Source organism: Adiantum capillus-veneris, chromosome 19 (genome assembly GCF_014529385.1).
Source record: "Adiantum capillus-veneris isolate H3 chromosome 19, ASM1452938v2, whole genome shotgun sequence".
NCBI classification, from domain to species: Eukaryota; Viridiplantae; Streptophyta; class Polypodiopsida; order Polypodiales; family Pteridaceae; genus Adiantum; species Adiantum capillus-veneris.
The window spans coordinates 66,956,761-67,028,849 of NC_140949.1; the positions used below are offsets into that span (position 1 = coordinate 66,956,761).

The 72,089-nt window shown below is 39.9% G+C and overlaps 1 protein-coding gene and 1 pseudogene across 1 annotated transcript; both read left to right on the forward strand.

Moving 5' to 3' along the window:
• Window positions 1-7,829: 7,829 nt before the first annotated feature.
• Window positions 7,830-26,630, forward strand: LOC147434177 (uncharacterized; annotated as a pseudogene).
• On the forward strand, window positions 16,357-17,079 carry LOC147434178 (uncharacterized). Its single transcript, XM_086490646.1, has one exon. The coding sequence runs from the start codon at window positions 16,372-16,374 to the stop codon at window positions 17,077-17,079; it is 708 nt and encodes a 235-aa protein (XP_086346772.1). The 5' UTR covers window positions 16,357-16,371.
• Window positions 26,631-72,089: the final 45,459 nt, after the last annotated feature.

Below are 72,089 nucleotides of genomic sequence, written 5' to 3' on the forward strand. Positions count from 1 at the left end.
TTGGGATGCAACATGGATGACATCCTTCCAATTGTCGACGTAAACATAAAAGGAAAGAGGGTTGGAAACACCTACATTGATGGAGGTGCACAAATCTATGTAATGAGCGAAGCTATGATGCTTCGATTATGGCTTGAGGTTGACAAGCCTTCTCCATGCAAGGCAAAGATGGAAAACAACGCAAAAGTAAAGTGTGTGGGTGTGGTAAGTGCCGTGAAAATCAAAGCTTTCAACATTGAGGTAGAGGTAGATGTTTTTGTAATGCTTACTAAGGGGGAGGGCTATCCACTAATTTTGGGAAGGCCATGGTTAATGGCCATGAAGGCAAAACAGGACTGGGGTACTGGCCTTCTACGCATGACCGGTAAGAAAGGGGAGACAATCTACTATGACATGAGGATTGGCAAGCAAAAGCAAATGAATCTGGAAACATCGGCAGATAAAACCACTAGCGAATCTTCCAGTTCTGAGGAGGAGACCACATCCACCAATGAAAGTGACAGTTCCATTGATGTGATGGGTATCATTATGAAGGATCCACAAAGGGTAAGCATAACTGGTGATCCATCACCAAAAGGGAAACCCAATGAAGAGGAGAGAAAATCACCTGGCCTAGGAGGAAGTAGGTTGAAGGGTATGTTGTCTACGGAATTAACACTTGAGGAGAAAGATAGTTTTTTGCAAATGTTGATGGGATTTCCTAACCTGTTCATTGACAACTATGTAAGAATCACAGGAATTACAGTGGTGGAACATCATATTAAGCTGAAGGAAGGGTTAAAACCAGCTGTGAAAAAGCTACGACGACTGGGGGTCATACAAGAAAAGGCACTCTTGGCCGAGGTAAGGAAACTGCTGGAGGCGGGATTCATCTATCCTGTAGAAAACTCAGAATGGGTGTCACCCGTAGTGGTGACGCCTAAAAAGAATGGTAAGTGGAGGGTCTGTGTTGACTACAAACCACTAAATGCAGCTACAAAGAGAGACCACTTTCCTCTCCCTTTCTTGGATGAAATTCTGAATGAAGTAGCCGGTTTTGAATGCTATACCGTCTGTGATGGTTATTCGGGATACTTTCAAATACGCATAGCCTTGGAAGATCAGCTGAAAACCACTTTTATCACGCCATGGGGTTGTTTTGCATACAGGGTTATGCCATTTGGTCTCACAAATGCACCTGCCACATTCCAAAGATATGTCACATATGTTTTTCAACCGTTCTTTGGAACATCCATAAGAGTGTTCATTGATGATTTTTGTATATATAGCTCCCGTATTTCACATTTAGAAAAGGGAACTGAAGGTTTGGCCAGGTTGCAGAGCCTAGGTGGGCAACTTAATGTGGATAAATGTCACATTGGGGAGAGTAAAGTCATTCTACTAGGCCATGAAATTTCAGCAAGAGATATCAACGTAGACCCAAGTAAGGTGTCCGCACTCATAGCCCTACCTTCACCAATGACCGCACGTCAACTGGTCTCTTTTCTACAGAAGGTGAGGTACTTAAGTAGATTCATACATCTACTATCACAACTTGTTCTACCACTGCAACAACTCACTCAAAGATCAACTTTCACTTGGGACGAGGAAAGCGAACATCACTACAACAAGGTAAAGGAGGTCTTAGCCACTCTGCCAACTATCTCACCACCTAAGTGGGATGAAAAATTCTATGTCACCTCAAGTGTTGGTGATGACTCATTGGGGGCTGTGCCACTCCAAAAGGATACAACGACATCTTTCATGAGGCCAATCTACATCTCTAGTCGAATGATGACAGCAGGAGAGAAAGGTTTCACCCATGTGGAACACTTAGTCCTAGCTCTTAGATTTGCAACTACAAAGTTTAGGTCATATTTGCTGCCTAAGCAATTTGTGATTCTAACCATGGATGAAATATTTCCCTATGTTGTACAACACATGGATGTGTTTGCTAGAATTACTAAATGGCTAGTTCGTCTGCAAGAGTTTGACTACACGGTACAGGTAGAAAGCACGACAAGGGCAAGTTTGGGGGGACTCATGACCTACCAAGTCTTTGAAGGGAAGGAGAAGCAATCTTTGGAAGGAGAAGTCCGATTACCTCCAGTACCACCGATGGTACTTTGATGGAGCCTACAAGCGAGCATCCGACAAAGCAGTTGCAGGCATAGTGGTCTTTAATGACAAAGGGACAAAGGTATTTTCGTTGGGCCAATTGTTAGATTCACATTCTAACAATGAAGCTGAGTATGCAGCACTAACCAAGGGTCTACAATGGTGTGTCTCGCAAGGTGTACAACGCCTTAATGTATTTGGGGATGCTCTACTTCTGGTAAGGCAAGTAAATGGAGCATGGACATGCAAGACTCCTAGTTTAAGGACTCACTTAAGTGGTGTAAAAACCTTGTTGGGTAAGTTTGAAGAAGTTCAAATACACCATATCCCAAGGGCTCAAAACCAAGAAGTAGATGCCCTAGCAAGTGAAAGACTACAGGAAGTGGTGGTTGGAGCAATAAAACTAAAGCTCCCTCTATTTCAAGGAAGTGATGCCTTGCCTGACATCATGCATTTTTTGGAAACAGGGGAATGCCCATCAGATTTAACAAAGGGACAGAAGCAATGGCTGACGCGGAAGGCCACAAGGTATCGACTCATCAATGACGGTTTGTACTATAAGGGTAAGGACCAAATACTCAGGAAGGTCCCTCTCTCTCAGGAAATCACGGGAGTAATTGCTAGTTGTCACGACGGGGTTTGTGGTGGTCACTTTTCCCTAGACATAACAAGTAGGAAAATCTTGCAGGCAGGCTTCATATGGCCTAGCCTCAACAGTGATGTACACCACTGGTGCAAAACGTGTAAGTTGTGTCGAAAGGCCGGCACTAGGTCACTTATGCCTAAACCACAGACACCTATTCTCTCATATGGCCCATTTGAAAAATGGGGTATCGATGCCATTGAGCCATTACCTAGGGCCAACTCAGGAAAATTCTACATTATCATGGGGGTTGACTACATGACTAGATGGGCAGAGGCTACAACCACCACTAGAATCACAATGGTAGAGGTAGCTAAATTTATCTACGAGTACATATGCTGTAGGTTTGGCACACCTTTAGAGATCATATCTGATAGAGGGCCAGGTTTCAGAGAAGACTTGGTAGGAGAATTAATGCTGAAACTAGGCATTACAAGGAGGCACTCTTCACCATATTACCCTCAATGTAATGGCCTAGTTGAAAAGGTAAATGGAATGGTTTCTAAAATTATTACCAAGCAGGTAAACAATCATCCTGGAGACTGGGATAAGTATCTACTACCAGCTTTATGGGCCTACAAAACTTCATTTCGTACATCCTTGGGATTCACACCGTATCATCTAGTATTTGGTAAGGAAGCAATCTTGCTCATTGAAGTGCAACTACAAAGTCTCAGAGTAATGGCAAGCCAGCTTCAACAGCCCAACATGCATTTGAGAGATCACATCATCAACTTGGAAAGACTGCAGCTGGACAGAGAAGAAGCAATAAATTATTATGCAGCACAAGGAGAGCATAGACGGCTTAGCTTTAACGAGCATCTCCGAAAAAAAGAATTGAAGAAAGGAATGTTGGTGCTCCGCTACGACAATCGCTTTGACACGCGCAAGGATAAGAAACTTCTACTCCGATGGAAAGTTCCTTTCATCGTCAGGAAAAAGTATGCCAATGGAAGCTACCAGCTTATGGAGGCTGATGGAAAACTTCATAAAACCAGGGTAAATGGTTGGCAACTTAAACCTTATTTTCTTCGATTTGACCAGGCTCCACCAATTTACGTTCTAGATGAGGACACACCATCAACCGCCACCTCCAATGATAATGATCAAACAGATGAGCTAGAGACATGAATGCCTCTAGCCAAAAGGGGAGGGCTAATGATGGGGGCTTTTCACAAGCCAAGCTCCCATACCCCTCTTCTCTTGTCCCCACCCCATGAAAACCCCCTCTTAGGGAGGGAGTGATAAAAGGCATTAGAAAAAGTAAGAAAAAAATAAAGTATGATTATGTAAATATATAAGAAAGGTAAAATAGGCCACATCATGCCTGCGGGGTAGCCCATCCCCACCTTGCCTCCTTTTTCTTCACTGTTGCCCCGCCGTGTGTCCCTTTTCCTCTCCTCCACTCAAAAGGTCAACCCCCTCTCTCTTCCCCTTGTCCTTTCTCCTTTCTCTCTCCCCTCAAGCTACCCCACCTCTCACCAATAATGCATTATAACTCACCAATAATGCACCCTAACTCACATGCAACTTACCCTATCTTCCAAAATAGTATACCCCACCCCCTCTTTCTCTCTCCTATCATATCCCATGACCCAAATACCCCCCTCTCTCTCTAAAGGGCGCCATATCTCTTGTATTGTAGCTAAATAACCTTACCCACACTCACACACACTCAGTTTCACTGAAAAAGGTGCCCACAGACCCATCCCCACCCAGTGGTTACCTGATTTTTCTTGTGTTCACACACATCTGCACACAGATTCACCTCTGAACACACTCCCCTCTCTCCCCTCTTGTAATTACTTTATTCTCCATGTCACCTCTCACTTTTTTTCATCAACCCATCTCTCTCTCTTAGTCTCTCTCATGAGACTACTGTTCTGGCACATATACACACAGCCAGACAAGTGGGGCCCACAGTCACATGGCCTATGTAGATAATGATTTCTTCATTCTAAATTCTATAATTCCTCCCCCCTCCTCCCCTATATAAAGAGGGGTCACCATCACACTAACTACACACACAACATCACCAAAGAACACACTATGCATTGTGTGTGCCTAGTGCACACACAAACACCCACACCATCACCATCACCGCAATCACCATGCTTGTCTTGAGCATGACCTCTACACCCTTGGCTATGGAAGATGAAGGGAAACTAAATGAAGGATGATGGCCATAACCCTCATGCGAGTCTTCGCCATCAACTCCCACCTATCCGCCATGTGCTCTACCACTCTCTCCCTTCTCATTCCCCTACCCTATGCTCCCCATTTCATCGCCTTATTCTCTAAATAAAGCTTGAGGTTTTGTGAGTATGTTTTCTTGCAATGTTTTGCCCATGTGAGGTGTGCGGAATCGCCACCTAGTCTTGTGTTTGGAGTGAGCTTGTGTATGTGTGAAGGGTGTGCGGATTCACCATCCTTTTCTGCTGCCTAAGTACTAAGCCGCTATACCCCCTCCCTCGCACTCTCTCTCTCTCTCTCTCTCTCTCTCTCTCTCTCTCTCTCACTTGATCTCATTCCCTTTCCTCTTCATCATTACTCCCAAGCATCCATCTCTCTTGGATGAAAAATTTGTTATGGTGGTGTGTTGTTTGCGTCCTAGCCGCTGAAGCTAGGTGGTGCCCCTGTTTGCTTTACTATGACAGGCTCGAGGCGCTCCATTCGGTCCCCGGTGTTTTAGAGGCCATCGGGGGTTCGGGGTTCGCTTTGCTCCCGTCAACTTGTTCAAGTACAAGTGCTGCTAAACAACATTAACAGATGGTTGTTTATGCATATGGGTTATAGCATGAAAAGGTGATGCAAAAAGTAGTGTCCTTGACACTTCTTGTGTGGCACTTATGGATGGTGCTTTAGCACACTTTTTCTAGGTTCTTGTGAAGACTAATAATTTTAAGTTTTTTAAAACTTTTCCGCCAACGACTTTAACGATTTCTTGGCTTTTGTCTGTCCGTCTGTCTTTCACACGTGCTGCTGTAGCTGAGCGGATCTCTCTGGAGTCTGAGCTCTCTTTCTCTCTCCCTAGAGTCTGAGCTCTCTTTCTCTATCTCTGCTTACATGCCATGCAACAATCTGCAACAATCTGCCTCCATAATCTGCCTCCCTCTCTCAGGATCCTTCTCTTGAAGCAAGCAAGCATGGCTTGTGTAGCCCTCTGCCTCATTAATGTCTACCTGGCTTGATGTAAGCCATATTACAGTTCACAGGTAATGGTGTGGCTGGAGAGAATCGTGGCTGGAGAGAATCTGTAGCAGCAGGGTATTGGTGTGGTTGATCAGATGTGGTAGCTAGAATTTGAACGACAGCAGCCTTCTCTCTACTCTCAATGTGGATGGCAGCCCATGAATAGATGCATCAGCAGGTTGGGAGAGGAAATTCAGCACCAACATGTTTGTGAGAGTGAGAATAGCTTGGAAGAGGAGGGGATGTTGTACCGGAGGCACTGGAAAACCCACACGAATACACGCACCGATAGGTTGGGAGAAGGAATTCAGCACCAGCCCATGTGTAGGTGTGAACAGTTTGGAAGAGGGGAGTGTGCACTAGAATCATTATCTACACAATTTGCAACTTGCAATGCATCCCACATCTATGGAGGAAGCAATTGGACACCAACAACATCCAAATGTGGATCACATTGGATGGAATCCCATGATTGCAGACAATGAGTTTGGTTGCAATGAGCAAGCTTTAAATCCAATGGAGTGGTCTCACTCATCTGAAGATCATGTAGAAGACAATCCAATACATGATGGGTCGCCCCCTCATGGCCGCACCGAGTACTCAACTTCAATTCGTCAAAAAGCCACATGCAGGATGCAACAGTATTGAGCCATGACAAAATGAGAGAGCCGTCAAAGGAAAAGAGAACGTGATGCATCGTGCTTGTCAACGCCGGAAGATATGAGTACATTTTGCACAACAATGGTGCTTTGCTGGCAAGAAGCTACAAAAGGCATGAATTGTGAAGCTAAGAAAGCGACCTTTCAATTGCTTTTAGAGAAGCCAGCTTTTCGACGGTTACACCATGGAGTAGAGAATCTATACTCTCCAACATACAGGGTATAGTCACCAAAGTCAAAGCATCATTGTCTAAACAGGAGCTGAAACTTAAAAGGGATTTATGCATGATGTTGGTGAATAGCGAAGGGGATCCATCAAGGTCTATAAGCAATTCGGAGATGGCGAGGTTCACAGGGCTGCATCGACAAAATTTTGCAGCAGCTAATGAACGATTAAAACAGGCTGAGGAGGGAGCATTTCCATTATGCCGACGCCAATAGCCTCAAATCCATTGCATCACACAAGAGATAAGAGACAATGTTTTTTCTTTTTGGAAAACGGAGACGCGAGTGTCGCCAACAAAAAGCATGTGTGCCGAAAATGTCTCAGACGAAAATCTTACATTAAGCATCCAATACCTTTGCTTGACGAGTCAGAGGTATGCTCTAAAAATGCTTGAATTATTTTTTTCTCTTGTATGCAATAGTATAGGTACCATGCATACATAGGTAGTAACTACATATAGGTAGTATTACATCAAGTATGATGTTGTCTCTATCAAGCCCAAGAGGTGTGTAGGCTCCAAAAGGTAATCTTTTGGTACTTCTGAAAGACTAGCATTCATGAGGGGGGTCATGTACCTCAAGTCTACATAAAAGAAATCAAAGGTTCTTTGGGGCAAGTTGCATAGACTCTTCAATACTACCAAATTCTCTATATGCTACTTTGTAGGTGTACATTAGCTTGAAAAGGTGATTTGGCAGAGGCTTAGGTACTTTGCAGAAATTGATACTTCTTAAAGTACCATTTATAGTGTCTAAGGTAATTTAGTACCTAATGAAAGGTCTAGGAAAGTACCATGTTAGGTAGCAAATTCAAGTTACAATGACTTTGACCTTGTTTTGACTACAGGTTTTGATGAGATTGACTTTTCATTGGAAAGGTGGAGCTCTATAGGAGATTCCAAATGCAGTATTCACACATCAAGATCTCTCTTAGGTGTTTTGAAGGATTGAAGCCTTGGTTTGTTGGCAAGTTGAAGGATAGGTACACTTGCTGCTGTATTACTCACATACAGATGATATACATCAAGGAAGCATTCAACCACATGAGACAAAACAAGACAGGAGTGCACAATGAAGGGTGTGGCTGCAGTTGTGATATATGCTTCACAAAAGAGGTCCTAGGAAAGTGTGGAGCTACTGCGTACACGCACAGTAGCATCAACAGCTTGGCTGAGATGGTATTATGTCCAAAGCCAGATGAGTCTACGTTTCATAAACTGTCTTGCTTGAAGGGAGAATGTGATCAATGTGGATCAAAGCGGTTAGTGCTCTGTCCAAGAGAAAAATCTGAAAATGCATTCTAGATTTCAGTAAATGTGTTTGAAGACGTTGCTTCATCCCATCAAGAAGGCCAGAAACACAAGGATCTATTGGTCAAGGAGATGGAATGCAAGGACTTTAAATCCTTCCTTGAAAATCATCTAACCATCTACATCAAACACAATTTTATTGCCAGGTGGCAATCTCAACAATTCAAAGACTGCATTCAAAGGTTTCCTAGAGATGTGGTAGTCTCTGTTATAGACTTTGCTGAAAATTACTCTTTCAAGGAGAAAAATGAAATCCAATCAATGCATTGGTACTCTTCACAAGTCACCATCTTGGTACACATCACTTATGTTCGGGACGAGGTTGACAGGGTCTTAAAATATATACATTTCTACATATCTAATGACAAAGAGCATGACACATTGTTTGTACAGCATTGTATGCAAGTTCACAGTGTGTGGCTATAGGAGCAAGGTTTCAAACTCTTGAAGCGGCACTGGGTTTGGTCAGACGGATGTGCTGCTCAATTCAAGGCATTTAGACCATTTTTCTTTGTGTCAAGGTATTCTAGCTTCCTTTGACTCTTAAACAAGTGTGTGAGTTTTGTGTTATTGCCTAGTCTTTGAGGCGTGTGATTGATCTAGGTACTACTCTTTGACTGGCATTGAGATGCTATGGAGTTTCTTTGCATTGGGCCATGGCTAAGGAGAGTGTGATGGGGCTGGTGCTATCGTCAAAAGAGCTCTGACACATGATCAATTGAAACCTGACGCTTGGCATATGGAGTGTGCCAAGGATGTGATCAATTTCTTGAAACATAAATTTCATGATGAAAACACCCAGTCAGAGGTGACTCAAATTTTTAAAGATGTCGAAGCGGCTGATGTACCTAGGGAGAGGAAATGGAATTGCAAGCGAGTGGAAGGGTCACGCTCATTGCATTGTGTGAATGGACACTCTAGGAATGACAAGTGTGCACTGCACTACAAAGCTCTCTCATGTTTTTGTTACCCTTGTATGTCACAACGCTAGAGGTGATGCGTTAACAACGCACATATCGAGTACTGGAAGTACATCAGCATTGAACCCTTGGATGGCAGTGATGGAGAAAGCGATCAAGCAAGTGATGACGAAGGATCAGATTTGCCTATGTATGGTGGACATCACGATGTAATCAGTGACGCTCTGCGTGTAGGTGACAACTTTGCCATGAATGCGCATGAAGATGGAGCAAACTTCTACCTCTTGAGGTGCTCAAAGGAGAAATAAAAAACAGCACGAGCGCTAAGAGATTCTTAGGACGATTGCATTTTTCCAAATTCATATCTGGTTGAGGGATACTACGATGAGCTAGTTGATGGTACCGAGGATGTTTATTACATCCCTCTTGAATAGCCAAAAGTGTTGTTGGCATCGCACTTGGTTCGATCCATCAAGATACCCTTGGAACCCTTACATGGTGAGCCACATAAGTTCAGATTATCTGCAGAAGTTTATGAAAATGTGTTAAATAGCATGCCAATGGTCTCGTAGGTATTTCTATATGGGTGCTTTTTTTGCGAGCTTTCCATTTCGAGCTTTTTCATGAAATGTAAAACTATTTTGAGCTTTTTGCTTTATTTAAAGCATTTTTCCATTTTGTTTCAACATCTTTTACATTCTTGCAATTCACCTAGAAATATTGAATAGGACAACATCACCTCACATTGAATAATTAAACGCCTCAAACTTACTCTCTTTAAATATGCTAGTCTAGAGAGAGAGAGAGAGAGAGAGAGGGAGAGAGAGAGAGAGAGAGAGAGAGAGAGCATTCAAAGAAATCTGTATTCAAAACAAATCTTAACAAGGTGTCTGCATTAGTTTTTGATATGGATGTTAGAAAGAGTAGATAGTTCACAAAAGAAATGCAATTAAAATCACTTCAAGAACATGCACAATAAAACCCTAGATGTCCTATGTCAACATTCTTGAAACAAAAAATAGAGAGTGTGTTCAATAATTGTTTCAAAAAACTATGGATGTGATACTAAACTCTCTTTTCCACATATGGACCACAAACCACCTTTTTGAGACACTCCTCATAGACTATGTCATCCCCCTCCAAGCACAAACAATATCGATAAACCTCACCACATGCCTTGCCAAGACCTCCACATCCTGAAAACACATCTAGTACATAATCTGAGTCATCCGTGAAGGTTGCCAGGAGCCATCTACACATGAAAATTTAAAATATGTAAGTCATTTTTCAACTATAAATTAAAGCTCAATTTACATTAAAATGATTATCTTCTCACCTGTAGAAGTTGGGTGACCTCTCTGCTCCACCTCTGCTAGGTATATCAAGAACAATGGTGCGTTCCTGATGCTCCTTCACTAAAAATCTTCGTGATGCAGGAAACATGCGAGGAGAGACTTTCTCTCCTGCCTCCCTATTGTATGTGGGTATAGCAACATCCGCTCGACAAAAAACTCCCACCATGAGATCAATTACCTACATATAAGCATACATTGTACACACTTGAATCAAAATCAAGTTAATAATGCAATCTTTCACAACAACATGGTATTTTGATTCACCTCCTCTAGGGTATCTGGGAGTCTATATCCCCCATAACACATGAGAGTCCATGTGCGATGAAGTCGTAACCTAGCCTTTATAGCATGGGTAATAATCTCTCCAATATGTTGTGAAAGACATAGAGTCATGAAAAAGCCTTCATTTGCCAAGAAAGATTCTGCTACATCCATCACACCTTGCACTAGAGAAGGCAAAAATATATTCCATTGTGGAATTTTTTTGCTTAATCCACCTTTGAAAAGATGTTTAGAATGAGTTTTTCAAGTGACATGGATTAAAAAAAAGGCATAAACAAAAACTTTGAGTAACCTGCTCGAATTGGGCCTAAACCATCCACCAACAAAGAAGTAGGGAAATCCGCAAAGATAAGACGAAACACCTCACGACAAGGTGCTCCACAATGGTGATACAAGCCAAGACTTTGAGTGCTCAAAATTTTTCTAATTCTACACAAAAAACGTTTGTTGCTTAGTACACCATCCACCTTGAACATTCTATTGATGTTGATAACACAAGCCACAAAACCTTTCTTTTACCTTTGAATGGCAAAATCATCAACATTAGCCATATCAACTGGAAGAGCATCTACCACAGTCAAAAATTGAAAGCCTACAGTTTTTCATTAAAAAATATCTTAATTACAAGTAGTATATAATTTTTTTGCACTATCAAAAAATAAATATTTAACAAGTAGAAACTTACCGGTATTCCATGAGGTTGGTCGCCTTGATGAAGTTGGTCGCTCCATGAATGACTCAACCACTATTGAAACGCTTTTTTCACTGCTTTCTGTAGGCATGTTAATCTTTATCCCTCCTAATGGATAGGTTGTTTTGTTGTGGTCACCCATGTTTGAGCCACTCGCATGATTATGGTGCTCTCTTTGAAGAGGTAGTGAGTGATTTCTTTCTTGTGTTCTTTGTGAGCCCCCATCCATGGCCAAGTCATGATTGTGATCCATGTCTTCTAAGTGCTCTAAAGAAGTAGATTGGTTTTTATCTTTGTCTTTATTCTCTTCCAAAAACTCTACCACAAGAAAATTTTAATGATATAATGAAAATTAATTTAGCATTTACAAACTCAAGTCATTTATAAAAAACTAGAACATGCTTTCTTGTGCATTTTTTCATGCATGAGAGAGAGAGAGAGAGAGAGAGAGAGAGAGAGAGAGAGAGAGAGAGAGAGAGAGATCAAATGCTAACGAGTTCAAGAATGGTGGACTTGAATGATATTAGGAAAATTGAATATGTTATAATATAAGAATGTAATAATATGAGAATTAACTTGATGTAAAAAGAAAAAGTGTTACACTTACTTGCATGTAAGTCTAGTTCTTGCTTTGGGATCACCCCCAAAGGGTAGTCCAACCACCATGGGCAAATTCTACACTCCCACATAGAAATACTCTTCTCTACCATAGAACCGGGATACATAGTATTTTCATCCTCTAGCTTTGACCAATCTTCAGTAACCATAGGCATAGTAGCAAGTGTACCGTTTAACACTAGAATGGTAACAGGACACTTTTATGTCCTTGGACACTTTTGTGTCCTGTTAAGTGACCATTTTGCTTGAATTATTTGAAGAGTATGAAAATGAATTTCTAGGTGCTATATATCCACAAAGTTGCCTTATGAGCTGAAAAAAACTTAGCATTTTTTTTTTAGTATCGATCTCACCATTAACCTTACTTTTGCACAACATTTTTGAACCTAAACTGTGTGAAAAAACGGGTCCTGTTTTTGGATTTAAAAAAAAAAAACTTTTGGCAACTACACCACTCTAAACTTCATGTTTGTGAGGTTTAGATGGCTAGAGGTTAGGCCTTCATAGTTCTCAACATGTTTTGATGCTTGTAGGGAGAGCTAAGTGTTAAAATTGAAAGCTAAGACCAATTTACAAGAATTGCATAATCCTGTTTTTTGGCCAAAATTAGCACTTTTATGATTTTTTTGGTGGCTTTCTTGATATCCAAATTCAATTTTGATTGTGTAAGAGTAATGTATAGCATAAAGCTAATCTTCCTTGAGTTTTGGGGGACCTAATATGCTATATAGCATAGTATATGATGATGGTTGAGTTTTTTGATTGCGGAAGAATACGATACATTTTAGAGTAGCAAGTATAACTTTCTCAATATTGCTAGTTTCTTAGGCCAATTGTGTGTATTTTGTAGGTAGTGACCATATCTAATCATAGACTACAAACTTGGCTAGATATTGAGTAGTTTCTGTGTGTTTCTAGAGGTCATAATGTTTAACCCAGTTTTTTCATGTTTGTTGTATTTAGCACTTTATCATTGCCCCCAAGGTTCCAATTGTAAGAGATCCATTATCCTTTTGACATGCTCCATGGCTCCTTTTGAATCGAGAGGCCCAAAGGGAACTAAGAAAACATGTATATAGTATCTGTATTGAGCATGACTATAGAAACTTTGATGATAGGTCCGCAGAATGGCAAAAATGCAACTTTTTTGTACCTATTTTTTTTGCCCAAGAAAAAATTAGTGAGGTAAAAGCAACAATATGTTTTGGTCACCAACCCATTGAAGTTAACAGGGAATTTTATCTCATGTCCTACAAAAATCCCCACTCTTATTTATATGCAATCAACCGTAAGAAATTGCTGTTTTGGGCAAAATGCACTGGTCCATCAACTTTGGAGGCTTGTAGTGGCCAACGGATGAGAAAAATTATAGGTTTCTCATTTTTCCCATATGTAGTAGTTATTGAACTATATGATCATGAAAGGATTTTTCAAAATGAGTGGATCTACTATGGTTTTGGAAATTTTTCCCAAAACCTTGAAAGAACACTTTTATGTCCTGTTAGGTTACCATTCTAGTGTTAAAACACATTCACAACATTTAATCTCTTGTTCAATAAGAGCCAAAGACATTGTTGGTTCATGAAATTTCACCTATATAAAATCCTTTTACAAGACTCTTGTAGCTCAGGCATTTTGGAAGAGTCCCCTGCACTTTTAATATCTCCTAAAAGTTGAGGAAAATCTTGCAAGCCATGATATATTAATTGCACCTATGGTAGTCATTCAAATCATAAAACACTGCAATAAAATCCATAGTTATTAGAAAAAAGTGACCAGTTTAGAAAACAACCTTGAAAAAAGCTTCAAATCCATCTGGCAATTTGAACTCTTCAAACTCCAACCTTCTTATTATCAACAAAGCTTCATCATGGATGTGAGCCCAATAAAATTCTTTTCTAATGTAAGCCCTAAAGTGCTTCACATCACCAAAGTGGGAAAAGACTGGATCTTTGGACTTTGTAAGACTCATCACCTCCAATATATATTTTTTCCTTCATTAAAGACCAAAATATATCAAAAACTTAAACACCATCTTATATAAGTATATTCATATACCATTCATATAGAAATTGTTCGCTTTGAGAAATTTAACTCTCTTTTAATGTCACTATTTTTATTAGAATTTAAAAACATAAACAAGAAACTAGTAAAAAAGTATTGAAAAGTGTGATACCTTTCAGAAGGTAGTTTTGAGGAGCACAAATTATTTAACTTGTCTCGTGTAATTTTTACCATGGATGGATCATCCCACTTCACATCAAAGAGAAACTCAAAAAATTCCTCTCCATGAAGTGGATTGGCAATTGTCAAAAACTTATAACCTCTATCCTTCAATCGAGCTTCTTCTTGTTTAATTGCCTTTTGCAATCGCCTTTCAAACTCCACCTTATCTAATCCAAGAGCTTTCAATTTTGCAGTTTCCTTTGAAATAAATGCATTAAAATCATCCTACATAACCACAACTACATTCAATGAATGAATCGTAAACAATCTTAAAAAATGTATATAGTTAATACTCAATTCAACAATTCACCTTCCAAACTAGTTGAGAAATCAACACACAAGGAGAATTATACCAAGGAGGAACTCTTTGATATAATCTACTCTCAACTGCCATCTCTATCTCAGCCCATTTTCTGTCCTCTTGAGTGAGACGTGCAAGAATGCTCTCTCTATTGGCGATACCAAATTTTTGGAACATGTATATCTCATGCCCAAGATTTGGTTTCACTATTGATCGTGAAATGCTACAATAAATATATAAACAAATGAAAAATAATAGTTTAAAACGAGATTAATTTAGAAATACAAAAAGACCACAAATTTATAACTTACACATTAGTGGTGTCAAGAGCAAGTAATAATTCGGCCTCTTTTTTTTCTACTTCCAAAAATTGGCATCTCACACTCACATGATATTCCTCATTATCATGCCATACTTGACAAAAGAACACCAAATTAGCCAAAAAAGAAGGTACAGGTAAATCTAACAAACAATTAGTGCATCCATGTTAATTCTTACCTTCTTTTATGCGTCACATCCATGTGTTCAGCCGATGGTTTCCATCCCATACCAAAAACAAACGCCCTCGAAGGTCTTGCCACTCCTTATTGAGCTGATTATCAAATGAAACACTCTTAGCTTGCCAAATAGGATCCCAACTACCTTCCACAAGAGGAGTGACAAGCATGTAAGAGCCGCAGGAATCTTTCATCGCCGACACCAAAAAAGATCCCATTGTATCCAAGTAAGCAACATTGTTAAAACTAGGAATCAACCAAGATGCAGAATCTGTAGCCACTCGAACAGCTTCATGAGCAACCAAACGACATAAAGGTATAAGTGGAGGATTGCTTCTTCGTTTTAAGTAAAATTGACTTAACACATCCTTCATAATCCCCAACGGGATTTTTTTTCCCAAGTGTCGAGAATGTTGGGCCACATCATGCTCACCTATCCCATCAGACTTTGTTAAATCTTCATCTTCAACATCCTCACCTGTTTCAACCTCCACTGTTGGCTCTCGAGACTCATCTCCTTTTACATCATCCCCACTCTCCAAATGGTTAGAACCTTCCTCCACGGAAGCTTCATCATCAACAAAGATGCATTTTCTACGTCTCTTTCCCCCTCGCTTGAAACGAGGACTACGAGTAGCAACTGCATGAGAAGATGCCTCTTGATCGATTGGATGCCTTCTCTTGGAAGGACGAGATCTCAAGGTCATGCATGGAGAATCAAACGTTCTCTTGATTGACTTGCTGCCTCGTCTTTTGGGAGCCATAAATGTCTACATCAATAAAGATTTGATAAAGCATCTTACATCATCATCATTCAAACAATGGCTACAATTTGCACCACTTGTTAATGCCGCTACATTTCATGCCAAACACCATAATAACATTCATTTAAGTGAACTTCCATTGCATTTGAAAAGCTCCGGCTTAAATTTGTGTGAACTTGATAGAGTGTACCAAATTTGCTACCCGCTTGTCGGATTTGTCCTCTACATTGCTCAATGTTGTATCCTCTAGCTGCAACCGCAAGTGAGGATGCTCCGGCTATGAATCAAGTCCAAATTGCTAATGTTATTACACAAAAAACCAACCACGTCGTACATGAACAACAACGAAGAAGGAGAAAGAAATAATCAAGAAAACAAGCCTTCAAACTGCTAATGTCATAACTGTGATAACACTAGCCTTACTAGGTTTGGATGCTCAGATGCTTATTTTAATGAGAGGGTTCATGGTAAAGTGATTTGCAGGTTGCCATGCAAGATAGGGAGTTGATGAAGGCAGGAATCTTAGGTGCAAATGAACAGGATGTAAAGAAACTAGGAGGAAGCCCAAGATTCATCAGACCTCAGAATAATATGAACACAGATAACACAAACAACACTAGCTTAATCAACAATCCTTCCAACAACAACAACAATAACAACAGCAATACCAATACAAACAGCACCAATACTAATCCCAATAACAATCAACCCCTTGCATTCAGGTGTCCGAGGTGCGACTCCGCAAACACGAAGTTCTGCTACTACAATAATTACAGCTTGTTGCAGCGGCGGTACTTCTGCAAGAGCTGTCGGAGATATTGGACAAAGGGGGGCGCGTTGAGGAATGTGACGGTCGGTGGGGGATGCAGGAAAAACAAGAGGATTACAAGCAGGCAAAGAGTAGGGGGTCCATCAGATTTGATAACCTCTTCCTCTTCTACTAGCTTTCTTTCTCATCCCCACCTTGATCACCACCCTTCTCCCTTATCTCCTTTTGGTGATCATGCCCTTAATACAAGGCCCCCTCCTCCCTTGAGCCTTCTGCAGAATCATCGTCATGATCATCACCCTCCTCCCCATAACCTTCTCTATTTTAACCTACCCCCCAATAACCCCCTCCTTAACCAGTCCCTTCTCCCCCCTCCTTCCATGCGTCATGGCCATCACGAGCTTCACCCCCATCCCCATGGAGCTGCTGCAAATTTGTTAAAGAGAGAGAGCCCACATTATGACTACCTTAGTCTAACCCTGCACCTCCAGGTACTGAGCATCTTGCGCGTTGTCCATGCTGTTCCCTAGTCTCCCCCTGATGAGCCCCGCGGCCCTGCGGCCTTGCTCACTCATGAGCTCGAACTTGCTGCCTCGCCACTAGGTCGAACGGGGGCGTTAACAGCCCATGTCTGCCGTAGATGAACCCCGCGGCCCTGCTCAATCACGAGTAGGAGCCTGTTGCCGAGCGTGCAGGATATGCATGCATGTCAAATGCTTGTCAAATGCCTCCTGTGCTGAGCGTAAATCTGCCCGCTGCATAAAAAATTGACACCATAACTCAGAAGAATAAAAAACTGAAGCTCCTCAACCCATCAGCACGCGCGCTTACGATCGGGTAGCTCACGCAGAATAGTTTGCATTAATTTGGTTTTCCTCCTCCTCCCCCGCACCCATGCTCCCACAGCTCGATAACCGTCAGCGCGCACGCTGACGATTACCGAGCTGTGGGAGCATGGGTGCGGGGGAGAGGAGGAGAGTGTACCTTGCTTCACGGCTTCACGCAGGAGATGCAGCAAGTCCACCGAGTAGGAGAGCCAAGCAAAGCAGGGCAAACAAAAGTTGCCCTAGGTAAAAATTACATCAATTATCCGGGCTAGAAACATACAAACATACAAACATACAAAAATCCCAATATGAACCGGTAATTTTACATTACTAGCCAATGTTTTTGCAAAATTACACTATTTTCCATGTATTTCAAGTGGAACTTTCTCCTTCTTGCACTCCCCTCAAGGCTAAGCTGAGGCACACTTTTCCCGAACACTGCACCTAATCGGTGAAAATCTACATTTTCGGTGTTCAAAATCCATGGGCAAATCATCGACATTTTAAAATCTAAAATTTTCGGCGTTCAAAATCCAAGGGAGATTTTTACAATTTCATACGCTTAAAATACAATGTCTTTTCACCTACTCACAGTGTTCGGGAAAAATCATTTTCACAAACATACAAAAATCTGAACCGGTAATATTACATCACTAGCCAGTAATATTACATTATTTTCCATGTAATCTGAACCAATAATATTACACTATTTTCCATGTATTTCAAGCGGAATTTTCTCCTTCTTGCACTCCCCTCAACCGGCTACTTTGATTTTGCAACCCGCTCAAGGCTAATATGAGGCACACTTTTCCCGAACACTGCCTACTCATAAGAAGATGAACTCATTAACTAAAAAACTTGAGATTTGTGCCAAATATTATAAAAAATTGTGGTTTCTTTATACACCACTCATAAGGAGGTGAGCTCTGTAACCACCCACATATAAAAGGAGCTTACTTAAAAACCATTCGTCCACGTCCCTCTCCATATATTGACCTCCTTACTAACTGCTTATTTCTCTCTGTCTTCTCCACCTTGTTAGCATGGATGAAAGAGCATCCATCATCACCTAGAAAATAGGTAATCAAGAACTTGAACAAGAGGTTCAACTTAGAGATGGAAAGCTCCTCATTAGTGCATATTTCTTGCAAAGTTTACTACCACCTCACAAACAATTTCAAACATTGAATGCACTAATACGGTTTGGATCTGAAGTCACCCTTGTTGAAACACCATCTCACTTTGATATGGAGGGCCATCAACATTTAATTCTTGATACTTCTTTATCAAAAAGATATTCTATGGTGCATACAGAGAAGGAAACCAATGAAGTGGAAGACTCAGAGGATACAAACTTACTGAATACAAGCACTCTCTATGCTGAAGCTATCAAGCTACCAACCCAAGGAGACTTGCACACAAATTTGCAAAAACAGCAGGAGAATTATATTGTCCTTGATAGCAGCAGCGGTGATGAGAAACTGTCAAAAAAGGTAAAAAGTGTGGTGGATTGGATATTATCCTTTTCAACATCTCACCGATTGAAAGACCTAACGAAACAATCTCATGGGCCTGTGAAAGTGGAAGAACTACCTAGAGAATACAACGGGAATCTTGTGTTTGAACTTCCATCAACTTTTGGGAAATGTAAGTCAATGAGTGGCATGGAGCAGAAATTTGATGGACATACATGGACGCGCCCCCAAACAACCAACATGTCCATTGGGTGTCCAGTTCGGATGAGTTATTGTTTGGGCTCCTTGGAATGTCATAGAAATGTTTGTCAGTACTATTTAAACAATAAATAATTCAATAATGCATATTTAGATAAACCAATAGGAAAAGGTTACCTTGCTCAGGAAGACAGGACAAAGATTACATGTCATTATTGCAGCAAGGTTGTCACTTGTCAAGCTATATGTCCATGTATAATTTACTACGTTTTTCCAGGGGATTGCAACATGTCAAGATTGGTAGTGCAAGTAGGCCACCATGAGCATGATATGCAGAAAGGTACATCTCGTGCTGCCATAGAAAAAATCCAAGGATTAGTCCAAACAGTGTTGAAAATTGATAGATCTAGTGGTCCTCAAAAAATTCAAATGCTTGTGGCTCGTCAAGTTCTGATGGATTCACTCATTCTTGACAAGGGACATTCTATGGGAGATGAAGAACTTCAAAACTTTCTAGAAGAGATGATGCCACTTGTGCAAAACCAAAGGTAAGGATACATTATTTTTGTTAATATTTATCAGTATAGTACTTAATTTTTTTTTTCTAATGTATAACAGATTAAAGAGTATCATTGCTTCAGAAAAACAACAAGGGTCAGTGGTAGTGGGAGATGGATTTGACAATATTCTCTTACTAAAGAAAAAATGTTTGTTCCCATTTTTTCATGGGAGTCGTTTTCCTGGCCAAGGAGGACTTCATGATAAATGTTTTGTTTTTAAGATGTCCACCAAAGGTCCTGGTTCAGGAGTTTATTTAATAAGACGCATGGATCGTCCTGGTCAAGGAGATCTGCATAATGATTGGGTCCATTTTGACTATATGCATCGTGTTGAAGGATGGTCAACCATGTCATGCTCAGTTTATGACCCAAGGTGATAAATTTCTAGATGTATATAAAAGTGATAATCTAATCATTGACTAATACGTCTTACCATGCATACTTTTTTCCTCAGCATGAAGATCTTGATGGTTATTGCAATATGTGAGACCAAGGAGGAAGATACACAGTCACAAATATTATTTTGGAAAAGTCTCAATTCTGTTATGGTTGAGAATGGATATTCAATTGCAAATTTCACTGGGTTTATGATAGATTAGGCAGGTGCCAATTGGAATGCTATTCGAGCAGTCTACAATGGAGGAGCAGACAATGTAATGGACGGTCGTGAAAGATCATGCTTGTTCCATCGGGAGCAAAGTCTCCAAAAGAAAACAAGGGCACTCATTCCAAATGAAAAACAAATGGAGCATATTTCTTTGTGTGAAAAATGGCGAACAAGTAACACTTTGTTGGAAGCACAAATGCAAGCTAGGTCAATAAAGAGATGGTGGTATGAGAATGGTGTTCCAATAGAGAATATGGTGCCTTTGAAAAATTGGTTCTCCTGGTGTGAAGATAGAATCTCACATTGGGGGGGACATTTCCATAAATGTGAGTTTTTTTTTTGGTATAAATCTCACAATTATGTAGTAAATATTGTGAGCTAATGTTGTGAACTAATGTTGTGAACTAATGTTTCTAATCTTTTAGGATGAGTTGAGCCCATGGGATCGTGCTGCTATCCCTACTACAAACTTATCAGAGAGTATACATGCAAGTTGGCTTTCTGGAGAGGGAGGAAAAAAAAAGATCACATTGTATGATGCTTGTGTTATAGATGTCATCAACTCCTATCTTCAATGTGCAAAGCAGTTGGGATACTTGACTGGACGATACATAGGTACCAGACCAGACATACAATCTCTCTTGAATAGAGCACAATAAAGGTTGACTCCAACCCCGGCTACGGTGACTCATGTGCTGCATAGAATGAATGATAACGAAACTAACTTCCAAGATGCAATTTTACACGGTGACAAAGAATCGGTGCAAAGAAAGAAGAGGTCAAACCTTGGCAATAACTCACACAGACCAAGGTATATCATGGAGTCACGAGATCGCTGCCAACGCGGACGACCACGAAAAATTAACTTCACAAATATGAACAATGTGACTGTGGATAACTCAGCTAGATTGCAGGAAACTTTTATCGAAGAAGAAGGAACAACTTACAATGAAAGTACAAAATATCATAGCATTGGTAATAAAGATGGTGATGGTGGTGGTGTGGACAGTGCAACTCAAATTTTGGAACAGGATATACACAGGTCAATGTGGGCCCTTAGGCGCATGCCAATTCATTGTCGTAGAAAATTCTTGGAAGAGAAAAAGGAAAAAAATGTATGAATGTAATTGAGAGTCGAAGTCCTGGGTTGGTCACACCATCATTTTGGTCAGAGCGCACATACGATGGAAAAACATTTGCTCAATGGATGTGGTTTTGTAACCACAATGTTCAACACACTTGGAATGTTGACAAACAAGTCAATCACAAGCTAGATACACCTACAACATGGCCAATTCAACTTGGTACCATGATTTCAAAGGAGGAGTATGCAGGCCTTTCAAAGGCAGGTTTTCAACTACGGTGTGTAATAGTGCCAAGAGAGGGTGAATGTATAACCACTCCTTCATCATGTAAGAGGAGTAAAAAATGGAGGCATGGAATCTCAAAAGAAGCTGAAAAGCGCTTAGCTACAGTAACTGAGAGTCTAAGTGCAACATTGATAGAGGAAAAAGAAATGGTGGCACACAATCATGTGGTTTTTCGTCTTCTTACTGGTGAATGCTATGATGTCCATATACGAGAAGATCCTACATGCACTTGTTTAGATTTTTAAAAGAGGGAGAAAGATAAGACGGCAGTTCTAGCCTGTAAGCATATTTACTATGTTTATATATACGTCCTGGGTTTGGAGCACACTCAACACATGGCAATGCATCAACCACTGCTCTCTAAGCAAGATTTAGCCTTCATACTTGCTCAGCCTCGTCTTCTAAGTCCAGTTTCAAGATAGTGAATAACTATGCGATCTCAAACAGATGCTCAAAGTTATCCATCGAAAAGTATTTTGGCAACTTGGATTCCCCTACTAATTACCAAACTGCATTGTAAATTCTATTTTGTTGTAACTTTTTTGTGAAAACCATTATGGTATCCTGTGAAAATTTAACAAGAAAGATTATTTTGAGCTCTATCTTTCTAGGAGAAATGAAGTATTAAATTAAGGTACCGTGTCCACATTAGTAGATCCATGTGTTGGGCACATGGTTTAGTGGTGGTTTATTTCACTACAAAGTGTTTTGGCATTTTAGTTTGTCTCTACTAATTATCGGATCACATTTATAAAGCATATTTTAATGTTATTACTAATTAAAATAATTTTAATAAATGTATTGAAGGATTCTTTGTATTTGTGGGCTTACTAGCAACAATGTTTCTATCTTGAGCCATTAATGTTGGGTATTATATCCATATTTTGTGGTTAGTGTTTTTAAAAATAGCTTACACTAAGTGGTGAAAAGCTCATTATATATGATGAAATATGCAAAAGCTCTAACTAGGAATTATAAGGCTCAAAATCAAAAGCTCACAAGTTTATAACTTCCTTTCTATATTGGAGCCTGATAAGCAGTTGTTTTGCTGCAATTACTGTTCATTGTATTTGAGTCCTCCAAAAACACATAATCACAAATGTAGCCTCCTCATTCTTACTTTTATCTTTTTGCAACATATCATTAAATTTGGTACTTTAAGAACTATAGTTCAAGTTTTAAGAACTTTATTGCTTGTTCAGGTACTTATAGGGGGTATCTAGGTAGTCTTAAAGTACCAATCACAGGTTCTAAGTGCATGTTCTTCATTGTAGAAGTGTGCAAATTAGGTACCTTAAGTATCATGAATGCACCATATCTGTAAATTTGGTACTCTAAGTACCATTGCTGGTAGTCTCCCAGCATTGTCACATGTATTTGTCTGAAGATAGTGTACCATTGTGGGTGGTTACATAGTCCCTTTTTAAAATACCTGTTTGCACATAGGGTACACCAAGTACCATGGTTGGTACTTGTAGTGCTACTTTCGAGTGGTAGAATGCTAAAATAGCATGATTGTAATGACAAGAGGTCTCCAATCTTGAAACATAGCATGGTAGTATAAGCCTTCATTTGCCTCTCTCACACACCATCCACAGCCACAACCAAGCACACACTACCCACAAAATAGATTGAGTCAAAAAATGACAATGGTGACATAATGGAATAATTATAAATTCAATTTTCGTGTTGCCGACTAGTTACATGCTAGGCAGTCAGTAAAGAGGCATTCTGAATGTTTCCAGAAAAAACATCCCTCATGGGAAGTAGGCATATACATGGCTTTGTGTAGAGTGTTAGCTTACAAATAGGTAGCTGTAATGACAAGTCTGCTTATACAAGGGGTTGCTACAAAACTTGGCTTCACAAAATTACATAAGTTCTTTACAAATACACAACTACATAACAATGTAGAGACACTAGCGCTTAAAGAGCATTGTCATCAATTGTGGCCCTTTCAAGTATTGTTCATAACTGGTCATCTCTCCACCACGCCAAAGTGCAGCTTTAACATAGTCTTCCTCCGATGTAGGCTTCACATTATTGAAGGTGACAACTTTGGCTGACCGATCTGTAGAATCATGCCATTTCACAAGAGCCTTCTTCATGTCCCTGGACAAGAAGTCACTACACCGCTCCTCTAGGCTAGGTACAATGATGTAGGAACCGGGAGGATTATAATGGAATTTATAGAAATCATTGTCAATCAATAGCACATTGCTCGCATCATATCATCGAACCACCTTCAGAAAATTTTTCAAATTTTTGAAAAAAACTCGTTTTTCACCTGCCATGTAGAATGTGGCTACATCACATAGTTGTTGTCCTGACCATCCGCTGAAGTAGTCACAAATCCCCTTAAAACCTGTTGAGACTATTCTATCCACTCTTTCCAGCATTGCCGAACTCCAGATGTAAATATTTGCCCAGCACACAGCCTAAGCTAAGAACTGTTTTGCATCCTTGGGAACGAAGAGGTACCTGAAAACTACAACAATTATCGCTCGGCGAGCATGCATAAATCATACATGTAGCAAAATTTTTGAAAAAGGCTCAATCAACCTGTCCCTCGCCTCTTGGATGAGTTCAAATGCAGTAGTTTCCAGATCATGAGGGTTAGATTTAAACCATGAAGCGCAGAGAACACCAGATCAAACACTAATGCTGGTTGTGTACGGTTATCGAATGGCAACGATGTGATTGTTCTTGGAACATAGGGCGGTGGATCTCTGATGATTATTATTTCCTCGATGGGAAGTTTGAGAGTCCTCTTTTCTTTTGGTATCTCTGTAAAAGACATGGTTGCAAATTGAAAAGGAATAGACTAAGCACCTTTAGAACATTGTACAAACATGACCGTTGCAATAAAGCAGAAAAGACAAATGGAGGCCAACATAAATTTCTCATTTGTATTCCAAAATCAAGAATCAAAGATTCTTGACATTACAAGAGAGTGAAGACACTAAGTGAAAAATTGTCACAGTTTCTTGCAAACACGAGGCTTTGGGGGGTGGGAAATATTACTGGGATGTCAGATGGGAGTACTTTTCATGGGGGACTTCTTCGGGGGAGGCAGTGACTCCGGAACTTCCTTGCTTGTCGTTTTTCCGTCTCCACCTAAAACCAAGACCCACTCAACTTACATGCAGTTGAGCATGAACATAAGTTATAGAAATGACACTATCAATGAGCTTGAACCTACAAACTTCCTCTATGTGCTAAGATGCTTTTCCTGAACAATTCATGCGTAAAGGAGGTCTCACCATCACTCTCATCCTCTACTTTGTTAGATTCCTGCTGTGAATGGGTGATTTCTGCTGCTCGCAACTTTTTGGACTCTCCAGCTGCACCATAAAGGGGGGACAATAAAAATCATTCCATGCCTATAGGGATCCAAGTCCTGTGGCCAAAACAACTTACCATCATCGTGTTTATTTCGCTTCTTTGAGATCTTCACCATATCACTAAGGAGACAGGGGAATCTGGATTTGCATCACCGTGAATCATTTTATGCACGGCTTCCACTCCCTCTTGCGCTACAGCATCCATCAAAGTAACATCAACATTTTCCATTGTTTCAGTTACCTTTTGTTTTGGTTCAGCTTCTGTCTGTTTAGAGGGCTCCACCATAATAGTTGGGGTCTTGTCACCTGCCACATGCGAGCCTTCCTTGCCAGCCAGAGTTTTGTCACCTGCCAAGGATGAGCCTTCCATACAAGCTGGAGTTGACTGATCAACACACTGCATGTCTATGTCCACAGTGGGAGGGTCGGGAGTTGCATCAACATTCCGTATTGGCACCTCAGCTGGTAATGTTGCTGCATAAGGCATATGATTGGAACCTACCAGTGCACCACAAAAGTGTGCAAAATAAGTTAAAAGCATTCTTAACAAACTCTAGTAATCAAGGTACACATGAGAATAAAAAACCAACCATTATGCACAAGCATTGACTTTGCCGATTCCGGAACACTCTACTTACAGGAGGGGTTGGCACATACTTTCTCGGACGTAGCCCATCCAGCAAAACACAAAGCATGGTATGTATCACCACATGCTAGTGTATACACACACACGACGTCGTAACCCACAAAACCTAAAACACATGCAGCACAAGCTCCTCGTACAGTCACTTTGTCCTACAATTGACTCCCATGCTCGCCAACTGTGGGACATAGCAACATTGAATCACCTCTCTTCACTTTCACTAGCAAGATCTCACAAAATTTGACTTGAGTAGTACATGTAGCTTCTGATGCTACCAGGTCAACCAGTTCTTTCTGCACCACAAAGGGGAAGTAAATATTAGTCCATCTTCCCAAGATTAAATGAACTATCATGATTACTTATACATATAGTACCAAGGGATAGCAAGGGTATGTTGAAACCACCAATTGCAAGTATTGTTAAAAAAGTAGCAAGGATACACTGTAGGGACTTATGACAGTACCAAGGATAGGCTCAGAGTACCAATCAAAAGAACTCACCATTGAAGGTACTTTGCAAAAAAGTAATATGTACTTTCACAATGTACAAACGCATGCATGGTGCTTTGCAAAAAAGGTAAATATGTACTTTTACAATGTACAAACACATGCATGGTACTTTGGAAAAAAGGCATATGTACTTTCACAATGTACAAAAACATGCATGGTACTTTGGAAAACGGCATATGTACTTTCACAATGTACAACCACATGCATGGTACTTTGGAAACAAGAAATATGTACTTTGAAAGATAAATGCATATGATTTATCAATTAAAACTATGACAAGTACTTTAAAATCTACCAAGTAATACAACATTATGTACAAAGAACCTATGTGGAACTCATGGAACTTGCAAAAAAGGAATAGGTACTTTGACAGTGTACAAACACATGCATGGTGCTTTGCAATAAGGCATATATGTACTTTCACAATGTACAGACACATGGATGGTACTTTGAAAAAAGGCATATGTAATTTCACAATGTACAAACACATGCATGGTACTTTGAAAAAGAGGCATATGTACTTTGGGCCCAAGAAATATGTACTTTGAAAGATAAATGCATATGATTTCTTAAGTAAACCTATGACAGGTACTGTAAATTCTACCGAGTAATACAACAATATGTACAAGTGCCTATGTGGTACTCATGGTTGCACCTTCAATTTGAACTACCATACAAAAATCTTCCGTATTAATTAGCTCCAAAAAGTACCTTAAGTTATAGTCACATATATGGATTTTGACCAGTATCCCTCATCTTTGTGAAGCAGTGGACAATAAACTTCCATTGGTGCATACAAAAAGTACCATGATCTATTCAATCATTGTGAAATGGTATATTTTCAGAGCATGACCTATTTGCTACCGCATCTAATCTCTACAAAGCACCAATAATGTCTCATTGGGTACTAAAAAAATTACCATGGTGTATATTATCGCATTCACGTGGTGAAATTTGACAGTTCTACCTCGTTTCTACCATCCCTAAGCTTGAGTGAAACATCTATAAGGATCCATTGGTACTTATATAAATTACCATGGCATATTTAACCCTTGTTGAATGGTGGAGTTTAAATAGTTCTATCTACTTACAGTGCCTTGTTAAGTACCAATAAGACTCCATTGGCACTTGCAGAAAGTACCAGGTGAAACACAATCCCAGTCAAGTGGTGAATATTGAGATTTGATCTTGTCAACATGGTACTTACACTACCATTTAAAATACCTATGGTGCTTAGACATAATGTAAAACCTAAATACAAGGTTTACTTTTAATACACAATGTATTAGTCTTGACGTGTACCTCTATACGATCAACATCGGGTCCAATCTGGGAGTGGCTTGCATCAGCCCCAAGCGCGGTCAATGCACTTGAGAGAACAACGATCTTTGCATCAATCACCAAAACTTCAGAATCAGAGTTACCACCTGCTCCCTTCATGCCGGCCTATAGTGTTTGCAGCTCATAAATTAGACCACCAAAATATTCTTATTTTATGGTAGACTTATAATGAGAGAGATTTATTTTGACCCCTTTATATTTTTTCCACCATATTATTTATATTTGACATGTACATATTTTTTTAGACCCCTCAATATTTGATTTGCTTAGTTGTACTATTCACTTATATCATGATCTCAATAATATCTTCAATTATAGACCTACCAAATAAGGTCAAGGGTATGTGGCATGCATGCATGCACTATGGGGGGCTCACTCTTGGAAGTATTCAAAAGAATCATCCAAAGAAGGACCTCACAAGGACTTTGTGCAGCGTAAAAAAACAGTCGGTTTTGCTGAATTTTTAAAGATCACATGCTCTCTGCACCTCTCTCACCACTCCTCTCTGCACCCTACTCACCTTCTTCTCAACCTTGAAGAATAAGAGAAACCATGGTGAACTCATGTCTCCTACACACACTTCGATTCCAAAATTGACCACCTAGTCTCATTTTTCCTCTTCCATATTACCCATATCTATCAAGAAAACCACAAAATTCAGCCTCTTCTCTTGAAAGACAGCATCATGGTGATTGATTACTCATGTTCACTTACCTTGGCTCTCAAGGAAGGTCAAGAGTGGAGAAAAAACGTACCGTCAAAGCTAGTGGACCGTCAACAAGCGTCAAAATTGACCCTACTCAAGACACTTGGAGCATCAACATTGTAAGAAATCCATATTTTCTTACCTATTAAGAGTTTTTTCTTCCTTATTTGTATCCTATATGGATACTTCCATTGTAAATATCCAATTCCATTTGTAAATTAATAAAAATACTAACTCTACTAATTTACTAACACTAACCTACTATGAAAAGTCCTATCACCTCCACTTCTCTCCTCTCTCTCTTCTTCATCTATCCCCACCAACTTCTTGAAAATTCCCAGCAAAAGAAATTAGATAAGTGTTGAAAATCTAACCCAACCATGGTTAGAGGAGTAACCCTAGCCCTCAAAATTTGCTATAAAAAGAGGGTGTAGCTAGCACAAAAAGGGAGCCATAAGCAAGAGCACTATGCTATAGCTTGAGAAGCCAAGCTCAACCTCTCTAGAAGGAGCTCTTGAGTGGAAGCTCATTGTCTTATGCATATGCATGTGTTGTATTAGGGGTGATTAGCAAGGGAACTTTATGCCATTGTAAGAGAGAGTGATCATTCAATTGAGAGTAGGAAATCTATCATTTCTCCTACTAGTGTAAGCCCAACATTTGTTGAATCAAGGAGGGTGGATTTGGACTAAGCTTGGATACTTTGTCTCTCTTCCAATGTGAAGTAATGGACAACAATGATGTGTAAGCGTCTTGGTGTTTTTTAAATTCTTGATAGCTTGTCTCTGGGTGTTTTCATCAATTTAGCCATAAATTCCACATACTGTAAGAGGGAAACAGGGTGGAGAGGACTCCCCTGGCCTTAAGACAATGATTGGGGTGGCTTTTCTTGTGATGTGTTGTGGTGTAATTTACTCAAGCTATGCTGAACAAATACTAATCTCACATTGATTGGTCGTGACAGATTTGTAAGAAGGTATTAATGCAACAAGCATCCCCTCCCCCTTCTCTCTCTTTCTTACATATATAATTGTGTTTGCTTGATCACGGCCGATACATTTCAAAGCAGCCCGAGCACTCTCTCTCTCTGTCTCTCTCTCTCTCTCTCTCTCTCTCTCTCTCTCTTTATGCGTTCTAGTTCGCATCCAAAACTAGGTGGTGCCCCAAATTTGTGTAGGGTTAGGTTGCGGGTTTGTGTGTGTGTTTGTTGTTTTTTCCAACCCCAACCCAATTGAGCAGCACGAGATCCTAGAAAGGGTGCTTAGAGGCCACTCTTCTTGTGCCCGCCCCGGACCGCCTCAGTAGGTTGGACTTGGGCTGCACTTATTGTGCTTTTCGCACACTCTAGTTCTGTCTTTCTTGCAGCCAACATCTGCTCCACTTCTGCCAAAATTTGGAGGTTAACAAAGCTGCAATTCAGATTAGACTGGGGGCCCAAACTGCAAGAAATAGAGCCTTTCCCTTTCATCCTCCCATGGTCAACGCGAGACATGGGAGTGAACTTTGTTGTGTGAGTCACCTGCTCACTACCCTCATTGCAATCAATCCAATTCTTGAGCTTTTTTTCCATCCCACCCGGGAGCTTCTTGCAATGTTCTAGGACTTGCTCACCAAAAACAGCCCATGCAACCTTCCGATGACCCTTTGGACTCTGCATGGCAGCTGGACATCTCTCATATACAAAAAGGGTTGAAACTTGTGCGTGATTTCTTTGTTGGTTGGCATGGCTTGATACACTTTGTGAAACAATAACCTGCATTCTTGTGCATATTCTGGCCACACTTGATGCAAGAAGAGCCTGCCACCTTTCTCCTTTTTCTTTGTGAAGATTGACAACCAATCCTCATATGTCACATCCTCATCAGACAAATGCTGGTATAGCTTGCCTTCCAACCTCAAACCGTACTCCTCATGTAGGTCATGTCGTGTAAAGCAGAATCTGGTCTGCTTGGGACATTGTGCCTTCCGAGATGCTACCATTGGATTAGAAAAACAACAAACTTGCATGTAAAACAACTAGGCACAAATTTTACCACAAAGTACTATCATGACAGGGTAAGCCAGTTATGAGAAGGAAACGGGTGATTACCATTGCTCTTATCAGAGACAGGAAAGGTGTCCTTTGATGACATACTTGCCCCACTCTTGGGCTTGCTGCTGCTAGAATGCAAGCTGGCGCGGATGACACCTCAGCGGCGGGCGATTTCTTTAGTAAGGTGCACTTTCGTGGGGGAGTCTTCATTTCCCGTGTACCCATTAAAAAACATCAAATCTTCACAAATTTATGGAACACCATGAGAGAGAGAGAGAGAGAGAGAGAGAGAGAGAGAGAGAGAGAGAGAGAGAGAGAGCATAATTTGCAAAGACATGATGCATCATTGTTGCAGCTGACAAAAAGCAGCATCTCTCTCTCTCTCTCTCAAACACACACACACACACACACACACACACACACACACACACAGGGAGGGAGAGAGGCACGTGCATAGAAACCTGGGCAGCCATCAAGCAACATTTCACACAGAGAAATATGGCCCAGCATTGGACAGTTGACAAGAAACATCTCTCTCTCTCTCTCTCTCTCTCTCTCTCTCTCTCTTTCTCTCTCTCTCTCACACACACACACACACACACACACACACACAAGGACTAGGGAGAGAGGCATGCACAAAGAAACCTGGGCAGCCATCAAGAAGAATCTTTCTCTCTCTCTCTCTCTCTCTCTCTCTCTCTCTCTCACACACACACACACACACACACACACACACACACACACACACACACACACACACACACTTCTGACCACCCTTGAGTAGTAAATGGCTTGCATGTTGGATGAAGGAGATCGTGGAAATGTCGTACAGTAGAGAGTAGCGTTGAATTTGCCCAACAAGTCATATGAAGCTCACGGGCCTCTTTGCATGGAAGGCTCCTCGACAGTCACACTGGACTTCCCAAGTGCCAGTATGCTTGCATTTCAAAAAATGATGTATTCTTGAAATGAACCTCCTAAATCTTGGTACACTTAATCAAGTTAATTTAGACCCTCACCCAACGTGAAAGTACCAAAGTGATCCACAATTTTTTCTCAAAAACTGACCACCTTTTTATGCTATCACCCATATAGCAAGGATAAGTGTTGTTAATGAAAAATTTTATTGTCTGTACCAGGGATTTCAAAATGATGTGATCACACTATAATTTCAGGTTAATAACAACTGAAATGCAAAATAAAAAATATTATGTTAATTGACATTCATCTCTTTTGACCTCCAGGGAGACCTAGAGACCGGCTCGTAGCCCGCCGGGCTACGATCCGGGCTAATTAGTTGGCCCGCCGGGTAAAGCTACATTCCCGCCGGGCCCGCCGTGGCTATATAAAGGCGACGCCGATGCTTGTCTTTTTCACAAAAGAGGTACATTGAAAAGTCTTCACAAAACTTTCTGGCAGCTTTCCACATTCTCAAAGCAGTGTAGCAGTAATTTTTTAAACCCTTCCTTATTTTATTGATGTTTTTTTGAGTTTTTTGCGTTAAAACTTAAAGATATAAAATTTCTTTTATCAAATCATCGTACGTGGATGCACTCGCACATGGTTGCAATTGCGGCTAGGTATGTCATTGCAAAAGCGTACGATGATTATGTTTTATATTGCTCCCAGTCATTCATGCTTCGACACATGGTTGCAATTGCGACTAGGTGTGTTGTTGCTAGAATGACATGAGCATTTGTTTGAAAGAAGTAACTGTGCGTGAATGCACTGGCACATGGTTGCAATTGCAGCTAGGTGTGTCATTGCAAAAGCGTAGGGTGATTATGTTTTATGTTTCTCCCAGTCATTCATGCTTCGGCACATGGTTGCAATTGCGACTAGGTGTGTTGCTGCTAGAATGACAGGAGCATTTGTTTGAAAGAAGTCATCGTGCGTGGATGCACTGGAACATGGTTGCAATTGCGGCTAGGTGTGTCATTGCAATCACGCAAGATGACTATGTTTTATGTTGCTTCCCGTCATTCATGCTTCGGCACATGGTTGCAATTGCGACTAGGTGTGTTGCTGCTAGATTAACGGTAGCATCTAATGCATGAATGTGTGCTCAAATAATTTCATAATGCTTCATATGCTTGAATCTTGAAAGAAGACATCGTGCGTAGATGCACTGGCACATGGTTGCAATTGCAACTAGGTGTGTCATTGCAAAAGCGTAGGATGACTATGTTTTATGATTATGTAATAGACTAATGATATGGAGAATTAGAGAGTAGTTATTGAGTAATTTAGTTATGATTAAGCATAATAGTTACGAGATTAGGAGAATGGTAGAGAGATTTGCAGCAAAACATAAAATAGATTGATATTACCGTGATTAGGGGATGAATTCTACTCGAAATTCTGATCCAATGGAGTTCTCAAGACGAGAATCAGACAACACTTCCCTTTGCTTCTTCTCCAAAAACTATGTGTGCCGGTAGCACTTTTCCAAGGTGTGTGTGCAAGTGTGTGTGCGTGTGTACTGAGTGGGTGTGTGAGCATGTGTGTGTGTGTGTGTGTGTGTGTGTGTGTGTGTGTGAGCACACCTTTAAATAGGCTCCTCAAGGCTGAAAATCGAACCTAGCTGCTATAAGAATCTGAGTGAGCACTCACTTCATGCATTGGCAAGTCTAGTTACCTTCCCACCAAGTGTCCAGCTACCTAGTCTAACTGGCTCTCACACCCACTCTCTAGCTTGGAAACTCTCCGACAACTCCCACAAGACAAGAGGGCGCCCCCTAGCTGCTAAAGTTGGCTCTGAGTGGCCTGGAACCTACTCCCACACAGCAGCCTCGAGACCCGTTGCCTCCACGCACAACTTTAGGAAAAATTGGTTTTAGGCTAAAACGGCCCATACGAGTCAGAATTTAATGCCGTAAATTGCTATACTAAGCTCCACATTAGGGCCAAAAATGACTCAAAAAGGGCTATTTGCTAATCTAAGGATTAAGGAATAGTCCAATAGTTATTTGACACGTATACAAAAGTATGGCACTCTTGTCTCCTCTATTGTGGGTTTTGGTGGTCCTATTTTGGCGGAGAACCGCTAAATGTCTTTATCACAAGGCTGAAAATGCTATATTTAGGTGCTTTCGGCGAGAGAGCTCATTAAATTTGTGGCTCAAAGCAATGAAGTCTCCTCTTTTAGTCTATTTTATATTTCACAAAAGCGTTGTCAAAAGATACGAAATCTATGTCAGAAGGCTCTCAAAACAAGAGCATTAATGACAAATCACCTACTTTTTTCAAACGTATACCTTTCTCGCTCTCTAGTTTGTGAGAGGTTTTAAGTCTTTCCGTCTATACTTTATTTCTTCTCTAATCTCTGAGTTTCCATGGCGTCTTTTGCACGTCGCCCTTCACATAACATAACTTCTTGTGACTTTCATAACGTTAGAGAGGATGGTCTTTGGAAGTCCATATCTTTTTGTGTGAATGACTGGGTAACAATGCTTCCTTCATGCAAAAGTGTACAGAGAGTGAAGAGAACTAAACGCGATAAAGTAAAAAACCATTGGAAAGGTCATGTTCTTGCTTTCAAAGTGACCGACAATGGCTGGCTAGCTAAGGTTCAACATGTGTACATGGCCAAGGATATGGTGTTAGACTCGGAAGAACATCCCACACTACATTCTTACTGTAAGTACAAAAAAGACTATTTGATACAGTGAAATTTTTTCATTATCCCATTGTTTTTCTCATTTTTTGATTCCATTCCAGATATATTTCCTTTAAAAGCTGTGGAATGGCAGCCTGTGGAGAGTCTAAGTGGGACGTTCAAAGCAATGCATAAAGGGATTGCAGATGCTATGTATGCTGACAAGCCACCTTCCTTTTACAAAACAATGGATTTGTTTGTCTATTTTGCAGAATACAAAGCTCCATCACGAGAAGGTGCATATGGAGAAGTACATCAATTACCCGTTTCCACCATAAGTTCACTTGATTGGGAAGCTCCTGATGCGTGTACTATATCAAGCTTCAAATCCAAGATCAAAGAAGACATCCTTAAAGCTATGTCTCCGGGCAGGATATCAAGAAGGATTAAAGTTCAATGGTTCTTGCCTATACATATCTTTGTGGCATGTTTCAAAAAAATGGATTTGCAGAGGACAAAGACGATGTGGCTTAATAGAAGACTTTCTATGAGTGAGCTGGATAATGTTCTTGGAGACGGATGGAGCACCAAAGAAACTTTCCATATTGGTGACAATATTAGTTGTAGAGTAAGCCCAAATTCTATGTCTATCTCATATCAACTATGTCGTCAATCATTAGTTTTGGGCTACGACTATAGGAGATGGAGAAGCAAATTAGGTAGCTGGGTTCCACTCGAATCTGAGGAAAATTGTCCAGAGTTTGAACTAAAGGTCACAGTCCATCCACACACCGAGTATAGAAGCCTGATAGTAACAACAAATTGGAGACTAAATGATGTTAGAGAATCTCTTGAGTTTCTTGATGAAACATCTCCCGAGTATAGATTCAAAGTGGATGAAATTGTGGTGAGCACAAGGATGGAGAATTCAACCTCTTGCATCACATGCCTTCCCCCAAAAAGAGTTGTATTTGAGCCACTTGCAAGGACTTGAAAAAACAAGTTCAATATTGTAATCATTTTGAAAATATATTTATCTTTTCTCTACTTATGTTGTTTTAAACTTACATGACATCATGATACACATTTAAGAATCGACAGTTGGTATTAAGTATTTGAAGTACAAAATTATGAATCACCAAAGGGTATATATATATGTTCATATGGACAAAATAAACAAAAGTGTACATAGCTTTTGTGGACTATTCAATCATGAAATTCCACTTTTCTTTTTGCGTGAGAGGATTCTGCATCCTCAGAGACCCTTTTTCTTTTGTGTTCAGAAGGGGGTGAAAGTTCAGGAGTGGGTGGTGGTGGTGACTTGGCAGGGGTTGGTGCTTTGGGCTCCTTAGGACTCGTTGGCTTGGGTGATTTGGCAACTTTCTTTGACAACATGAATGGTATCTTGAAAGGTGAGCTAGGTGCCTCCCCCTTATTGTTCTTAATTGTATGACGCTTTTGAACCTTGAATTTCAATGGTGAGTGGAATGGATGGCCCTTTGTATCTGCTCTTTTTTTTGCAGGGCTCTTAGTGGGACTCTTTCCCTTGGAAGTCTTCTTAGTGGGACTCTTCCCCTTGGCAGGGATCTTCTTTTTGGTAGGACTCTTCCCCTTGGCAGGGATCTTCTTCTTCGTGGGACTCTTCCCCTTGGCGGGACTCTTCTTGTGATCCTTTTTCTTTGTATGGATCTTCTTTGCAGGACTTTTCTTCTTTTGATCCATTTTCTTTGCATCCAAACCTTTGGTGGTTCTACCTTTATTTGGTGGCAAAGGAGAATCTGGATCATTTGGATTTATTGATCTTTCCAAAACCATAGAAACAGACTTCTCTCTCACCCACATGACCCAAGACTCTGGATAGTCATGCAACTGAAAAAAATAGAAAAAGGAACTAAAGGACATGACATGCATACATAAAACATCAAAATAAATACATGAACCACACTTACATTGAGTGTAGTCATCCGGCACCTTGACTCAAGATATCTCCATGCATTTGCAAGCACCCTCCATCCACAAGATGTTGAGTCTGTCTGTAAAGGCACATTTTGATTGTAGTACTTGAAAGATTCTATATTGTAATCCTTATTTGTGATACTCAGGTGACCAACAATATGTTTGGCAGCACTGCAAGAAGACATTGAATCAAAAAGCTACTAATAGAAAACAATGGGCCATCATCAAGCATAGATTATGCTTCATACTTACAGTTTACTTTTCCCATGGATACTTGATATCAATTCATAAATATAATATCTTTCCCAAAATATTGAAGATAATAAGACTCCAATGTCCTCTAAAAAATAAAAAACAATTAGCTAAGAATACCACAAAATGTTTAAAATAACATGTAAGGAGTTAAGAATTACCCTTCAACATAGGGGTATAATATGTAATTGCAGGTCAGCATGTTAAAATCATCAAAAAAACTTGAAAGGGTTCCTTGCTTGTTGAAAAGGCACTGTGTCACTAGAGGGTCAAGTATAGCAATTTGCATAGCTAGAGCCTTTGGAAGATCCCTCATAAAACACCTGGAAAAGGAAACACAAGCCCCAATGAGCCCCTTGTGCCTGTCTGTCTTGCACATGCACTTATAATTAGCAAAGAAACACATACCTGAGACAGATATAGAGCACAGTGTCACCAAGCTCAATGTTGGGATTTACAAGCATACTTGTGTCTTGAGGGAATATGTCCAAATATGCCTCAGTATCTCCAAACAAGGAGACGACATCCACCACCATTTGGCCTGTGAGTTTTTCATAAAGAAGAGAGTTGGATGCTCTTAAAATTTCAGCTTGCTCTTTAAGGATAGCATCCTCGGATATCATGTCTTGCTCCCTCTCAACTTCATTTCCTGCTTTAATATCCTGGGACTTTCTTGTCTTGTACTCATGTGTAACATCCTCAATGACAACACCATAATCTTTCTGCTGCCTGGAAAGAGGGATGTTTAAAATTTGGAAGGCTCTAAGATCCTCACTAGGAATGAGCTCAAGAGCCTTATCAAACTTGTACCTAAGCCTTGACACAAGCACAAAATCTTTGCTCATAAGTGTGACCCTGTGAGCAAATGTAGCTGCAATGTAGCTATCATTCATAAAGTCTATGAGAAAATCCTCAGCAGCTTCCTGAAGGCACATCACAGCTTGAGATTGCCACCTTACTGAGACAAAAGTTTTTATATTCATCATGCTTACAAGTCTATCAGATATCTCCTTGAAAGCTCTCATGAAAGAGAGATTTGGAATCAGTAGACACGTAGACTTTTGTGCTTTTCTTATTTCTCTTAGGGACTTCACCTGATAATTCAATCTTTTTCTGGCATTGGGCCTCTGACGAGGTAGTGGAGGGGGTGCTTTCTCTGCATCTTTCTCAGCATCACCTATTTCTGGATCAGTTGGGGCTTGGTAGACCTTCCTTGCAGTTTGCTTAGTCCTCGCCATTTGGGGAAAAGAACACACCACACGATAGACGCGTAAGCCCCAACCTTCAAGATGTTTCTATCGCGCCGTGTGTGAGGAGAAGGGTGACAACACGACGCGATAGAAGGGTGACCCAGACTCTGGAATAGGTCCGTATCGCATCGTATGTGATTACCAGAACCTCCAAAAAAATATCACAAAACGCCTTGTATGACGCGATAGAGGGCGCAACCACACCTTAGAACATCACAGTATTGCGTCGTATACGAGGTGTGAAATCTTTAAGTAAGCCTAGCAAAAACCCCTGCACGACGCGATGTGAGCCTCACCTGACAGTTGCAACATACGCCTATCGCGTCGTATGGGATGCCATGAGTATTCCAAAAAACAAGAGTTTCACAATGCGATAGAAGGCACACAAACAACTTAGGACATGGTATAGAGCGTCGTAAGTGAGTTGTGTAAACTTTTAATTAGCCGAGCAGCAACCTCGGTACGACGCGATGAGAGGCTCACCGAGACTTTGCAACTTGCGCCTATCGCATCGTAAGGGATGCTAAGAGTATGGGAAGCGGTAGAAGGTGCGCCCACATGCCCAACACATCCGGTCGCGTCGTTTGAGAAGAAACTTGGATTGGATTAGTGGACGGATGACTCAAAGTGCGGGTAGTTGAGGACGACACGACGCGAATGTCGAGTATGGGAGAAAGCACAAAATGAGCACGTGACAAGGCTTTATATACATAAGACCGTCCGTACGACGATCGTTGTGCGCAGGCCACGTGGCACGTGTGCATGGTTGACACGTGTCACTAATAGTCATATTTCCGATGTTATATAAAGCTTGGTCTCGAATTTTAAGAATGTTCCACGTTCACTTGTCGCATACGACGCGAGATATTATCCATTTTTGGGTAATCCTTTCGTCCCGCACGATCTCATCCTTTGCAATTGCACATCGGTGGTCCCTCCCCTATCGTGTCTTTCGGGCCCCTATCACTTCTTGTTTGCTTTGTTGTGGCTTTGTCTCGTACGACGCGCAGGGAAGCAATTCCAAAGGCTGGGTCCAATGCCTATCTTGTGGTTCGGGGTTGTTTTACGTTTTGGTGTGGATTTGTCCCGCACGACGCGTAGGGAGGCACTTCCAAAGCCTAGGTTCAACGCGTATCGCGTGGTTCGGGGTTGTTCGTTTTGCTGTGGTTTTGTCCCGCACAACGCCTAGGGAGCAAGTTCCAAAGATTGGGTCTAGCATGTATCGCATGGTTCAGCGTATTTCCGTACCTTGTACCTAGCTTCACCTGTCGACTTTTCCTCTACCATGATTGAAGGCCGGGATGATATTTTGGAGGAGAGTCCAAGTGAGAAACTATTGGTGGCTGTGATGGATGGTGATGACATGGAGGTGTACACCAAAGCATATGAAATATTCAACCCTGTGTTTGATCTTGCAGCTTTGTTAGACCATTTGAAAGACTTCTTGGCAGAAGAATTCAAAGAGTTTGAAGAAGCAGTTGAAGGCAAGTGTTTGGTTTTAGATGGGAAGGCTTATTGTCATCTAGCCAAATATACTACAAACTCAATTGAGAAGAGCAAAGTAACAAGGAGGTTTGGAAGATTTTCTAAGAAGACTTCCTTTGTTTGTCCACCTACCATTTCTTGTCAATTACATTTAAAACCTTGTAACCTTGTTCCAAAGAAGTTGCTTTTCTTTTCTTTTTATTCCTTAAAGTTGACATGCAAGGGAAAGGTAATGAAGTGAAAGATACAGATGAGGCAACAAATAAAAATGTTTCCACATTTTTGCAGCTTGAGAAAAGTGAAATTCTAGAAGAGGAGGAAGTTGATGCTGCAGCTGAGGAGCAGGAGAGTGCAAATTTTGATGTTGCTCAATTTAGATCTAGTACTGTCATTGATGAGCCAACAGATGACTTAGAGATATCTGAAGCTTCCCTTAATATTCCAAACCTTCCCTACTTCTTTATCAATGGGAAAGAGTATATTCCTCTCCATCATATCCAGTGTTTGCTTAATATGAGGGAGGACGACTGTATTGCAACCATTTCTGAAGCTTCTGAGGTGGCCAAAGATTTTATTGACACAGCAGAAGTGTCAAAGAGGAGTTTTTGGCACTTGATCTTCATACATCCAATAAAGAATTTTTGCCTGCTCCTGATGCACTTGCTCTGTGCATGAGAAGAGTGGAAGAGGACCAACCTTCCCTCAAAGATGAGGATTTTGAGAAGAGGCTTGTTGAGATTGGCATCCAATCTTTTGCCAGAGACTTTAAGTTGAAAAAAATTGGAAAGGAAGTTGACATAAGAGAGATGACCGGATCATGTAATCTCCTTCAAGAAAAATTCATTGCCGAAGATGAATTGCAAAAGGTGATCTCCCTATTGAAATCTTTCTTTTTTTTCAAGTTAGTTTTAATTACTCATTGTCTTGTTTTGCAGATTGAACTCCTTGACAAAGACAATTTTCTTGGTAGAGCTAAAGGCTCGAGAGGGAAAGCAATAGAGGGCTCTTCAAGAAGGGATGCCTCCTCTCTCATGCACTACATGCCTACATTGGATAGTTCCACCTTCTGTGCTTTCCACATGCAATACTATGAAGATCCTGAGTTGCCAATGTTTGCACTGAAGATATTGTCACGGTTTTTAGGGTACACTCCCCTTAAAATCAATGCAAACAAGATCATGCTACTTGAGAGAGCAGCAACACTTCGAATGTTTGGATATGCTGCAGGATTCAATGCCTCAAGAGTAGGATACTTTCTTTGCTACTCTAGCTATGCAGCAGCAGCAGTTGAGGAGACAAATGTCAACCTTCTTGGGGGCTATAAAAGAAGAAAGTTTTTGAGATATAGGGGTGACATGCCTAGAGATATAAAAAAAATCAAAAACTGATGTAAATTTGACAATTTTTTGCACCAAAATATCTTTTTTGAATTTGGATCTCTTTAGAAAGATTCAGTACAAAGTTTCAAAGTGAAGCATTAATCTCAGATCTGTGGTTGAGCAGCATGGTTGTTTGATCTCATCCATTGTAATTGTCTCCTATAGAACCAATTGAATAATTCCTTAGTGCATTGCTCCTTCTTTGTCCACCTCCCTTTCTCGTACATTTGAAAAAAGAAGTCCTCGCTTGATAGTGAGATTTTTCCATTCCCTGAGTATTCCATGTTGCAAGGGGTCCTTGTTCTGAAAAATATGGTCCATGCAGGTAGAGCATATGCTAAACATAAAAAAAAAGTGAGTTGAACTCAATAGGATGCAAAGTAAAATACTATCCAGACTTTAGAAAGTAATTGAATACTCACCAAGTAATATGTGATGTCTTTTGCTCCCCAAGCATCTGTAATAGCAGTTATTAAAATCTTTATTGTCTTTTTAAAGTCATCTGCATAAGTAGCATAGCTAACTTGTTGTCTCAAAACTTTCAAAAAATTGTCGAGCTTCTTCCACACTTCCATGCGTTTGTTGGCTACATCTGGTCTAATTTTGACATTGGTTGTTATAACACAAAGATCCTTCCATCAGTTCCACATAGCATCAACTTGTTTTTTGTCGTGGTTACTCAAAAATCTTTTGGCTTTTGCTCCACCCATTGAAACATCTTTCAAAACATCACCGGTTCCTTTTGAAAGAGTGGGATCTTTTTTTAGATGCACTTGACCACCATGAAAACCTATTTGAGAGAGAAAAGCCTCGCATTTTTCTATGCACTCATCTGCAAGTTTAGTTGGCTTAATAGAATATGCATAGTCAAGATGGAGTCGAAGCAATTTGTCCAAGATTCTAATCTCAGCATGCATTGTGCATATATGTACATTTTTTAAATCTATTGTTAGAATTGGATCCTAAATCATAGAAGACGATGGGTAGTCGATGACGTTAACACTATTCCTCGATGGTGATTTTCCAACCTCGTGTTCTGCAAGCCATCCTTTTGTTCCAGTGCTTGCCATGCAATATAAACATGGATACTTGGTATTGTCACCTCCACATACACCAAACATGCAATTTAATGCTTTTAGGTCGGCGCTCAAGTGCCATTCTACAAAAAAGTCACCCATGCCATCTACATAGAGTTTTTCACCTACATTTTGGTCCTGTATAACAGAAGGGATATCGGTCTGCAAAAACAGCCATTTCAATGTATCGTGATTTTCTACTGGTATTTGAGTTTCTCCGATCCACTAAAGTTCCATTTCTGATTGAGTTTTATGGTATGGGAAATCAAGCTTACCCTGGCTATAGTCCAATGCTCCATTCATAAGGGATATGGATACTCTTTCCATTTTTTGACATTCTTGAATTTGAGCTTCATCAAATTTCAGAACAAATATAAGTTTTCCTTCACAATCTACTTCTTGCATATTATAGTATCTCACCATAGCAGATTGAACATTTTTTATACTCATCCAAATGTTATTAAAAACATTATACTCAAAAGAACAATTTTTTTTCAGTTTTTCATATGGCATCGTTCCTTCTATATGATAGTACTCTCCAAAATGTTTGGGTATTTCTTCGTTTAATAGAGTCCTAACTTTCCCAACATTATGAGGCATAGGCAACCCAAAAGCTTTAATCTTGTAATACTTTAAAACCTGAAACCAGGTTCTAGAGATGGCCCTATAACCCCTTCTACTCACCCCCAGTGTGTCACAAACTTCTTGCATTTGAGAAGGTTGGACCAGTAAACCCATATCTTTCAGTAAACTTTGAAATACCAATTCGTTCTGAGTTTGATTTTCAGGAAGTTTCAAAAGTTTAAGAATATCACTTTTGTTCATTACCTCATTAAAAAATCTCACCCTTTCTTGACCATTGGACATATCAAATCCTAAAAGACTAGTCACATGTTCTCTAGTAATCTTTAATCTTTTTTTTCTTTGTCCAGAACCTTCTGTTAAGTTTACTACATCTCTCGTTCGTTTTACTCGTGCTCTTAATCCTATTGGAGTTTCTTTTAAAGTCCGAAGTTGGTGATTTTCTTGTTTTAGAGATGCTATTTGGTTTTCAAGTTCTAAAATTCTTGTTGCATTTGAAGACAAAACAGTTTTGAGATATTGAATGTAATGTGTATGATCAATGTGTAAATGAGATAACCTAGAACTATATCCTAGTAAGCCATCAACCCCATCACCAACAAATCTCATCAAATCATGAGGTTTGTCAAAAGATGGATCGATACCTTCCAGTGCTAGGATCCGGTGGATACAAGCTCCCATCTGTCCATATATCAATGTGTTTCTTTCCCTCATTGCGAAGTTGTTGTGCTTCATTTGCAGTTGTAACTGGTCTTTGATAGACACTCCGCGTAGTAGCGTATTCCTGGCTTAGCTTAATGTTCAAGTGAAACTTGCGGTTATCACTAATGAAAGATGTATTAGTCATTGTAAGTAATGAAGGAGCAGAAAGTATAATGAAAATAACGTAGCAGCAGAACAAGGTGCATCAACGAAGAAGAGATAAAGCTCGCAAAAGCTGAGAGAAAAAAGAGAGATTCAAAAGTGGAAACAACTATTTGCCACCAAGTGGAGTAAATGAAAACAAATTTCGAGGTGAGCCACAAAGGAATGTGAAGAAAACGATATCTTTTTGAATATTTAGAGATATGTACCTAGATACGCTTTAGATTGCATAGATATGCTTTAACACTAGAATGGTAACAGGACACTTTTATGTCCTTGGACACTTTTGTGTCTTGTTAAGTGACCATTTTTCTTGAGTTATTTGAAGAGTATGAGAATGGATTTCTAGGTGCTATATATCCACAAAGTTGCCTTATGAGCAGAAAAAAACTTAGCATTTTTTTTGGAGTATTGATCTCACCATTAACCTTACTCTTGCACAACATTTTTGAACCTAAACTGTGTGAAAAAACGGGTCCTGTTTTTGGCTTTTTTTCAATTTTTGGCAACTATACCACTCTAAACTTCATGTTTGTGAGGTTTAGATGGCTAGAGGTTAGGCCTTCATAGTTGTCAACATGTTTTGATGCTTGTAGGGAGAGCTAAGTGTTAAAATTGAAAGTTATGACCAATTTACAAGAATTGCATAATCCTTTTTTTGGCCAAAATTAGCACTTTTATGATTTTTTTGGGGGCTTTCTTGATATCCAAATTCAATTTTGATTGTGTAAGTGTAATATATAACATAAATCTAATCTTCCTTGAGTTTTGGGGGACCTAATATGCTATATAGCATAGTATATGATGATGGTTGAGTTTTTTGATTGTTGAAGAATATGATAAATTTTAGAGTAGCAAGTATAACTTTCTCAATATTGCTAGTTTCTTAGGCCAATTGTGTGTATTTTGTAGGTAGTAACCATATCTAATCATAGGGTACAAACTTGGCTAGATATTGAGTAGTTTCTATGGGTTTCTAGAGGTCATAATGCTAAACCCATTTTTTTCATGTTTGCTGTATTTAGCACTTTATCATTGCCCACAAGGTTCCAATTGTAAGAGATCCATTATCCTTTTGACATGCTCCATGGCTTTGTTTCAATCCAAAGGCCCAAAGGGAACTAAGAAAACATGTATATAGTATCTGTATTGAGCGTGACTATAGAAACTTTGATGATAGGTCCGCAGAATGGCAAAAATGCAACTTTTTTGTACCTATTTTTTTTGCCCGAAAAAAAATTAGTGAGGTAAAAGCAACCATATGTTTTGGTCACCAACCCATTGAAGTTAACGGGGCATTTTATTTCATGTCCTACAAAAATCCCCACTCTTATTTATATGCAATCAACCGTAAGAAATTGTTGTTTTGGGCAAAATGCACTAGTCCATCAACTTTGGAGGCTTGTAGTGACCAAGGGATGAGAAAAATTACAAGTTTCTCATTTTTTCCATATGTAGTAGTTATTGAACTATAAGCTCATGAAAGGATTTTTCAAAATGAGTGGATCTAATATGGTTTTGGAATTTTTTCCCAAAACCCTGAAAGGACACTTTTATGTCCTGTTAGGTTACCATTCTAGTGATGACCAAAACGGAAAAATTTGGAGCCGTTTTGACCACAAACGGCTCTGCTAATTAGTAATTTAACAAATTCCTTACACAGCCCTTTTTGAGTCATTTTTGTCCCTAATGAACAAAGGCGTACTGGTCCGAGTACCTGCCATATTTCATTAGGAAAAATATGAACCCTCTAGGGGGCCTTTGGGATTAAGGTTAATTAGAGGTCAGCCAATAGGAAGAGGGTGGTGGACACACTCTATACCCTCAAAAAAGTAGGGGGACAAGGTAGCCTTACACCTCTTAATTGTCTCTTACCTAGTGAGAAGGTAAGGGAGGTGGCTAGGGGAAAAGAGGGGGGGGGGGGGACCACTTTGACCTCTTTTCCCCCACTTTTTGGCCCGGATTTAAAAATACACTAAAAATTTTAAATTTTCAAAAAATTTTAAATTTCAAGTTTTCCGTCCTTAAAAGGTCCCCAAACCTATTTCATGGTCAAAAAAGTATTTTTGACCTTCAAAAGTTAAAAACGTGCACTAAAAAATCCAAAAAATTGATTTTTTAAAAAAACAAATCAAAACATCATTTTCACCCTCCAAAGTCTTTCCAAACCTATTCTATAGCTAAAAAGTGTTTTTCTCTCTCTACAAACCTTTTTCCAAGCTCTCCATTGCTGCAACAACCACATGCACCCCCTATAGTCCATCATTATCTCTCTGCTAGCTTTCTCCCACCTCCATTGTAGCACCAAGCAATCTCCTCCTCCATCTCTTCCCCTTACCCACCACATAGTTTCACACCAAGCTAGCTCCTCTCCCTTCTCTCATCTCCATTACAACATGAAACAAGATTCTACTCCTTCTACTTTCATTCACTCACACTACATGGAAACCTCTACTCCCGAAGGTGGCAAAAGTATGAGCTCACATGAGTTGCATACCACAACAATAGGAGGTGTGAATATCGCGTGGACATTGCAAGGGTTCATCTCCAACATAAAGATAGAATGGTAAGAAAACTACCCTTGTAGCTCACATTCAGAGGTTAACATCATCTCCATCTTTAAGTTTATCATGCTGGAGAGAATTAACCTCTTTATGGATTTCAATGTTTACGCTTCACACCTCATAACACTGGGTGGTGCTATTTTGTTGATGACTTTGGTGCGCCATCTATAGTTGTGTAGCATGTGATTTGAGTCTCACAATGTAAGTAAGTTGTGTTATCTATGGAGAGTCGTCAAAGATTTTTCTTGTAATTTATTCTTCGTATAATTGTCATTAGATAATTGGAATGATATCATTTTGTACTTTATAACTTTGTGCTCACATAATCTTTTGTTTACTTACAGATTCAACTTGTTTTAAGAGGACATGAGCAAGCAACCATGTGCATAGATGGAAATCACTCTATTTTTGTTCCTTGAGGAACCTTTCACTACCATGTTAAAATATTTTGATAAGAATAGTAGGTGTTTTTTAGAATCTTGAACCAATAGGGACTCTCTAGGAGCTCTCATAGAAGCCATCCATATAGTACTACTATCTTCCCTAGTGTCATAGACACACAAATACTCAAGTGTATATGAATCTCTAGATAAGGAAGACAAATACTTGTAAGATAAGCCTAACAGCAACAACATTGTCTCCATTTGTAATTATTTTTCATGAGGCTGGATTCCTCTATAAATGCAATATAAATATGTTTTTTTGTTAAATGGTGTCGCATTGAGTGAGAGTATTTAATTTAGATTACTGAATTTAATGGTGTCGCATTGAGTGAGAGTATTTAATTTAGATTACTGAATTTTCATACAGATCTGAGAAATATTGTTTACTTTTATGGATATTTTGATTTGCCTGTACGATGATTCAAGTCGCAAGTCTTAATCACTCCACCTTGAAGAAATTCAAGCAATATTTTGATTTCAGTTTAATCATTAATGGTTATTCTTATTAAAGTGGATCATAAACTTTGTCAAGATGTCCTCATTTGGGGATGTTGAATATATATCATTAGCAATGTTTCACAAGAACACTAGGTGGACACAAGGAAGTAAAAATTGGCTCCTTGTTTGGTCGATTTCTAGTGTTTAATGTTTAGTGCACAGGATTTGTGAGGCCGTTGACATGGGGAGTTCACTAAAGTATATGTAACATAGCACATGTGTTCAACAGAAGGGATTTTATATTCTTGTAAAGTTGCAGAAACATGTGTAGATAAGGCCTATAAGGGGTACTTTTAATCCATTCTAGTGAACGCACGTGATATAGGAAAATTTTACATAGTGAATGCTCCGGACCTTTGAACACAAAGAAAGGGGGGGGAGCTCTAATTACATATGAGTGAAAAGAAGTGGAATTTGTACTGTCATGTTGCATAAAGATTTGCTTTTACTTAATCTAAAAAAAAATTAGTATCTTGGGGTGCAGACAAGGCCATATAATGCAAAAAAAGGGGTGGCCACAAGCGCACGTAGTGAGCCATCCAAAACTGCTGGATGGGCCATATGTGGGACCTTGTGGCCATCCTTTTTTTGCACAATTAGGCTATTGCTGCACTCCAGAACCCTGGAAAAGATGAGATGAACCTAAAATTGAACTTTTCAAGCACATTATGCCTTCCTTCAACTCAACTTACTAGTTCCCTGCACCAAAAGGGAAAATCACATTGGACAGTATAAAAATCTAGTCTCATGCTTTATAAACATCTGGTTTCATCAAATATTAACATTATTGCTATTATAAGGGGTAGACAAGGCCATATAATGAAAAAAAAAGGGTGGCCACAAGGGCGCGCGGATGAGCCATCCAAAATTGTTGGATGGGCCATCTGCGCGCCCTTGTGGCCACCCTTTTTTTTGCATAATTAGGCTATTGTTGCACTCCAGGACCTTGGAAAAGGTGAGATGAATGTAAAATTTAACTTTTCAAGCACATTATGCCTTCCTTCAACTCAACTTACTAGTTCCCTGCACCAAAAGGCCAAATCACATTGGACAATATAAAAATCTAGTCTCATGCTACATAAACATCTGGTTTCATCAGCTATTAACATTTTTGCTATCCTAAGGGGCAAACAAATCTAGAAAATGCAAAAAAAAAGGGTGGCCACAAGGGCGCGCGGATGAGCCATCCAAAACTGCTGGATGGGCCATCTGCACGCCCTTGTGGCCACCCTTTTTTTTGCATTTTTTAGCTTTGTTTGCCCCTTAGGATGGCAAAAATGTTAATATTTGATTTAAATTTAACTCTTCATGGCCAAAACCACTTAACTTAAAACACATGGATAAACCGAAAAGCCAAATCACTATGGAGACAGTAGACACAACTCTTAATCATTTTGTCATTGCAAAGTCATCTGAAACCGAAAAGCCAAATCACTATGGAGACAGTAGACACAACTCTTAATCATTTTGTCATTGCAAAGTCATCTGAAATGATGTGAGCCTCTACAACTTCTTGAATAGCCTCCAACGTTATTGCTTGCATTTTATACTGATTTCCATAGCTTTGAAGCACCTCCTTCATCGTGTGAGCATATTTTTGATGCATGGCCATGATTCAAGTGTTAAGTTTTTTTTTTTTTTTTTTAATTTAAGTGTTGAACTTTTCGGTTGTTTTCAACAGCTTCTAGATTTCAATCGGCTCCGAATCTGTCTGGGCTTGTCTCACATGAATTTGTTCATCTCATCGCGTTCTTCGACCATCATGTGATGAGAAAAAATCATATCTTGCTCGCATTCTCCAAAAATCAATGTGCAAGTTGACAATTTATTTAAAAATGATGTAAAACATACATTTTTTACTTTTTTCTTAATCTACGGGCTCCAACGAGCATTAAAACCATGGAATCTGAAAATACTCAAAGAACCATTGTTTTTTATTGTGTTAAGGACTGTATTTCCTACATACAAAACTTTTCCAAAATCTCGCCCTAACACCTTCAAAAGTGGCTTCCAAGGAGTGTACTCGGTCAAAAATTGAAACTGAAGAAAAACAATCAGAATGAACTCCTAGACTATGTATAAACTTTAGAATAACCAAAATTTCCTTCAAAAAAAGTTATGCTAAAAATTTGAAAGTAGCCCCCCATTGGACTCCCCACAACGATAGAAGTCAAAGGGTTCAAGGAGAAGTATGGTGTCACAAGTGCATGGTGGGAATCTCATCGAGGTTTATTCCGTCAAGATCTCTTGTACTTTATCATGTCTTCTCATGTACAATCTTACTAAAAAAAAATGATACTTTAAATGACTACAAATCTTATTTAACTTATCAAACAATCTAAAATATGGTAGACCAAGAGTGCTCTTACATATCAACAAACAAAAAAGTCCCAACTTCTTCTCATTAACTTTGATAAACATACATTCATGAACAACTTCCAAGGGGTAGTGCAGTCATAGTTCTTACATCCATTCCATGACATGGTATGCTCATGGGGTGATCTATCATATAAAAATATCTCTGGTAGGGGTACCCTCATGTTAGGAAAGGGTGTGCTGTTGATGAAAAGTTGTTGTATTGTCCTACTAGGGATCTCTCCATGTTAGCATAGTGATTTTTGGTGTAGTGGGAACCACATTGCTTGAGGAGAGCTTTGTGCCACCGTAAAAGCTTCATGTTATGCTAGTTCCTTGAGCCATTCTTGCATTAGGATGAGATTACCCACCTCTAATAAGGATGGATTTGAAGCACCTACCTGCAAGATGTAACAAAAAAGGCTGTTTTAGAAGAAAAGTGGTGACACTTGACCTCTCTAACCTGCACCCAATGTTTCTTGTAATGCCACTGTTTTGAGCTGAAGAGCTTGACATTTGTGCATCCACGAATGCAAAGAAGCACCTGCACCCATACACAACCAATTACAATAGCCTAACAAGCCTACTTCTCCCCTCCCAAGATATTGAAGAACCATACACATTCGTCTCACCGACAGTATGACGATCTTGGGATGACCTCTACTCACCCTCACATGCGGCCTTCGGTGCAAACACCGCGGACAAGCAATATGTACACTTTTGTTGTGCGGAGTACATGGTGGTGGAGGGATACGATTTGTGATGTTCGTGAGCACCATGGCAGTTGTTGCGTGAGGAAGCAAAGAATGAAAAGAAAGAGGGGGGAGGGAGAGGAAGGAACATGGGAGGAGAGAAGGGGGCAGAGGGGGAGAGGGAGAGAGAGGGGAGGAGGAGGAGAGAAGGGGGTAGGGAGGGAGAGGAGAGGAACATGAGAGGAGAGAAGGGGGCAGAGGGGGGAGAGGGAGAGAGAGGGGAGGAGGAGGAGAGACGGGGGTAGGGAGGGAGAGGAGAGGGAGAGAGGAGGAAGGAGGAGGAGAAAACAAACTTTTTTTTTTGGGGGGGGGATTTTTTTTTTGAAAAAGTGGACTTTTAGTGTTTGTAGGTTTAAAAAAATGTCAAAAAATGATTTTTTGATGTGTATATATGTTGGGAGGGAATTTTAAGTAAAAAATAAGTAAAAATAACTTTTTTGAAAAAAAGACAAATTTTGGCTCTTAGTGACCCACGTTTTTGCTGATGTGGCCACACCCCTTTACTCCCTTCACTTTCCAAAAGCTAGAGAGAGAATGTGACCTCTTAGGTCCACATCCTACATGTGTTTAAAAAAAGGCTAGAAAAGTCTACTCAAAACTAGCTTCTTGAATTCCCTTGTCCCCTTAACCCTACACAACATTAGCCTTAATCCCTAAAAATTAGGATTCCTTACAATGCCCATGCAAGGTTCATATTTCTCCTAATGTAGCAGCCCCCCCTGGGGTCCGAAAATGCATTTTTTTCAAATTCGGGGTACGGGTGCAGTTTTTCGAGATGTTCAAAACTGAATGGGTCGAATGACCAAAAACTTACTATTTTTAGAATTAAAAAAAAATATTTTAATTCACATTTCAAAGCTTTAAAACATTCTAAACATCATGGCACTGACAGAATTTGGAAAACTGCTAAAAATAGTAACTTTTTTCATTATGATCTTTTCATGGTACAATGGTGCTCTTATAGCTCGGGGTCGGAGACCTTACATCCTCCCCAATGTGAAGAATTTGAGATGTCCTTATCTCAAGAATACATCTGGGTAAATTTTATGCTAACTGCTTAGGTACATATATATCCTTCATCCTTTGATAATAGAATGGTCTTTAGCTTTATGCGTGTTATTCTGTTGAACTTTGATGAGATCCTGGTGCTTGATTTATTGCTCACTAGGGTTAGCAGTTGCAGCATACAGAGTTGTTCTCTCATCAGATTCGTCACCCACAGTTGGTTGTCTCACTGCGGAATTAGCGAAAGCTCCGCTTTCTTGTCCTATGTTTCCTTTTCCTCGGCCTCCTCTTCCGTTTGATTGACCTTTCCCGTTGATGTTCAGAGGTACATTATTAGCACCGGATGTTTGGGAAATCCTTTTTGAACATCGGCTTTTGTAATGTCCATACTTCTCGCATTCAAAACATCTTATATTGGGAAACTCGGTAGCTGCCATAGTAGCTACTACCGGACAATGGTCGTATGTAGGGTTGATTGGTCTGTTACTCCAGTTGTCTGTCCTGGCCCTCTTTGACAAATAGTATTGACTATCTTGGGTAGTCCTCTGAATCTCTTTAGCTAGCGGTTTGGCCCTTAGAAAGGCATCTTGCAGAGTTGCTGGCCTGAGAGCTTCTAGTCGGTTTTTCAAGGGGTCGATGAGTCCTTGATAGAACCGTGCTACTTCATGTGCCAATGTCATCCTAGGAGCATATCTCCAAAGTGTGACGAACTTCGAATAATATTCTTCGACAGATGAAGTCAGTTGCCGAAGTGAAAAGAACTCGTTCATCTTCAAGGTTTTATAGGCGGGTGGTAAGTATCGCTCCATCATAGAAGCCTTGATGTCTTCCCATGATTGGGAAGATCCCTTGATATCCAAGTCCCTGCAATGTTGCTTCCACCATATCTTGGCATCACCAGACAAGCGGAACATCGCAAGCATGGTTTGGTTATTGGGTTGAGTTCCCACAGCTTTGAAATAGTTGTCCATTGCTTCCATCCATACTTCCACATCTCTCTCCACATTAAACCCTTCGCCTTGAAAGGTTGGAGGCTGAGCTTGCTTAAGGAGAAGCTTTTTCTCCTGAACGGCGGTATATAGCACAGTAGACGGTACCTAGCCAATGGTATAAAACTCATTACTATAGCACTCTTCTCAAATGAACCTATGATTTTTTATACTCAAGAAGAAATTTAACTTTTTGGGCTTAACCAGCCTACTTAATCTATACATCCATCACAAAGGATTTTACCATTCCATCATTAGTTTAAATTCCATTGAATACATCCACAATTGTCCAATAAGTAATGGTAAAACTTTACTCGAGAGCTTTGATTCATACTTATAACTTTATGTGCATCAATAGGCTACCTGCCCCCCGCAGCACTAGTCGCACCAACGACTTCTCAAAAAAACATCATGTGGAACCCACCGAATCCCGACAAGCTCAACAAGTAAAACTCTTTAACATCACTCAGGAGACAATCCACGAGACAAATCCAATGTCATTATTCTGGGAAAAATCATGCTCAAGCTTTGAGTATGAGCTATCCTACTATCCCTTATTTTTTAAAAATTTCAAAAAACATCATTTTCCAATTCGTAAACCTATAGCTCTGATACCAGGTGTGAGGTCCCCACCCTGCTGTATCAAACGATGGATCTGATGGTGAACCTGGTGGTCACTAGATCTATAGCGAAAGCAAACAATGTGGTTCAGGGTTCAGCTAGCGGATGATTTCTCATCACAAAGTGAGTCGAGTTCGAGCCTACTAGCACAATGAGATCTAGCTCCACCTTGTAGGGGAAGCATACTTAACCTATCTAGAGATCCTAAGACCCACCTTCCAAGACGACAGAAATCTCGAGTGCCTTTTTCCCCATGTTTCAGAGGCAGGTACACTTGAGACTTCGTCGCTCTAGGGGCAATGAGTATTACTAGTGTCGATTTAAACACTATGGGGACAGAGAGTTCCTAACCAATCGGGACCACCCTTTTCATAGGCATTGGCAACCTGAGCCAAGCTCCCACTTTCCACCCCCACACTCACACTTCCTTGTGTGTCCTAATTACTACCACAATCATTGTTCAACATAAACATTCCTTGATTACATTCTGAATCACAATGTTCGTTAAGACAACCCTTCAATTAGTATTGCAAAGCGGCACCAAGACAGTAACTCTAGTAAAAATTCTACTCAAACTTATTCATTAAAATTCCAATGTTTTGGAGGTACAACATCCCCCCTCTAGCGAGAGTTTACTCCTCCCGTTTTTGCCTAGCTTCCCATACAACTAGGTATGTCCACTGCATAGAAAGCACGACATGGACATTCCCACTGCATAGAAAGAAAGACGTGGGTTCCCACCGCATAGAAAGCAAGTCGTGGGTAGAGGCCCTAAGCTAGCAACTCTAGCTATTGCGAAATCATCGCGAGCCGCCCCCTGTGATTAGTAGGGGGATCAGGACTAGCTCAACATTGGAAATAGAATGAACATGCCGAGCTAAATTTTTCCTACTAGCAGACATTCTTTCCTATTACAAACATGTTTAGGGATATGTTCTTTCCTAGCTTATTGTATGCAATGTTAAATTAAACAACTTGAATTTAAAATGTGACCTTCCTCCTCCATTTCCTCGTAATTGGCTCGTGAGATGGCCGGTACTTGGTCGTCCATGGGAGCTTTTCCTTTCCCATTCACGTTGCTTGTTCCCGCTTCGCAGTCGTGAGCACCACCGAAGCGAGTTCTCTTTACCGGGGCCATTTTATACTCACTACTTAATTGACAACTCGGACAAAAAGAACTAATGTCCAAGAGTACCATAACAATCAAGATGACAGATTAGAATCATTCAACAATTCATTCTATACGAGGGGTTAGATTTCCTTCAAGGCATAGTAATTTATGTGGATAGTACCTTACCTGTTCTATGGGAATTGGCTCTAAAGTTAAATACTTAGCCTAGGTAATTAGGAATTTCAGAGTTTTACTAATTAAATTACTAGAGGGGTGAATTAGATGTGCTCAATCACCTTCCTAGTGTAAGTAGATGCAGAATTACCGTATGCATAGGTGAGAGAAAATTCCCTTCCTAGTGGATTAATGACGGATTAATTTCCCTTAATTACTTCCTAATCTATGAATAGATTGAATCTAATTTAGCTACTCAAACATTGTGTGGTAATAGGATGAAAATGACCAATCCCACATCATTACCGGCTTGATAATTATTTACTATGATGACTAGCGGGATATTTCTTCTTACTAATCATGCATTAATCTATGATTAGGAGAGGTTAATTGCTTGCATGATTAACAATTGGATGATGATTATGTAATAGACTAATGATATGGAGAACTAGAAAGTAATTTAGTTATGATTAAGAATAATAGTTACGAGATTAGGAGAATGGTAGAGAGATTTGCAGCAAAACATAAAATAGATTGATATTACCGTGATTAGGGGCTGAATTCTACTCGAAATTCTGATCCAATGGAGTTCTCAAGACGAGAATCGGACAGCACTTCCCTTCTTTGCTTCTTCTCCAAAAACTATGTGTGCCGAGAGCACTTTCCCAAGGTGTGTGTGCAAGTGTGTGTGTGTACTGAGTGGGTGTGTGAGCATGTGTGTGTGTGTGTGTGAGCACACCTTTAAATAGGCTCCTCAAGGCTGAAAATCGAACCTAGCTGCTATAAGAATCTGAGTGAGCACTCACTCCATGCATTGGCAAGTCTAGTTACCTGCCCACCAAGTGTCCAGTTAGCTAGTCTAACTGGCTCTCACACCCACTCTCTAGATTGGAAACTCTCCTACAACTCCCACAAGACAAGAGGGCCCCCCCTAGCTGCTAAAGCTGGCTCTGAGTGGCCTGGAACCTGCTCCCACACAGCCTCGAGCCCGGGTGCCTCCCAGCACAACTTTAGGAAAAATTGGTTTTAAGCTAAAACGGCCCATACGAGCCGGAATTTAATGCCGTAAATTGCTATACTAAGCTCTAACTAAGGTGTATTGGTTCGAGTACTTGCCATATTTAGCAGCCCTCAGGGTTTGAAAATGCATTTTTTTCAAATTCGGGGTACGGGTGCAGTTTTTCGAGACGTTCAAAACTGGACGGGTGGGGTGACCAAAAACTTACTATTTTTGGACTTTTTTTTACAAAAATTATTTCAATTCACATTTCGAAGATTTAAAACATTCTAAACATCATGGCACTGACAGATATCGGAAAACTGCTAAAAATAGTAACTTTTTTCAATATGATCTTTTCATGGTACAATGGTGCTCTTATAGCTCAGGGTCCGAGACCTTACAATTTTCTTCTTCACCTTCACAATAGTCCCCTACCTTGTTTACTGGACTCGGGGGGTTCAGTATGTGTAAAACTACCATATCACGTGCGTTCAAGACATGTTTGTAAAACCCCTTATTTGTGAATTTTGTTCATAATATAATGTACCCTTTTCTTTTAAAATCTGTAAGTTTTTTTCAAATTTGAAAAAATAATTCCCTTCTGTATATATATTTTTTGTAAGTTTCAACAACTTTAAATACCCTTCTGTTGAATTCACCTGATAGGTTACATTTTTATTAGGTGATATCCCCAGGTTACTGGCACTGACTCATGTTTAGTTTGCTTCGAGGGTTGTGTCTTTAGTGTTTTTTGAGAGGCCTTGGGTGAAGGAATTACCAGCACTATTTTTTCCAATTTTTTTGCGACCTTGTCCCAAAGATGCGGTCTAATATTCAATAACTCTGACAGAGTCAGTGTACAACGGATAAGGGATGACATCAGCTCGTGAAGAGTTTTAGTATCCATCATCCTGGGATTGGATTTCCATTGAGATGGAACAATTAGTTACCTTAGATGGAGTTTCAGGGTTACCAATAAATGAAGGTAAAGTCTTCAACGACTGTGGTTTACCATCTTCCGATATTGTTGTGCCTGCATCGCCATACAATGATCGAATTTCATTTGGGTAGAGCTCATGATCCAAGTGGATTTCTGGGATAGGAGCTGACACAAGTGGTGCACTTCCATATTTTCTATTCCTAATCTGTTCCCATAGCTCTTGAGGCCATTGTTCTTCTACCTCCGGAATTGGCAGTGGTACTTGAGAATGCGTTCCATGTATTGTATTGGCTACCACCCTCATATCCAATGGTGTTTCGTCTACAAGATTGGGTAGGTTATTCTCTTCAATTCCCCTCCCCTCTAGCTCCTGAATCTTTTCTCCTATGAGTACCTTGGTTTTTGGAGTCGTAGGAACTTATGGTTCCATAAGCGCTTGAGCGGCTTGAATAAGCTCTTTGCACACCTTTAGCCTCTCTTTCTCATAGCTTGGATGAGGGTACATTGACCACCATCCTCTTGGGTTTGGTTAGGCTTTAGCCTTGCCTCGTAAACTTTCAAAATTGCATCCGAAGGTTCGAACACCTTGTCTACTAAGAGTGACCCTCCTGATGGCAGTCTCGATGGTTTCTTTATCTTGTTGTTGCCCTTAAGGTCTCTTTCCCTTTGATGTTGCTCTTGTGTTTTTAGAAATTTGGTTTCCAATGCCGTTTTTTCCTTTTCTCTATTGGCTTTCATCTTGTTTTGTTTCGCCTTCTAGGATTTTCTAGGGGTTCGGACAGACAAGTTGTCTATCTCTTTTTGGTTGGCTGTATGTTCCTTGCTACCTCATGCGCTTGAGCTCTAGTGACCGCGCTTATCGGAATGTTCGGTTCTATTTCTGCTCCAATTGAGCTTGGCACAATCCCTATTTTATTCATGGTTGCTTTTTCTTTGTTTTCGGGGTTTTTTGGGCAGTGTGGAATAAGATGGTCGATCGTGCATCCATCACAGAATCCAAAAACTTTCACCCGCTCTCCTTTGTTGGAAAAACTCTAGCCCAGTGATGACCGCCACATTCATAGCATGGTCCTACAAGTGGTGGAGAAGCTTGTGGAGCTCCCATCGGTTGTCTTGTTTTAGGAGGATAGCCTGTAGGTTTGTAGCCCTGATTTTCCATAAACATGAGCATATTCTCATCGACCAAGTAATGATTTTTGGTTGGTTGTGCTATGTATGAGGGATCGGGCATTTCTTTTGACATTTTCCATGGATTATGTCCCTCTGGAGCATATGCATTCCTATCAATTTCCCTTTCATAAGTATTGTTTGAATATTTTCAGTATGAGACTACTTGGATCATACTCGGATCAGAAGGTGGTTCTATGGGTTGAGAAATCCTTACCATAGACTTATTTTCTTGGGGTGAAGCAGGTTGATGTCCCAACACACGTTGAGCTTTTTCCTGACCCAAGATTGCGTGCTTTGGCCCCACTTGGTACCTTGGAGGGGGTTGGAAGTTGTTGTCCCCCATGTGGTTCGTATTGTCTCTCTCTAACATAGTTTCGCTTATAGAAACATTTGTGAGTTTCGTGGTTTGTCCATTTTTGTTCTATACCACACCATTTCAATATTCACTCCGCGTTTACTCTTGGCCTTTGTTGAAGGTTGCACCACTGGGTTGGATGGTCACGTCCACAAGTATCACATTTTTGGGTGGGCGGTTGTCGTGTGTTTGGATTCGTCCTGTTTCCTTGGTTTATCCTCCTGATCACTTCCTTGATCATTCGATCAATGTCCGACACAGTTGGGTTTTGTCTTCCCAATTTTGTCGTGGACTCGCTTGTGGTTGAAGAGGTGCTACTAGTCCCCTGATCTGTGTCTTCAGTCACCTCCCCATATGCTTTGCAATTATCTGCAAGATACAACGCTTCTTTCGTGACTTGCTCAAAGGTTACACATGCTTTCAGGTGCAAGTCCTTTTTGAGCGTGTTATTTTGCAATCCTTCTATGAAGAGGACTGATAGTCTTTCATCCTGAGGTAGTTCTTGAGTAGGGTATCTTTCTATGTACTGCTTGAAACGAAGCGATGCTTCCTTCACTTTCTCTTTTTCCTTTTGCCTAAATGCATAGATCTGGGAGACAGTGTTATGCTTGATCCCTCTTTTTTAGAATTCCTCAGCGAATTCTTGAAGAAGTTGCTCAATACTTGGGAATTCCAAGTTGTTTAATGGTTGGAACCAAGTCAGGGCAGTACCTTCCAATGTCAACCCAAATCCTTCATATTAGTGTGGAAATCAGTTACCTGTTCCGCTCTCAATACTTGTTTGAAGATTGAAACATGGGCATACAGATCTCCACATCCATTGTACTTTTTGGGTAAGCATTTTTTATACCTGAGATGGTCGCATACGCCTGGCCTCTGCAACCATTCTAACAACTCCTGGTCCCCCTGGGGTGGCTTCTCTTGGTTCAGAATCTCCTCTTGGTAATAACAGTGGTATCCTATCCGCTATACGTTCATTAGGTCGATCTCGTGTAATAGTCGAAGGGATTCCAACGGTGTAAGTGAATTCATAAATAGTACTGCCCCTATGTGTGTTCATGGAAGCCCTAGTCCTCGTTGATCCTAAAGGTTCTGTTTTTGGAACTTGTTCATGTCCATAAGAATCCTCCACTCTGGTTCTGAAGGGGCTCTCAAGTACAGTCTCAGGTTTGATGTGAGTAGTCGTGGTTTTTACCTCTTTTGGATTTACGTAGTATTGGTGGAGTGGTCCTCCAAAATATGTATATATCTCTAACTCCTTCCGATCCATTGGAGAGTACTTTCGGCCATACTTGTCCATTATGACCACCTGAATCATTAGGAAAATTTGGAACTCATTTTTGGGCCTTTTAAGAGTGCCACATCATCAAAGTTGTACAAAAGAAAGCAACCCGGTAGCCCCCTCTAAATATTGCTTAGAACCCCATGATATGACCTATCATTGGAAAGTTCTTGAAAAATGGATTCTAAAGAGCCAAGTTCCGCAAAGTTTGGATGACTTCTATGAAATTTATGCCAATTTTTTTCAATCAGCCAGGTTTTGTTACCGTTACGGTAATCTAAAATCACCATTTTCTAGATCTACATGAAGGCAATGTCCGATACATGCATGCTATATATCAATAGATAGCATTTGAAGAGTAGATTCTAAATATCCAACCTTCGACAAGTTTGGATCTTATTTGGAAAAAAATTACCGATCCCCACTTTTTGAAAGCTATGCCACATCAACAATTCTTACAAGGCCCATTTTTGAGTCCAAACTTTTCCTAATGACTTCTGCCCTCCAAGTATGTGTAAACATACAAGTCTTTCTCGTCTGTTAATTCTTTGATGCGGGGCTCGTCACATCTGTAATAGAGTGTTTGTTCTCCATTATCGACTTATAAAGCCCCACATATGTGTTGTCTGTGTTAAGGCGCTCTTTCTCATTGGTGCGTCTGAGTATCGCGTTTTGTTTCTCCATTTTCGGTGGTGCATCGGCCAGCTCATTATCTACTTTGTCCTTGGTGCCGGTCATTTCCCATTTATCCACAATAAAAGGGTTATGAACCACTAGGTACATCATTCCCTCTTGCACTACAAGAGGTTGTGTGCTCTTGTGACGCTCTTAGCGACGAAAATACCCTGGGTTTTTATAACCCCCAGCGTCGCTAAAACCGACGCTACGAGCGTCGCTACGAGAGCGTCGCTATGAGCGTCGCTATATAGCGACGCCCATAGCGACGCATATAGCGACGCCCATAGCGACGCATATAGCCACGTTTACACAGAAGACTATAGCGACGCTCATAGCGACGCTACAGAGCCATAAATAGCGATGCTTATAGTGACGCCCGAGAGAATTTTTTTTTGGTGGCAGGGCATTGAATGCCCTGCCACCCATTTCAATGCCCTGCCACCCATCAACCATATTGTACTTGATTCACTTTTTTTAAAAAGTGCAAGGGTAGATAATAGACCCAAAATAGTCACCCACAAGACGTATTGTTTGCAAAATTGACAATTGTACATATCATAGGCAAAATGAATTGATTGGCAAATGTAATAATGACAATTGTACAACATCATAGGCATAAAGAATTGATTGGCAAAAGGAACTGCGGTGACAAATGTAATAATATACATGGTTCAAAAAGACGTATAAAATCCGTCTCATGATACATAAGCTATGAGAAACCCTAAACTAATGCTATCTAGCTACGGCTAAACTGACGTCATCTAGTCAAAGGTCTCATCGCGTCCAAGCGGCGTATCTATCGGATTCTGGAAAAAAAGACAATAAGACAGCTTTCAGTAAGTATAAACATATAACGACATTTATAAAACAATACAAAAAATAAAAAAGAGTAAACCCTAATACTAACCATGCCGCCGCGAGAACTGAGAATGTCCATCAGGGCGTTTAAGCCCTTCCTGCCTGCGTACTCGCGCTCCTACGGTGTGGGATCACGTCCTGTCATCGACCACTGTCAAAACATACAAAGATTTCATTATGTTAGAACTAAAAAACTCATAAACCCTAAACTATCGAACATAAAGAGCAATGTGAAAACACTTACAAAATTGGCCTCAAATGATGCCCATCCACCGCTCCCCAAGTGGTGCGAGCTCCCTGCCTCTAGTCGCGCTCTGGCTGCATCTTTTTGTTGCTTCCACTTGTCGGGATTCTCGCGCGCTGCTTTCTTCGCATTCTTCCAATCTTCTTTGGCCAGCCAATCTGGCCTGTTCCACCCATTCTTGATTGCTTTTTGCACTTCGGAACGCTTGTGTTTGCAGTATTCGCGCATTCGAATCTTCATCAGGTCTTCATTGAAGCGTTGATCCCGTGTTGGAACGGGAAACTCATCATGAAGTATGCTGATGACTCTGTTTTTTAAATCACTTGGTACTTCACTCCATTTGTTTAGTATGTAGTGTCTAAACAGCTGAGAGCAAAGACCACGCATGCGCGAGATCACCTTCTTGCCGTCATCATCCATGATGATGCCGCCGCTGATGTCGACGGAGTAAGGCAAGCCCTCTGACCGGTGACGCGTGAACCTGGGTGTCCCGGCAGGGGTCTCTAGCGGCGTGTCGATGGGGGTACGGATGTCAGGTGTCTCCACCGGCGTCTGGGCCCCGAAGCGAGGAGTGTCGAGTGGAGTGGCTCCTGGCAGAGTAGGTAGAGGTGTGTAGCTTCTAGGAACGGTCAGCTGTGCAAAACCTGGCGTAGATGGCGATGCTGTGGCTGGTGTGGGGGCGGGCAAAGAAGGGGAGGGTAAAGAGCCTCGTCGAACACGAGGCGGTGTGGATGCATCGGTGGCGGAATCCCCACAACAACCGCCACCACCACCACTAGAGCGCCGGTGTCTAGACGAGTGTGAAGCTCGTCTAGTCGACACCGAAGCTTCGGAGCGCGCCGAATGCTCCGAAAGAGAGGGAGATGCGGATGGAGTAGGAATGCGCGATGATGCGCCAGAGCGATGACGCTCCACCTTCCACTGTCTCTGCTGCGGTGACAAAGAAGAAAGAAACTCCTCATCATCCATACCTGCATTAAACACACGAATATTTAAACTTAATATTGAATGAATAGAGTAGACAATGACGCAAAGATCATTAAATACAATGACGTAATGACGCATATAAATACAATGACGCAATGAATTGAGTGATAGAAGAGGCAAGTCGAAAACTCAGAATTTTCAATCAAAAGATGTGAGCACGAGTAGAAAAGAGCGTTATACACCATGGAAGGTACTTAGAGAGCCAGAGCTTTTACAACACGGAGCAAAATTGTTCAAATACAATATTTGTGGCTTTAAGAGATCTCTCTCTCATCCTCGCAAAACTCAGTATAACTTCCTATATCTATATAGAGCTCTCCGTTTAAACACATATCCTCTGTTTCATTTTGTAGCTCCTCTGGATGCACCCCATATAGAGTAGTAGCATCTTGATGCTCGTCTGGCACCACCGCAGCGGCTTCTGATTGAGCATCTTCTCTGATCTCCTCCATTGATGTCGTTGTGATTGGCACATGGTAGCCTTCATATGTCCTTGCACTACGAGGGGCTACCTCTATGACGTACCACCAGTTTGATGTAGACTTTGTAGGATGAAATATTACCTGCCAGAGCCACATAACTTACATGAGAGCTTTCAAGCACATAACTTGTAAAAGGGGGATGTTAACTATTTACATACTTACTTGTTCACAATGCTCGGGTAGTACGAAAGTGTCTCTTAGGTCAGTCCATTTCTTAGTAGAATCCACCTCAAGAAAACCAGACTCTCCTCTACGCACAGTAGCGTTGCGACCCTCCATGATTATCTTGAACCATTGCACGTCAAACAAGTCAACAAAAAATCCTCTGTAATCGATCCTCAAAACCACAGGATCTGCATCAGAGGAACGTCGTCGACTAGACTGTTCAAATTTTGCCATGATTCCACAATCTTGAGTAAAACGGTTTTTGTCGATTCGTTCCACCCTAAAATGTCGACCTTTACACCATGCTGCTGTGTATGACTTATACTACAACAAACAAAGATTATGAGTGGCCGTTCAAACGTTTATAAATAAAGTCACTTGCTAGTCGTACATTGCAAACTTACCTTGGTCGCGCAACCCCGAGAGTACTCCCACTCTTCTTGAGTCACTTCGTCACCGCATTGTTGTGCGCTTTTCAATTGGTTGTGCAACCATCTTAAGCTCATGAAGGTTGGTAGGCTCTCCAGAACCGCTGGATAGTGCATCGGTGGTCGTCTTCCCCGTCTCCACTCGATTCGTGTCCTTTGTCGCTCTTGCTTTGCATCCTCATATTGTGAAATCCACTTTTGCATCACTGGATTGTGAAGCATGCAAAATCGGTTGATTTTAACCTCTAGATCTTCCGTCATCTTCTTCTCAACACCGAGATTGCACATGACAATCCCATATATGCGCTCATCATCTATGGTTTGCCATAGCGTGTCCCGGGATTTATCAAATCCGTCTAGCCACTCTCCAATGTACACTAGGGACTCTGATACCAACCAACCTTCTGCCATGCTACCCTCCGGACGTGCCTTTTGACGCACATATCCCTTAAGCGTTTTCATGAAACCCTCTAAGAAGAACATCCATCTGGAATGAACCGTGCCAGCTATTTCCACCTCATCAACTATGTGAACAAGAAAATGCACCTGAATGGTTAGCGTTGTAGTAGGAAAATGTTTCTCAAACATGCACACAAGCTCCGTAGCATTTATTTTGGCGAATGGTATGGAGTCTACGTTGATCTCCTTTTGTGAGATCCATTGCACCAGCTTTGCAAGTTTGTAGATTGTGTTACAGATGTCGAGAGACAAACATCCCTCAATGGCAACAAGTAAAATAAACTGTAAAGTATGTGCAACAATGATATTAAAGTCCACATTTTATGCAATGATATTAAAGTCCACTATGAACGTACCTGACACATTTTATGCCAATTGTGTGACTTCAAACCGGTAAGCTTTCCTTCTTTAGTAAAACACGTTCGGAGCGAGTGCATTACGCCAGTGGGGGTCCGCAAAGATTGAATGGTCTCTTTTACTTTGCGTTCTTGGGCTCCTGTGAAAATCCATGGTGCTTTAGGGAGTTTTATCAATCCATCAGACGCTGTTTGCGGCCAATATTGCTCCATACGATCCACATTTCTAAGGTCAACTCTGGCTCCCAAACTATCTTTCTTGCCGGTCAAATGGTCCCATAGTAGATTACCCACATTCTTGAATATGTGCATTGGATCGACCAAGTGATTGATCATGAGTCGGGGCCAGTATGGTAACTCGTACCATAGAGATAGTCTCTTCATCCCTGGAGGCAACCCGTCATCGCACATCTCCTTCTGCTCTAACCATGCTTGTGCAGACATCCTTGGTGGCTCTCTTCCCAAAAAGCCATCGCGTAACACATGATTCTCTGGAAGATACGCTTGATGACCTTCGTAGATTTTCTTCTTCAGTGAGGGTGCCCTACGTGCATTCAGTCTAGGTCCACATGTGACACATGCTCTGTATCCGCTTGTTTGAAGCCCTGCATGTATACACATGATAATAGATCAACTATGGGAAAAAACAAGATTTACAGTGTCTGAGTGAGGAGTGTCAATAGATCACCTGAGCATTCTGTTAGCCCCGGATAGTCATGCATGGTCCACATTAGAATGCCTCTGATCAAAGCATTCCGTCGTCCTGTGTGTCGGCTCATATCCACCACCTCTATGCCAATCCACAATTGTTGTAGCTCTTCCAATAGTGGACGAAGATACACATCCATATTCCCCACTTTATATCGCCCTGGCACAATCAAGCTTAGCCATAGGTGCCCCTTCTTCGTAGTCAACCATGGGGGAATGTTGTAGTTGATGATGACAACGGGCCATACACTGTAAGATATTGATCTTTGACCAAATGGATTTACGCCATCCATAGCCACGCCTAAGCGCAAATTTCGAGCTTCCCTGGCAAAATCCGACCATGTTCCATCTATATGTTTCCACGCTACGCAATCTGCAGGAATTTGTAGCACACCATCCGAAGATTTATTCTCCTCATGCCATGATGCTAGGGCGGCCATGGACTTACATTCGAAGAAATGCTTGATGCGAGGAAGCAGAGGGAAATGTCGCAAAACCTTTTGTGGAATTTTTGTCCCGTGGAGATCTACTCGATATCTTTCGGAATCACATTTCGGACACTTCTCCATGTCTATGTATTCCCCTCTGAAAAGAATGCAGTCATTAGGACAAGCGTGGATAGAATTGTAATCCATCCCCAAGTTTCGCAAAATCTTTCTTGCTTCATCTCGGGAATCTGGCATCACATTGTCAGCTGGTAGTATGTGCTCTTTTAGCAATCTACACAACATAAAAATATGATATAGTCGTGTAAAAATCTATCAGATCATTATACATTTAGAGTTCTATTAAAGTAAACTAATTGTAATAGATCACCTGAAAAGCGCTGTGACGCTAGTGTCACTCCATCCAAACTTTGCCTGCATGTTGAGAAGAACCAGGAGTGCTTTCAATCTAGACATACGTGCTCCATTATACAATGGCGTATCGGCTTCACTTTTCATATCATCATAGATAAGCCTTTCTGAATCCATGATCGTCTCGATCATTTCATCAATCTCGGGCTCAAACATTGCCTCGTTGGGAATGTGCTCTGCATGATCATCCCCCGAGCTGTCAGAGGCTACATCTTGTGGCCTCACATATGCTGCTTGACCAAAGCGCCTGCGAACACGTCTATTGGGTTGCAAGATTGCTGCTTGTTGGCCAGCGTCAGAGTTCGACGAGTTATAATTGGCAACAACTCGATCTATAATAGATCGATCGAACTCGCCAAATTCGCGAACGTGCTCCAAAGAAACACGTCTTGTCTGTCGCACAGCATGCTTGCATTGATTACAAGGACATAAGACCCTCGTTGAGAGATAGGTGTTTCGGTTGGACGGTCCCACATCCTCGTCGCTACTCATAATGAGGATAAAAAACTTATAACCTGGACAACAAATTTAATATTCTATTGGCATTCTTCGTCTTATCTCTCTCTCTCTCTCTCTCTCTCGCTCTCTCTCTCTCTCTCTCTCTCTCTCTCTCTCTCTCTCTCTCTCTCTCTCTCTTTACCTCACATTCTCTAGTCATGTCCAATCCCCGCACACCTCGGTCTAGAGGTGCACGGAGATCAGAACCACCGGGTTATAATCTCGTCTTTATTGGTCAATACCTATATTTGTGGGTACAAGAAATCTACACACCCACGTCTACATGATACTGCATGTAGTGGACAAAACCTCTTTGCCTCTTCTCTAGCTGTAGCACTTCACAGCATCTTAACATCTTTTCACTGTTCGTCTAACTCTAAACCCTAAACCGTAAGTAATTCTTGCGTGGACTCGATCTAACGTAAATAAGCGTAAATCTAAATAAACGTAAATCTAACTAAAAATAAAGCTAAATCTAATTTAACGTAAGTCTAATGACTAGAGGTTGTCTAGATGGTCATTGTGTCGGGGATGTAGTGACTCTTGCCGCCCTGAAGATCCACCTTCTTCCCTATCTTCTGAAGACATTTCACCAGTACTTTTGGATCGACGGAGCCCCCATGAGTGAAGGCAGCAATACCCTATATTCCATTGAGGGCTTTCTTCACCCGCTTCATGCAGGCATCGCAGTCTATGGAGACCTAAATCTAATCTAATATAACGTAAATCTAAATCTAGCGTAAATAAACATAAATCTAGTTAAAAATAAACCTAAATCTAATTTAATGTAAGTCTACATATAACCTAATCTTTAAGGTCTTTTAAGATAGTTTCCTACGACGTTATAACTCTCTTCTTCTTGTGTGTGTGCGCGTGTGTGGATGTGTGTGCCAATAAAAAGAGATAAATGGTATAACCTTTCTATCACCCATGCCAAGTATGATAGATTGATTATGCCATTTCCCTCTTGAATAATAGGTCTTGAGTTCAACTCCTCGTCGGCTAGATCTTTAGGTCTTTTAATTTTAATTAGTTTCCTACGACGTTAAATTAGTTTCTCTCTCTTTCTCTCTCAATGTGTGTGCGTTTTCTTGGATCGTATGCATGTTTTCTCTCTCTTTTCCTCTCTCAATGTGTGCTTTTTTTGTTTATGCATGTTCTCTCTCTGTTTTCCTCTCTCAATGCGTGCGTTTTTTGTTTATGCATGCTCTCTCTCTTTTTCTCTCTCAATGTGTGTGTGCATTCTTTGTTTATGTATGTGTGTGTGCGTTTTTGTTTTTGTTTGTACTCTCTCTCTCTCTCTCTCAAAAACACTATGTGTGTGTGTGTGAGAGAGAGAGAGAGGGAGAGAGAAAGAGGGGAAGGGAACATGAGAATGAGGAGAGGGAAGGAGCATACCTGGCTCTCCTTCCTCTCCTCGTGTGTGTGTGTGTGTGTGTGTGTGTGTGGAGAAGAAAGAGAGAGAGAGAGAGAGAGAGAGAGAGAGAGTGAGGGAGAGCGTTACCTGCTCCTTGCTTGAGGGCGCCGAAAAACTCAGATCTGAGATCTGAGTTTTTGGGCGCGCTCGGTTATTTTTTTACCCCAGCCAGCGTCGCTATGAGCGTCGCAAATTTCTTTGTAAATTTGCGACACTCATAGCGACGTCGGGAAATTTTTTTTTGAGCGTCGCTGTGTGAGCGTCGCTAATATGAATAGCCTCTTGTAGTGAATTGGTCGAAATATCTATCCCCGTCATAATCAACATCTACAAGGGCTCTGAATTCGCTTGGCTTATTTTCCAACTTAACGTAGTAGTGGTCCATTCCATCCTTATAGATTTTGGCTTTAAGAACATTTTCAAATTGAAATTTCAAATACAACAAATTCACATCAGATGTAGGCTGGGAAGGACATGCACCCATCAAAGCTGTTCCCTTAGGGTTTGACCTCTTACAATCTTCAATCATGAGGCCGTATGATCTCTCAGACGAAGTGTCAAATAAACTCTCCTCTAAAATAGGTTCCAAAGGCGGAAGTGGTCTCTGATTCACGCTTTCTTCCGTTGAGTGATTATCCCTTGATCAAAGATGTTGGGGTTGCTATTCTGGTACAATCTTTGTGATCACAGATTCATGAAGAACTGGTAACAAAAAAATCCAAACCAAGTTACCTCATTAAATAGTTTGAATCTCCCATTTGACCTTGCTTGCTGGGTAGTATCTTCTAGTACCTACAACCTATCAATAATTTTCTTGATAGCTATAAGCTTACAATTGTTCTTGTTAGTCCTTGTATTTGTTCGAAAAAACTTAGCACACAATTCCCTACACAACCTCAACAATTTTGATCCAATTTCAATTTCGAAAGAAGCACCAGGTTGCTATGGACTAGCTCCTTGTATGGTAAGTTTCTATCTCTGTTTTGACTCAGAGGTACATGGATCGCGATCCATGTTGAGAAGCCAATTGAACTTCTGTTGCTATCATTAGCTTTAACATGATTAAGAGGTCTTCCACTACCAATTTTTTTTAAAATGAATCTCTGGATTGGAGGTTAAGTTGATTTTGTCACTTTGCCTGAGCTTGTAAGGTTTCCAGTTTCTGAAACCTTAAAGATTGTATAAAGCTTAATCAAACTGATATGATTATTGAAAAAGCAATGTAGAACTGTCCGACCATGGCAAATATTGGTATTTTTGGAATCTTAAGCACAGCAAACCCCGGGCTAGAAATTTTCAAAACAAAATTCCGATAAAATCTAAAAAAGTTACGGGCTCTGAAAGATTACACTAGGAATTTAATTAGTTAAGTAAAATTGGATGGTTTCAGTAATTATTATCATTAAAGACTTTCTTATCCTAAGGTTCTAGAAATTACTGATATTTCCAATTTCATCATTAAAAATCAGAGAAATTAGTAAAAATTGATTATGTGCATCTGGGGGGCTATGTGGGATAATGATGAACTATCCCATACTAGATTTAGTAGCAAGGGGCGTTTTTCGACCTATAGGGCTGCTTGGCATGCAAGTTACTGTCATTTTCTAGTCTGTGAGTGCCCAAAAACCTATAAATATGACCCTTGCTTCACGATTTCAGACAGACTCAAAGCATTGGCACACTCTTTCTCATCTAGAGAGACCGCTATGCAGAAATCACTCGGAGCAAAGCTAGGTTAGCTTATTTTCTTAATAAATTAAAGATTAGTCCTATGTATACTCAAAAATCCTCTCTTAATTAAATATTCTTTGCTGATTATTGTGATTAAGCTTAGGGATATTAAGCAAATTAATGATTATATCATATTAGGACTGAAATTATCAATTTTAACCATATATTAATGGAAATTTTACTAACTAAGTTTATATTAAGTTGACATAATTATTAGAGCTGTGTCAGACTGCCATTAAGCTAGGAAAATTATCTTATAATTTTTTGAGTAATTTTCATAATTAATTAGGCAGAATTACAATGTTTTTAAGTGAAAAAAGGGAAAATAATCAAATTGATTCATAATGCTTTGAGTTATTTATCAAAAGTTCATTACATCTTAGGGAATTTGTGATAATTATATTAATCTCAGATAATTAGCTTACCTAATTATCTTAGCAAAATTACACTGTTTTGAGGACAAATTAAAAGGGGGAAAATAGCAATTTTATTCACAATGCTTTAAGATAAATATTAGAGGTTAATTAAATTTTAGAAAGCCCGTGATAATTATGTTAACCTTAGATAATTAGTTTACCTAATTATCTCAACAGAATTACACTGTTTTTAGGACAAATTAAAAGGGGGGAAATAGCAAATTGATTCAAAATGCTTTGGGATAATTATCAAAGGTTAATTAAATCTTAGGAAATTTGTGATACATATGTTTTTCTCCAATAATTAGTTTACCTAATTATATTAGAAAAATTACTTTTTTTTAAGGACAAATTAAAAAGGGTAAAATAGCAAATTGATTTAAAATGCTTTAAGATAAATGTTAGAGATAAATTACATCTTGGAAAACTCATGATAATTATGTTAACCTCTGATAATTTGTTTACTTAATTATATTAGCAGAATTACATTGTTTTTAGGACAAATATAAATGGAGAAAATAGCAAATTGATTCCAAATGATTTAACACTAGGTTGGTAATGGGACACTTTTATGTCCTGGGACACTTTTATGTCCTGTGAAGTGACCATTTTCCTTGAATTATGTCAAGAGTTTCAAAATGGATTTTGAGGTGCTATCTATCTAGAAAGTTGTCTCATGAGCTGAAAAAAACTCGACATTTTTTTGGAATATCAATTCCATCTTTAACATTGTCCTTGCACAACATTTCACAACCTAAACTGTGTGAAAAAACGGGTCCTGTTTTTGGCTTTTTTCAACTTTTTGCAACTCTACCACTCTAGAATTCATGTTTGTGAGGTCTATAATGCTAGAGAACTATCTTTAGTAGACCTCAACATGTCTTGATGCTTCTAGAGAGAAATAAATATTAAAGTTGTAAGTTATGACCAAATTACAAAAATTAGTAAATCTTGTTTTTTAGCCAATTTTAGCTCTTCTATGATTTTTTTGGTGGATTTCATGATATCCAAATTCATTTTTGATTTTCTATGTCGCATATTGTAACATAAAGCTAACATTCCTTGAGTTTTGGGGCACCTAATACCCTATTTTGCATAGTACACAACGATGGTTGATTTTTTCAATTATGGAAGAAAACGAAACATTCTAGTATATCAAGTATAGCTTTTTCAATATTGTTAGTTTCTTGTGACAACTACATGAATTTTGTAGGTAGTAACCATATCTAGTCATAAGGATGAAATTTGGCTAGATATTGAATAGTTTCTATGGGATTCTACAACTCATAATGTTCAACCCAGTTTTTTCATGTTTGCTATATTTAACACTTCATCTTTGTCTCCAAGATTCCCCTTGGTAAGAGATGTATTATTCTTTTGACATGCTCCATGGCTCCCGATGAATATAAAGGACAATAGGGAACTAAGAAAACATGCATATATTATTTGTATTGAGCGTGGCTATAAAAACTTTGATGATAGGTTTGCAGAATGATAAAAATTCAAATTTTTTGTACCTATTTATTTGGAAAAAACAAAAAATAGTTGAGTAGAGAACAATACATGATGTATGTTCTGATCACCAACCCATTGAAGTTAACTAGGGAATTTATCTCAAGTCCTACAAAAATCCCTAGTCTTATTTTTATGCAACAAAACATAAGAACTGACTGTTCTGATGAAAATTCACTCGTCTATCAACTTTGGAGGCTTGGTGTGACCAAAAGATGAGAAATTTTACAAGTTTGTTATTTTTTCCATGTTTAGTAGGCCTTGAACTATAACCTCATGAAAGGATTTTACAAAATGAGTGGATCTACTATGGTTTTGGAGGTTTCTTTCAAAACCCTAAAAGGACACTTTTATGTCCTGTTAGGTTACCAACCTAGTGTTAAGATAATTATCAAAGGTTAATTACATTTTAGGAAACCCATGATAATTATATTAATCACAGATAATTAGTTTACCTAATTATCCTAGCATAATTACACTATTTTTAGGACAAATTAAAAGGGGGAAAATAGCAAATTGATTTAAAATGATATAAGATAATTATTAGAGGTTAATTACATCTTAATAAATCTGTGATAATTATCTTATCCACATATAATTTTTATAGATAATTATCCTAGTAGAAAATTACTATTATTGAGGGTAAATTAAAAGGGGAAATTAGTAAATCACGTGCTATGATTATATGCTATTTATCATAGCAGGGTTATAGGATAAACAAGCCGTGATAATTATGTCAAGGTTAGAAAAGTAGTATTGATTTTTATCTAAGTCAAATTCTACTAATTCTAGCTAAAAACTAAAGAGGGAAATCAGTAAATCATTCTATATGATTATATGCTATTTATTAGAGCTAGATTACATGATGAAAAGGTCGTGATAATTATGTCAAGGTTAGAAACTTAGTATAGATATTTATCTAGGGAAAAATATACTAATTTTGGTTAAAATTTCAAGGGAGAAATTAGTAAATCATGTTATATGATTACATTCTATTTATCACAGTTAGCTTACATAATAAAGAGGCCGTGATAATAATGTCAAGGCTACAAAAGTAGTATGAATATTTATTTAAGTCAAATTATCCTAATGTTAGCTAAAAATTGAAGATGTAAATTATATAATTAAGTTGGAAAATAATAAGATAATTACGAGAGGTCAAAAATATTCTTATCTACTTGTGGTAATTATACCATAGCTAATTAGCGAGGTTAGGAAATTATAATTGACCAAAAGTCCTATTTTTAGCAAATGATTAATTAAAACAAATAGACTTTGTGGTCAATTTTTTTTAGGAAAATTATAGTAAGTGTAAACCTATGATATCAAGTTGCAAAAATGAAATCTTTAAGATAAAATAAATAGAATAAATATTAAGCCCAAAAAAAGTAGATTCCAAGCTTAAAAGTCAATGGGAAAATTAGGAAAAAGATATAGACAATTATAACAAAATTAGGAGAGCTTAGAAAACCCTTGCAAAAGCGGTGGAAAAAGTTATCATGCCTATATAGACAAATAAGAAAGTACTATGTCAAGAATTTATCCATTAAGACTATAAATTTAACCTTGAATGGTTTACGCTTGAATACAAAGGTTAAGTTTAGATTTCAAATAATTTACCTAATGATTAGACGTCCTTTTTATAAGGATAAGAAATTATGGAACCTAAAAGGACCCGAGAAAGCTCTACATCTGATGATGAGGACGTAGCTCCAAAACGAACTAGAGCGTCGCAGGACGACGAAGCCGGGCCTAGTAGTAGCCCTACGGAGGAGAGTCTTCAGGCGCGAGCGCAGCAGCAGATGGCCAATCAATCCCAGGCGGGTTTCCCATTATTCAATTAAGTCTTTAAATAGTTTATGTTCTTTTATAAGTTAACATTGCATACGTAAGGAGTGAGTAAGAATCAAAAAAGCAATAATTGGTCAAAAGGTAACTTGTTGGCATTTGTTTATAAAGTAGGAAAGAATTGTTTGGATTAAAACTGGTTGAATTAGGAAAGATATGATTGATCATCCTTAAGACAGCTTGTCTAAAGACACCTCCGACTCCTTGGTATAAATTGTTGATAATGATGGATTTCTAGCCACGGATAAGTCGGTTACCCCCATGAACGATGAGTTTTTTCTTATGACTGCATCAGAACATGCATCCTTACTACTATCAAACACGTAGTCAGCCATATAAGCATTACGGTCCTCCAATTGTAACCATGGAGATAGCTAGTCAACCAAAGTGTCTACCACGAAGTCTTGTCAGTGCTCTTCGGCCCAGTGCTCCAACTTGGGAGCAAGAATCCAAGTTCCTTCATCGTTTTGGCACACTTTGTATCTGTTATCATCAATGATAAGAGTGTTTTCGTGCCTAAATTGCGGGGTTTTTCTCCAAAATAACTTCAAGTCTTTGAAGAATAGAAGCTTATTGTGCATCA

Excerpts from the sequence above, each read along its gene's own strand:
- LOC147434178 (XM_086490646.1), top strand. The coding sequence starts at position 16,372 with ATGAACACAGATAACACAAACAACACTAGCTTAATCAACAATCCTTCC.